General features: G+C 42.1%; 5 protein-coding genes across 7 annotated transcripts; 4 read left to right on the plus strand and 1 right to left on the minus strand.

Annotated features, from left to right (window-relative positions):
• Window positions 1-788: 788 nt before the first annotated feature.
• Window positions 789-19,813, plus strand: LOC106578482 (frizzled-6). The gene is made up of 8 exons (XM_014157334.2): window positions 789-950; window positions 2,602-2,911; window positions 10,608-10,804; window positions 11,100-11,508; window positions 13,752-14,354; window positions 16,839-16,987; window positions 17,197-17,640; window positions 17,760-19,813. Exons 2-8 carry the CDS (start codon window positions 2,726-2,728, stop codon window positions 17,914-17,916), a joined length of 2,145 nt encoding a protein of 714 aa, XP_014012809.1. The 5' UTR covers window positions 789-950; window positions 2,602-2,725; the 3' UTR covers window positions 17,917-19,813.
• Window positions 19,814-21,639: 1,826 nt separating this feature from the next.
• LOC106578543 (collagen triple helix repeat-containing protein 1) lies at window positions 21,640-27,752 on the plus strand. 2 transcript variants are annotated; one of them, XM_045701426.2, is made up of 4 exons: window positions 21,640-21,996; window positions 25,174-25,392; window positions 25,700-25,916; window positions 27,020-27,063. In XM_045701426.2, the coding sequence occupies exons 1-4, from the start codon at window positions 21,886-21,888 to the stop codon at window positions 27,046-27,048; spliced, it is 576 nt and encodes a 191-aa protein (XP_045557382.1). In that variant the 5' UTR covers window positions 21,640-21,885; the 3' UTR covers window positions 27,049-27,063. The 2 variants fall into 2 exon arrangements, with proteins under 2 accessions (XP_045557382.1, XP_045557381.1); XM_045701425.2 differs by lacking the exon at window positions 27,020-27,063 and adding an exon at window positions 27,246-27,752 and having other exon boundaries at window positions 21,655-21,996.
• A 250-nt stretch (window positions 27,753-28,002) lies between these two features.
• LOC106578534 (solute carrier family 25 member 32) lies at window positions 28,003-36,782 on the minus strand. Its single transcript, XM_014157464.2, has 7 exons — window positions 36,113-36,782; window positions 35,709-35,859; window positions 33,282-33,367; window positions 31,603-31,757; window positions 29,526-29,639; window positions 29,162-29,307; window positions 28,003-28,875 (listed from the first exon to the last, which is right to left on the minus strand). Exons 1-7 carry the CDS (start codon window positions 36,315-36,317, stop codon window positions 28,752-28,754), a joined length of 981 nt encoding a protein of 326 aa, XP_014012939.2. The 5' UTR covers window positions 36,318-36,782; the 3' UTR covers window positions 28,003-28,751.
• A 57-nt stretch (window positions 36,783-36,839) lies between these two features.
• LOC106578608 (tRNA selenocysteine 1-associated protein 1) lies at window positions 36,840-40,046 on the plus strand. Its single transcript, XM_014157605.2, has 7 exons — window positions 36,840-36,979; window positions 37,398-37,495; window positions 37,675-37,774; window positions 37,989-38,041; window positions 38,307-38,463; window positions 38,554-38,587; window positions 38,807-40,046. The coding sequence occupies exons 1-7, from the start codon at window positions 36,956-36,958 to the stop codon at window positions 38,950-38,952; spliced, it is 612 nt and encodes a 203-aa protein (XP_014013080.1). The 5' UTR covers window positions 36,840-36,955; the 3' UTR covers window positions 38,953-40,046.
• Window positions 40,047-42,411: 2,365 nt separating this feature from the next.
• On the plus strand, window positions 42,412-48,473 carry LOC106578562 (syntaxin-12). 2 transcript variants are annotated; one of them, XM_014157552.3, is made up of 10 exons: window positions 42,412-42,514; window positions 43,492-43,646; window positions 44,100-44,169; window positions 45,385-45,478; window positions 45,859-45,996; window positions 46,158-46,204; window positions 46,289-46,394; window positions 46,809-46,881; window positions 47,043-47,125; window positions 47,804-48,473. In XM_014157552.3, the coding sequence occupies exons 2-10, from the start codon at window positions 43,547-43,549 to the stop codon at window positions 47,894-47,896; spliced, it is 804 nt and encodes a 267-aa protein (XP_014013027.1). In that variant the 5' UTR covers window positions 42,412-42,514; window positions 43,492-43,546; the 3' UTR covers window positions 47,897-48,473. The 2 variants fall into 2 exon arrangements, with proteins under 2 accessions (XP_014013027.1, XP_014013037.1); XM_014157562.3 differs by having other exon boundaries at window positions 46,161-46,204.
• Window positions 48,474-55,736: the final 7,263 nt, after the last annotated feature.

Consider the following 55,736-nt stretch of genomic DNA (forward strand, 5'->3'; position numbering starts at 1 on the left):
GAAACAACTGCCGATGGGACAGCGTGAATAGAAGTGTTTTTCAAGTAATAGGTTTTCTAGTAAATCTTTCTTTGCTGAAGGCAAGTCAAGTGCTATGCTGCCAGACCCAATCACCCCCGTTGAGAAAAAAGTGAATGGACAGCACCTTTGATCAAAATTTGAAGGTATAGAATGCAGCCGAGATTGTAGGCTATTATTGTGTTGATGACATGTGACCCCAAAACACGACTTCAGTTACTGTAGTGCACTGCCTCTCATTTGTTTTTATAACCTGATAGGCCTACTATCTAGTCGCTAAGTGTCTCAACTCAAGACTTCTCAACTTTATGTGTCAAGATGTCTCCAGACATCAAGATGAAGATGAAGGCTGAGTCCTATGCATGACTTCTAGATTTTTGCAACCGATTTCTGTCCCCAAAATTGTCTAATATATGATACACTGTAGGTCTATGCTTCGTAGAACCCTTCCTGCCATCTGCTGGTGAACCCAGTCAATCACATAATAAAACCATGATCAGCATTTCATCTGCAGCCTTTTTATGTGAATTTTGTATCTTTAATGTACAGCTTGAATTCTCCCCTTACAGTGAAAAATATAATAATTTAAGAAAAGTCATCATTAAGTTGTACATTATGATTGCGTTATGATGCATGTATTATCTGAGATGGAGGACTATCCATCTACTTTCAATAGTACCATTATAAAATACATAATGTTTGTGGCTTCACTGTCTACGCTTGATAATAGCACCTGCATATGACAACGGCCGGTATTTCCCCCTGATTGTTACTGTATATGGGTGTTGTATCGAACACGGAGACAGACAGGATGTGGAGCTGAAAGAAAGAAGGCGGAGAATAGTTCAAAGTCGCTGGAAACATTGTCGCAAAATCCGAAAGGATTGCAATGGAACGATGGCCTTTATTTAGAGAAAACTAATAACGAAAGGGTAAGTGTAATTGTGTGAGTTTTCTGCCCTTGTCTAAAAAAAAATGTTACATTCGAAACTTATCGAGGCCCTTTCCAAGGCACTGAGACAGGGATATTTACTAGTCGCACTTCCCGAAGTTGGCTCCCAGACATGGGGAACAAATGGAGTTTCCGAATGCCAATTTGGGAAAAACACGAAGGAAATGTATATTCCTATTCTAAGTATTCCATGTAACTGCAGTGTAATTTTCTTAAACCTTAGATAATAGGGTTTATTCTGAAGTAGTTCGATTTTTTTTCATTTTTAAAGTAAAAAACATGTTTTTGAAATAATTTGACTGGAGTGTACGTGATTTGTAACCAAGTCAAAACATTTTACTATTCAATAGCCGTTTCTCAGTGCTATTTCGGCTAATTTGGGAATATAATATGTTTTTTGTTTGCTAAACTATTCCAAGCTACTGAACATGATAGAAACAGTCACGTGGTTCGCTATATGCCAATCGATACAGTAGCAAAACATGAGATTGTTTGGTAAAATCATAATAATAATCATTAAATCAGTTTTGATTGATTTGTTTATTGTTAAAGCAATTCTCTCCACAGCTCAAACACACACATACATGTAAACATAAATAAAACAACCATACAAAAGTGCATAGGACTATTGCAGCAGATGAAAAAGTGAAATTATGTTCTGCAGTACAGTAAATGAAACACTTATTGAATGAAAACTGCATGCATACCAGACAGTGCTTTCTGTGAATGATTACCTGTGTGAGATTAAATGGTGTGGCATGCTCCAATCAGACATGGTTACATACCAGACTTCACAAGACGCTTTAAGCCTGTATCAACAAGCTGATTCTGTTATTGAATTAGTTTGCAATTCAGTGTGCAATTCCACCACATAATCTATTCTCCACTGCAGAAGAGACTGGACAGATGTATTTCTCACTAGCAATATTCCACTCAGATCAATATGAATTATCTGTGTGTAACCTTTATTTAACTAGGCAAGTCAGTTAAGAACAAATTATTATTTACAATGACTTAGTAAAGTTTATCAGTAAGGTGTTAAAAATGTTGACGATCAAGGCCCAATGCAGTGAAAAAACGTGATTCCCTGTGTTTTATACATATTTTCACACAATGAGGTTGGAATAATGCTGTGAAATTGTGAAAATTATGATAATGCCCTTTTAGTATAAGAGCTGTTTGAAAACGCCACCTGAAATTTCAGCCTGTTTTTCTGGGATGGTGTTTTGGCCTGCCTGGTGATATCAATTACTTAATAGACCAATAAGAAAGAGAGTTCAAAACCTCTCTGCCAATAACAGCTAGTTTTCAGTTTTCCCCTCCCTACTGAGACCACTCCCAGACAGTCCTAGCAAATATCTTTGCTAAGAAGCTAATAATTTTTTGGGGGACCACTTTAATTGAAAACAATCACAGTAAGGTACTTAATTTTAACCAGAAATGATTTGATATTGAGAACAAAAACTGCTGCATTGGACCTTTAATGCTTTGGAACCAAACTCCATACTAGCCCTTCAAAACATACCAGATAAATTATACTCAGGTTTTTTCCGAACATACCACCGTGCCGATGCCGTGGTGGCTGATGGGAATGTTTTACCTGTCATTACTCCTTTTGTCTCCATGGATAGGACCCCAGCAAGCCCAGAGGAATGTGGATGAAGAGTGATTCGGCCTCCAACATAAAGTTATCCCTCCACTGAACCAAATAGAGCTGTTTATACACAAAGTTTAGCCTAGCAACCAACTGCCACCATGCTGATACCCAGGCTGGTCTGGGTGTGCCTGGCACTGATAGGGGTGAGGAGCTGCCACGCCCACAGTCTGTTCACCTGTGAACCCATCAAGGTGCATCGATGCCTGGGAATGCTCTACAACATGACCTTCTTCCCCAACATGATGGAGCACTATGACCAGGACATAGCAGCCAGCAGGATGGAGGTGAGTGTTTCTCACTGTGATAAAACCCTTAGATTTCCCACCAGACTTGGAGCATAGAGGGGAAAAAAGACCTTGCAGTTTGTTACAGATGTAGGATCTAAATTTGAGCCAGTTTGCTACAGCAGGGAAATAATCCTAAAATAATCCTGCAGCAACAGGAAATGGGAATTATTATGTGGATTATAATTAATGGACATTTTTGTAGGGTTTGATACATTTTTCGTAAGGGAAAATCAAGTCTAAAATGTCAAAGAGGAAATTACAAACTACAGAAGACTTTTTAAACCTCAAATACCCAACATGATTTAAATGACCTGCATCACAGGGAATTTATCCTGCTGCAGGATGATCAAATTAAGATCGTACATATGTAATAGCTTTTTATCATATGTTTGCCATGAATTCAACAGGTGCAAAAGGATAATTGTGTATTAAAATAACTATTTTTCAAACCATTCCCTATGAACTTGCTAAGATGTAGAGGAAATGCAATATTTTTAATGGAAAAATATTTCCTTAACTTCTTGAACTGTACTGTTGGTTAAGGGCTTGTAAGTAAGCATTTCACTGTAAGGTCTACACTTGTTGTATTCGCCGCATGTGACAAATAAAATTTGATTTGATAGCAAGTATTGAAGCATGTGTGTCTTAGCATTCTCAAAGGTCTTCCATCCGCTCTCGCTGTAGCTGCAGTGTTCAGTTACATGTAATGTAGTTTACGAAAGTTCAATCAGAAGACTGAATGCTCGTTTAACTTCATCCAGTCCCAGTAAGCATAACATAATTCGCTTTTGTTTCCTATTCTACAGGCATACTGGGAGTGAATACAAACGTATCAACGTCAGCATAGCGTCTTGTTTCTTCTCTTTCCTATTAGCCACGTGTGGAACGTCATTCACCTATTTACCTTATAGCCTATAAGCACGGCACAATAATGCACATTCCTCACGCTTGCCCATGGACTCACTTTTGCAATGATCACCTTCCTCTCTCAACCAATGGGTGTAAATCTAGGAAGGTATTTATATGTCAACTTACCCTCATTCTCTCACTTGCTGTTTTTCAGCAACAGTTTTCAACAGCCATCCACCTCCCCACCACCAGTTATAATAACCTTAAGGCCCGTCAATGGAACTCCTTTCCCCCAGTGGGGGGGTTTCGATGCCAGCAGTCCCACATAGGGCTACCAGCCATCTCTGCCATAAGAGACCGACCCTACCGTTATGCTTTTTGTACACAGAGCAGCACATAGTTCGGAACGCAATCATGGTTACATTAAGACACCGTGGAGATATGGGTTGGAAAAGGTACCTCAATGCAGGGATGGGATATACCTGAACTTCAATAGAGGAGGCAGTACCGTGTGAGTGTTCTCTTTTTGCTTTGAAGTTGTACTTCAAATGTTACCTTTATCCACACTGAGGAATTGAGAAGATTGAAATACTGCTAGTTTCCCCACCACACTGATACATCTAGAAGATTGAAATACTGCTAGTTTCCCCCCCAAAACGTCCCTTTTCGTCCTCATGCTAGCTAGCAGTAGCCACCGCAGCCATTTTGGAATGGCAGTGTCAGCCAATAAGCTCCCTTGTTGTTCATTCCATAATGGCTGCTGTGGCTACTGGTAGCTAGCATGAGGACGAAAAGGGACGTTTTTGGGGAAAACTAGCAGTATTTCAATCTTCTTGATGGAACAGTGTGGATAAAGGTAAAATTCAGACTACAATGGTATATCCCATCCCTGCATTGAGGTACGTTTTCCGACCCGTATCTCACGCCGGCTCCACAGTGTTTTAATGTAACCATGATTGCGTTCCGACCTCAGTCTAAACGAGCGTAACGGTAGGGTCGGTGTTCTTTGGCAACCTGCCATCACATCATCTGGCTTTGATCCCCAAACTATTTAATAAAATGTCATATTGCATTCCGTCTTTATGGTTCATTCAGTTAAGCCTGTACTCGATTGAAATCAGTGTGGGGCAGACAGTGATATGCTGGAGGACTCTTTGTGTGCTGTCTATCTATCAGGCTGAGCTGAGGTGCACCTCTTATTTCAGGACAACCTCAGGGAGCCACAGAGAACTCTGGGTACTTTGTCGTGTGGGGCGGCCTTTGATTTAGGAGAGGAAGGGGAGGGAGACACACCAACCTCACACAGACTAGCCAACATTCCTCCTACATTGTACTCTTTCTCTCTCTCTCTCTCTCTCTCTCTCGCTCTCTCGCTCTCGCTCTATTTCTACCTCCCCAAATCCTAATTTCTTTGTCTCTCACTCCTTCACTTCCCTTCAAAGTGTCAGTGTTAGGTCTTTAAAAAAAAAAAATATATATATATATATATATATATATATATATATATATATATATATATATATATATATATATATATATATATATATATATATATATATATATATATATTTCACCTTTATTTAACCGGGTAAGCCAGTTGAGAACAAGTTCTCATTTACAACTGCGACCTGGCCAAGATAAAGCAAAGCAGTGTGACACAAACAACAACACAGAGTTACACATGGAATAAACAAACGTACAGTCAATAACACAATAGAAAAGTCTATATACAGTGTGTGCAAATGAAGTAAGATTAGGGAGGTAAGGTAATAAATAGGCCGTAGTGGCAGTATAATTACAATTTTGCAAATAAACACTGGAGTGATAGATGTGCAGAAGATGAATGTGCAAGTACTAGGGTGCAAAGGAGCAAAAAATAAATAAATAAATAACAATATGGGGATGAGGTAGTTGGATGGGCTATTTACAGATGGGCTATGTACAGGTGCAATGATCTGTAAGCTGCTCTGATAGCTGATGCTTAAAGTTAGTGAGGGAGATATGAGTCTCCAGCTTCAGCTTCAGTGATTTTTGCAATTCATTCCAGTCATTGGCAGCAGAGAACTGGAAGGAAAGGCGGCCAAAGGAGGAATTGGCTTTGGGGGTGACCAGTGAAATATACCTGCTGGAGCGCGTGCTACGGGTGGGTGCTGCTATGGTGACCAGTGAGCTGAGATAAGGCGGGGCTTTACCTAACAAGGACTTATAGATGACCTGGAGCCAGTGGGTTTGGCGACGAATATGAAGCGAGGGCCAGCCAACGAGAGCATACAGGTCACAGTGGTGGGTAGTATATGGGGCTTTGATGACGAAACGGATGTGATGGACTGCATCCAATTTGCTGAGTAGAGTGTTGGAGGATATTTTGTAAATGACATCGCCAAAGTCAAGGATCGGTAGGATAGTCAGTTTTACGAGGGTATGTTTGGCAGCATGAGTGAAGGATGCTTTGTTGTGAAACAGGAAGCCGATTCTAGATTTAATTTTGGATTGTAGATGCTTAATATGAGTCAGGAAGGAGAGTTTACAGTCTAACCAGACACCTAGGTATTTGTAGTTGTCCACATATTCTAAGTCAAAACCGTCCAGAGTAGTGATGCTGGCGGGCAGGTGCGGGCAGCGATCGGTTGAAGAGCATGCATTTAGTTTTACTTGCATTTAAGAGCAGTTGGAGGCCACGGAAGGAGAGTTGTATGGCATTGAAGCTCGTCTGGAGGTTAGATAACAGTGTCCAAAGAAGGGCCAGAAGTATACAGAATGGTGTCAACTGCGTAGAGGTGGATCAGAGAATCACCAGCCGCAAGAGCGACATCATTGATGAATACAGAGAAATGAGTCGGCCCGAGAATTGAACCCTTTGGCACCCCCATAGAGACTGCCAGAGGTCCGGACAACAGGCCCTCCGATTTGACACCCTGAACTCTATCTGAGAAGTAGTTGGTGAACCAGGCGAGGCAGTCATTTGAGAAACCAAGGCTGTTGAGTCTGCCGATAAGAATGCGGTGATTGACAGAGTCGAAAGCCTTGGCCAGGTCAATGTATACAGCTGCACAGTATTGTCTTTTGTCGATGGCGATTATGTCGTTTAGGACCTTGAGCGTGCCTGAGGTGCACCCATGACCAGCTCGGAAACCAGATTGCATAGCGGAGAAGGTACTGTGGGACTCGAAGTGGTCGGTGATCTGTTTGTTAACTTGGATTTTGAAGACCTTAGAAAGGGTAGGATAGATATAGGTCTGTAGCAGTTTGGGTCTAGAGTGTCTCCCCCATTGAAGAGGGGGATGACCGCGGCATCTTTCCAATCTTTGGGGATCTCAGACGATACGAAAGAGAGGTTAAACAGGCTAGTAATAGGGGTGGTAACCATTGTGGCGGATCATTTTAGAAAGAGATGGTCCAGATTGTTTAGCCCAGCTGATTTGTCGGGGTCCAGATTTTGCAGCTCTTTCAGATCATCAGCTATCTGGATTTGGGTGAAGGAGAAATGGGGGAGGCTTGGGCAAGTTGCTGTGGGGGGTGCAGAGCTGTTGACCGAGGTAGGGGTAGCCAGGTGGAAAGCAAGGCCAGCCGTATCTATAGTAATAGATGCATGCAGTACCTACTGCTGACAGACAATCTGACCAAATGGCCTGTTGGAAAGTGTGCCATAATCGGATCTAGGTATTGTTATGAAGTTGACTCTCCTGTTGCTCTTCTGTTCACTGTTATTCAATAGGATTTTCCGGATTGAGGACTTGCCCTTTCCTTTAGGGGCCTTGTTCCTGTTACGATGTCAATGTGCCAATATTCCACTAGTATTTGGCAGCTTAGTATTAACACTTTCAGCACCTGTAAGGAAATAGACCTAAATAGAGTGAAAAACTAGTATATGTTTTCAGTATACATTACAAACTCAACTAATGCATTTTGAAGTTAGGATGCCATACTGCGTAGCCAGCCCTTTCCTGCAGTCAAATGACCAAATCACCTTCTAGTAGCTTCATGGGTGAAATGTTATTCATATTTTCATAATTTAATAATTGATAAACTTTTTTTTTTAAACTGCCAGAAATCCGGTTTTTCTATGTCAAACGGTTTTGTTATATTTCAGTCTTCTGTGATGTATATAAAGTGTAATATTGAGATGCAACATTTTTATTTAATACATTTCAACTCTATTTCTTTACATTTTACATTTTTACATTTAAGTCATTTAGCAGACGCTCTTATCCAGAGCGACTTACAAATTGGTGCATTCACCTTATGATATCCAGTGGAACAACCACTTTACAATAGTGCATCTAAATCTTTTGGGGGGGGGGGGGGTTAGAAGGATTACTTTATCCTATCCTAGGTATTCCTTAAGGTGGGGTTTCAGGTGTCTCCGGAAGGTGGTGATTGACTCCGCTGTCCTGGCGTCGTGAGGGAGCTTGTTCCACCATAGGGGTGCCAGAGCAGCGAACAGTTTTGACTGGGCTGAGCGGGAACTGTGCTTCCTCAGAGGTAGGGGGGCCAGCAGGCCAGAGGTGGATGAGCGCAGTGCCCTCGTTTGGGTGTAGGGACTGATCAGAGCCTGAAGGTACGGAGGTGCCGTTCCCCTCACGGCTCCGTAGGCAAGCACCATGGTCTTGTAGCAGATGCGAGCTTCAACTGGAAGCCAGTGGAGAGAGCGGAGGAGCGGGGTGACGTGAGAGAACTTGGGAAGGTTGAACACCAGACGGGCTGCGGCGTTCTGGATGAGTTGTAGGGGTTTAATGGCACAGGCAGGGAGCCCAGCCAACAGCGAGTTGCAGTAATCCAGACGGGAGATGACAAGTGCCTGGATTAGGACCTGCGCCGCTTCCTGTGTGAGGCAGGGTCGTACTCTGCGAATGTTGTAGAGCATGAACCTACAGGATCGGGTCACCGCCTTGATGTTAGTGGAGAACGACAGGGTGTTGTCCAGGGTCACGCCAAGGTTCTTAGCACTCTGGGAGGAGGACACAATGGAGTTGTCAACCGTGATGGCGAGATCATGGAACGGGCAGTCCTTCCCCGGGAGGAAAAGCAGCTCCTTGTCTTGCCGAGGTTCAGCTTGAGGTGGTGATCCGTCATCCACACTGATATGTCTGCCAGACATGCAGAGACGCGATTCGCCACCTGGTTATCAGAAGGGGGACATGGTATAGGTGTTTTCTTTTTTTTAAAGCCCATAACCATGTGTGTGAGGTGTATATTTGTTTAAGACTACCAAGAAACACTCTGTGACCCTGATTTAGCCCACTGCAGTAAAAGGTTAATTGAGTCATTGTTATCCATAGTCAAGGGACCTTGTGTGGAAATCCACAGTAGAGGGATCAAGCTTTTTGAATGAGGATATACAGAGGCCCCAATTCCAATACACTCTAAATGTATTCCTATTTACAGTGGCTCCACAGAAAAATACAAGAAACGGCAGATTGTAGACTAAGAAGAGCTATTTGAGATGGAGTTTGGGACCTCCAAAGAATTGAAACAAGGACTCATACAGTCGGAGAGCCAGTTCCCCAGGCCCCATCTAGATCTGGCCTGCAGCCAGTCTGGAGCTGGGGAAACCGTCAGGGAGAGAACGTTGAATAGTGTGATTGTTAGATTTGCCCTGTGTTGATGGCTGGATTGATGGGGAAATATTGCTTTTACAGTGTAAACATCGGCTGGATTTACTGCCTCCAGCAGTCATAGTTCTTTCTGCATTTGTAAACTGAACAGGAATGTTTGATAACCTGGCGTATCTGATCCGAACCAAGTGGCCCTTAGGTTAAGATGGCCACATGATACAGTCTGTAACCTTTGAAGGATCCAGTTCTAATTGTTTTGGGAATGATTTGTGGCAGTCGTTACAGATGGTATCTTAAGCTTTTGTGATATGGTCGTTACTTCGACAAGATCTGTTTATTTGGATTAACTCTGTTAAGCGTGACTCAACAATGTCAAAAATAACCATTCATGCTTTGGAAAGATATGTTTTCATACTTTGGTAGAAATCACTGTGAACTGTTTAACGGTTGTTAGATCAGAGCTGCAGCTTTAGTGTGATGGAATGGATACTGAGCAGAAGCCCAACAGTTCTGTCCATTCCAGTCAACATCCCTCTTGACTCCTGGTTTCCAAATAGTCCCAGAGTCATTTCCTGATGCCCACCCCCACCCCCCCTCTACTCAAATCTGTTGAAACTGAGACAGCCTGTGAAAGGAATCCTTTGTGTGGCACCATAATACAGTGCATTACAGCCTCTTATGTACTGTAGCATTTTTAGCTTTTCCAACCAAGTCACGTGTACAGGAAAATAAAACAATTCTATTTATGGATCTGCCCATGGCAAGGGAACTGCATGGACTATTGTGGCCGTGAGTGACAGCATTAACCTCACGTTGACTGACTTTTTAATTACAAACTGTTGTAATGTCTAGATGAATCTAGTTGAAATCAATATTGGTTGTTGGATTAAAAACATGCATGACAATTTGTTCAGCTCCACCCTTACAGGTACAGCTACAGGAGCACGATACTAGTATTTACTAGGGTAGCAAAATTCCGGTAACTTTCCCAGGTTTTCCCAAAATCCTGGTTGGAAGATTCCTGTAATTAGGACAGATATCTAGAAACTACAACCAGGACTTCTAGAAAACCTTTGAATTGACAGAAAGATACTGGAATTTTGCAACCCTAGTAATTACAGTATGTTCTTGAACCATAAAAATCTGAATGGATCTATGTCTATCTTTCGCTCTCTCTCTCCCTTTCTCCCTCTTTCTTTCTCTCTCTTCCTCTCTCTCTCTCTCCCTTTCTCCCTCTTTCTCTCTCTTTCTCTTTCACTCCCCCTCTCCCCTTCCCTCTGTCTCCATAGCCCTTCATGCCGCTGGTCAACCTGCGCTGCTCTCCAGACGTGCATCACTTCCTGTGTCAGGCCTTTATCCCTGCATGCACTGAGGACACCAAAGTGATCCGGCCATGTCGTGACCTGTGTGAGAAAGTGAGGTCAGACTGCAGGAAGGACATCAGCACCTTCGGCATCACCTGGCCTCCGGAACTGCAGTGCGACAGGTAAATGTGACTGAGTTGAACTCAATTCTCCAGGTCTTAGGCCAGGTTACTCATCACGTGTGCGAGGTTCACTGAACCACAACATCTGTTACATACATAGGCGTGTTGTACTGTGCCAAGTTTTATAGATGAAAAGGCACATGCCTGACTTTTTTCAGATGACCAAATAGTAAGCGTTTATAAACTGCTTGCTAACAGCCAGTTGACCAGTTATTACATTTATCAGCACTACGTTTATGAAATGGTATTTATTTAGTTATGGTTTTGATTCTTTACCCTACTTTTTTTCCTCTAGATTGGATGATTGCCTATACTCTCCAGATGGCTCAGTCCTGCCACCAACCAGACTGACCACACCCAAGACCTCTCTGTCTGCCAAGAGGGACATGGGCTTCTGGTGCCCCCTTCAGCTGAAGACCCGACCCGGCCAGGGATCCACATTCCTGGGTGCCGGGGACTGCGCTCCCCCTTGCTCCAACATGTACTTCAAGCCCCATGAAATCGAGTTCGCCAAGACCTTCATCGGGGTGTGCTCCATCGTCTGCCTCTGCGCCACGCTCTTCACCTTTCTCACCTTCCTCATCGACGTCAAACGCTTCCGCTACCCCGAACGGCCGATCATCTTCTACGCCGTGTGCTACAGCTTCGTGTCGCTCATCTACTTCATCGGCTTCCTGCTGGGGAACAATGCATCCTGCAACAAGGTCTGTTTATGTCTGTGTCTGAAATGGCAACCAATCCCCTGTATTGTGCACTCCTTTAGACCAGCCCCCAGAGCCCTATGGACCCTGCTCTAAAGTATTGTACTACAGTGCATTCGGAAAGTATTCAGACCACTTTTTCTACATTTTGTTACATTAGTTTTATTCAAAAATTTATTTATTTGTTTTTTTTCCTCATCAATCTACACACAATACCCCATAATGACGAAGAAAAAACAGTTTTACATTTTTTGGGGGGCAAATGTATTTCAAAAAATATATAAAAATATCACATTTACATAAGTATTCAGACCCTTTACTCAGTACTTTGTTGAAGCAGCTTTGGCAGTGATTACAGCCCTGAGTCTTCTTGGGTATGACGCTACAAGCTTGGCACATCTGTATTTTGGGGAGTTTCTTCCATTGTTCTCTGCAGATCCTCTCAAGCTCTGTCAAGTTGGATGAGGTGTGTCGTTGCACTGCTATTTTCAGGTCTCTCCAGAGATGTTCGATCAGGTTCAAGTCTGGACTCTGGCTAGGCCACTCACAGACATTCAGAGACTTGTCCCAAAGACACTCCTGCATTGTCTTGGCTGTGTGCTTAGGGTCATTGTCCTGTTGGAAGGTGAACCTTCGGCCCAGTCTGAGGTCCTGAGCGCTCTGGAGCAGGTTTTCATCAAGGATCTCTCTGTACTTTGTTCTGTTCATCTTTTCCTCGACCTTGACTAGTCTCCCATTCCCTGCCACCGTAAAACATCTCCACAGAATGATCCTGACACCACCATGCTTCACCATAGGGATGGTGCCAAGTTTCCTCCAGACATGACGCTTGGCATTCAGGTCAAAGAGGTCAATCTTGGTTTCATCAGACCAGAGAATCTTGTTTCTCATGGTCTGAGAGTCCTTTAGGTGCCTCCTGGCAAATTCCAAGCGGGCTGTCACGTGCCTTTTACTGAGGAGTGGTGTCCGTCTGGCCACTCTACCATAAAGGCCTGATTGGTGGTGTGCTGCAGAGATGGTTGTCCTTCTGGAAGGTTCTCCCATCTCCACAGAGGAACGCTGGAGCTCTGTCAGTGACCATCAGATTCTTGGTCAACTCCTTGACCAAGGCCCTTCTCCCCCGATTTCTCAGTTTGGCCGGGCGGCCAGCCCTAGGAAGAGTCTTGGTGGTTCCAAACTTCTTCAATTTAAGAATGATGGAGGCCACTGTGTTATTGGGGACCTTCAATGCTGCAGAAATGTTTTGGTACCCTTCCTCAGATCTGTGCCTCGACACAATCCTGTCTCGGGAGCTCTACGGACAATTCCTTTGACCTCATGGCTTGGTTTTTGCTCTGACATGCACTGTCAACTGTGGGACCTTGTATAGACAGTTCTATGCCTTTCCAAATTATGTCCAATCAATTGAATTTACTACAGGTGGACCCCAATCAAGTTGGAGAAACATTTAAAGGAGGATCAATGGAAACAGGATGCACATGAGCTCAATTTCGAGTCTCATAGCAAAGGGTCTGAATACTTATGTAAATAACGTATTTCTGTTTTTTCTTTTGAATAAATGTGCAAAAATGTCAACATGTTTTTGCTTTGTCATTATGGGGTATTGTGTGTAGATTGAGGAAAAAATGAATTTAGTCAATTTTAGAATAAGGCTGTAACGTAACAAAGTCGATGCCCCTCCTTGTTCAGGCAGTGCTCGGCGGTCGACGTCACCGGTCTTCTAGCCATCATTGATCCATTTTTCATTTTCCATTGGTTTTGTCTTGTCTTCCTACACACCTGGTTCCAATCCCATTCATTACATGTTGTGTATTTAACCCTCTGTTTCCCCTCATGTCCTTGTCAGAGATTGTTTGTTGTGATGCTCGTGATATTCGATTGGTGCGCGACGGGTTCTTGTACTCACGTTTATTTTATGTACTTTGGTTTTGGAGGTTTTGTTTTACGTTATTAAACTACTCCATTTATACCAAGTTTGATTCTCCTGCGCCTGACTTTCCTGCCACCTACATACACGGCATGACAGGGTATGAGTACTTTCCAAATGCACTGTATATAAGGAATAGGGTGCCATTGGGATACAGCCCATGTCTTGTGATGTATGTCCTGTGATGATTTCTGAAGTCATGTAGCTATATATTGTGATGTTTTATATGTATGCCAGGTATACTTATTTTCCTAGCAACTTCTCTATGTGACATAAAAGTAGTCATTCATTCGTTAATCTATTTATTCATTCATTCCAGGCGGTGCACCCAGCTGCCATGGACACGGTGGTGCTGGGCTCCCAGAGTAAAGGCTGTACGTTACTTTTCATGCTACTCTACTTCTTCTCCCTGGCCGGCATCGTCTGGTGGGTCATCCTCACCATCACCTGGTTCCTGGCCGCCGGGCCCAAGTGGAGCTGCGAGGCCATCGAGAAGAAGGCGGTGTGGTTCCACTCTGTCGCTTGGGGGATCCCTGGAGCACTAACCGTCATGCTACTGGCTCTCAACAAGGTGGAGGGAGATAACATCAGCGGGGTGTGCTTTGTGGGGCTCTATGATCTGGACGCGCTGCGGTACTTTGTGCTGGCGCCGCTGTGTATCGGGGTGGTGGTGGGGCTGTCTCTGCTCCTGGCTGGGATCGTGTCGCTCAACAACGTGCGTCAGGTGATCCAGCACGATGAGAGGAACCAGGAGAAGCTGAAGAAGTTTATGATCCGTATCGGAGTGTTCAGTGGTCTGTACCTGGTGCCCCTGGTCACTCTGCAGGGGTGTTATATCTATGAACAGAGCCAGCGCTCCACCTGGGAAAACACCTGGATCAATGACCGTTGCCAGGAGTACAGCATTCCCTGCTCACACAAGGTAACACACGCTTAGCACTAGAACATTTTCATAATAATTTGATATCTCTATGAAGATATGCTGCTGCAAAATTCATCTAACATTAATAGATGTTAAAAATCATTGCTCTTATGCCTTCTTTCGGCCACAGTAAAATGTATGATTATATTTGGCAGATGTTTAAATGGAAATGGTCTCATTAAGCAATAAGGCACGGGGGGGGTGTGGTACTCCACAACATCCGTAGAGTACGACCCTACCTTACACAGGAAGTGGCGCAGGTCCTAATCCAGGCACTTGTCCTCTCCTGTCTGGACTGCAACTCGCTGTTGGCTGGGTTTCCCATTTGTGCCATCAAACCCCTGCAACTTATTCAGAACGCTGCAGCCCACCTGGTTTTCAAACTTTCCCAAGTTCTCCCCTGTCACCCCACTCCTCAGCACACTCCACTGGCTTCCAGTCGAAGCTCGCATTCACTACAAGACCATGGTGCTTGCCTACAGAGCACTGCCTCTCCCTACCTATGCTCAAGCCCTACACCCTAACCACCCGAGCACTCTGTTCTGCCACCTCTGGTCTCTTGGCCATCCCACCCCTATGGAAGGGTAGCTCCTGCTCAGCCCAGTGCAAGCTCTTCTTTGTCCTGGCTCCCCAATGGTGGAACCAGCTTCCCCCTGACAGCAGAGTCCCTTCCCATCTTCCGAAAACACCTAAAACCCTACCTCTTCATAGAGTATCTTAAAATATCCCCCTCCCAAAAAGGATAATAATAAAATATTCCTGAAACAACAAAATTGCACTTGACCACCCTCCCTCTTTCTAGCTTTGCTGATAGCTACTTTATTGAGAAAAAGTGTACTTACTGTGATATGTGGTTGTCCCACCTAGCTATCTTAAGAGGAATGTACATCTCTCTGGATAATCTGCTAAATTACTCAAATGTAAATTCTCTCAACCAGCTTCACCTGGAATGCTTTTCCAACAGTCTTGAAGGAGTTCCCACATATGCTGAGCACTTGTTAGCTGCTTTTCCTTAACTCTGCGGTCCGACTCATCCCAAACCATCTCAATTTGGTTGAGATCGGGAGAATGTGGAGGCCAGGTCATCTGATGCAGCACTCCATCACTCTCCTTCTTGGTAAAATAGCCCTTACACAGCCTAGAGGTGTGTTGAGTCATTGTCCTGTTGAAAAACAAATGATAGTCCCACTAAGCCAAAACCAGATGGGATGGCGTATAATTGCAGAATGCTGTGGGAGCCATGCTGGTTAAGTGGGAATTGAATTCTAAATAAATCACAGACGGTGTCACCAGCAAAGCACCCACACACCATAACACCCTCTCCTCCATGCTTTACAGTGGGAAATACACATGTGGAGATCATCCGTTCACCAACACCGCGGCTCAAAAAGACACGGCGGTTGGAACCAAAAATCTCTAATTTGGACTCCAGACCAAAGGACATATTTACACCGGTCTAATGTCCATTGCTTGTGTTTCTTGGCCCAAACAAGTCTCTTCTTCTTATTGGTGTCCTTTAGTAGTGGTTTATTTGCAGCAATTTGACCATGAAGGCCTGATTCATACAGTCTCCTCTGAACAGTTGATGTTGAGATGTGTCTGTTACTTGAACTCTGAAGCATTTATTTGGGCTGCAATTTCTGAGGCTGGAACTAATGAACTTATCCTCTGCAGCAGAGGTAACTCTGGGTCTTCCATTCCTGTGGCGGTCCTCATGAGAGCCAGTTTCATCATAGCGCTTAATGGTTTTTGCGACTGCACTTGAAGAAACTTTTTTAAAGTTCTTGACATTTTCCGTATTGACTGACCTTCATGTCTTAAAGGTATGATGGACTGTAGTTTCTCTTTGCTTATTTGAGCTGTTGTTGCCATAATATGGACTTGGTCTTTTACCACATATGGCTATCTTCTGTATACCACCGCTACCTTGTCACAACACAACAGATTGGCTCAAACACATTAAGAAGGAAAGACATTCCACAAATTAACTTTAAACAAGGCACACCTGTTAATTGAAATGCATTCCAGGTGACTACCTCATGAAGCTGGTTGAGAAAATGCCAAGAGTGTGCAAAGCTGTCATCCAGGCAAAGGGTGGCTATTTGAAGAATCTCAAATATAAAATATATTTTGATTTAACACTTTTTTTGGTTACTACATGATTCCATATGTGTTATTTCATAGTTTTGATGTTTTCACTATTATTCTACAATGTAGAAAATAGTAAAAATAAAGACAAACCCTTGAATGAGTAGGTGTTCTAAAAACCTTTGACCGGTAGTGTATATGTCTAATATTTCACGGCTAATGGCTTGGCCATATACCACAACCCCCCGAGGTGCCTTATTGCTATTATAAACTGGTTACCAACGTAATTAGAACAGTAAAAAGTATTTTTATGTCATACACGTGATGTACCACGGCTTTCAGCCAATCAGCATTCAGGGCTCAAACCACCCGGTTTATAACACTGTAATGTTTCAGACTACAGAGTCTGGTCGTCCGGACCTGTCCCTATTCCTGATTAAATACCTTATGACCCTGGTGGTTGGGATCTCAGCTGTGTTCTGGGTCAGCAGCAAGAAGACCTGCTCAGAATGGGCCTTCTTCTTCAACAGGACCAGGAAGAAAGAGTAAGGACACTTCACTAATGCCTGTCTCTCAACTGCTGAAACAAATCATATTTTTCCATGGATTGTATCCCAAATGGCACCCTAGTGCAAAAGTAGTGCATTATATAAGGAATAGGGTGCCATTTGGGAAGCAACTTGGGTTTTTACAGTATGCAACATTTGCAGATAGATATAATTCTTCTGTGTTCTAATTCTATTTCTCTATCCAGCCCCATTAGTGAGAGCCGCAGAGTTCTCCAGGAATCCTGTGAGTTCTTCCTCAAACACAACAGCCGTGTCCAGCACAAGAAGAACCACTACAACCCCGGCTCCCACAAACTCAAGGTCATCTCCAAGTCCATGGGCACCAGCACCGGTGCCTCAGCCACAGGCAACCATGGCACCTCAGCAGTGGGCAACCATGAGGCCATCCGGGGTCAGGCTTCTTTCTCTGAGGCCAGGGGCTCATCTGAGGCCTCCGCCAGGGAGCAGCTGGAGAGGGGCAGCTCCACCCGTGGCTCCAGGCTGGGGGAGAGGGACAGGGACAGGGAGAAGCAGCCCAGTGGACAGGCCCTGTCTGGGGGGAGAGAGGGGGCAGAGAGACGTAGTAAAAAGGGCAGCTCCAGCAAGGTTAGCAGCCGCTCAGAGAGCTTCCACAGAGTCCCAGAGGGAAGGTAAAGACAAATACTTTCACCCTTTTGCCAAAGTACTTTCTGACCTATACATACGTACTTCAAAAGGTTTTGTCCGCTCCACTGTTAACAGGTTGTTTTTTTACAAACTTGTCTTGTAGGATGACTCCCCGGAGTGAACTATCAGAGACGAGACAGGTGCCCAGTGGACAGCACCTGGCTTTAAGCCACTCCCACAGTGGCAGTGCGAAAGGCTCCGTCCCTCACCTGGTTCGCCAGTTACCAGAGGAGAAAAAGGAGAAGGACAGCAGCTGCTGAGCCCAACCAGCAGGCTCCTATGATACTTAACACCAACAAAGATGGGTGGACTGAGTGTCTGCTGGTTTTTGTTCTGTTCTTCCTTTCAAATTAGCAACTGATTTTAGCCTGTCATACCATACCAGATGTGTACACTCTCAGAACAATCAGTGATATTAGTGGATCGATTACGTACCAGAGCGAGAATAGAAAGTTGAGAAAATCCAGAGGACAGGAGTTTTCCTTCGCACCACAGAGACAGGAAGGAAGAGACTAGGTGGGCCACCAGGGTCCTAGAGAGTTCCCTTCAGTGACCGGCCCAACAGGTGTAGCTTCTGTACATCAGTCAGCTTGACTGGATCACTGGCCACATCAAGGTGAATGAGGTTAGAGAATCAGACCAATGGTTGCATTTCCCTGCTGTAAAACAGTCACTTAGTTTGACATATTGTTTATTTACTTATGAAAGCTGTACTTTTCTGAGGGTAGATTGATATGTAAAGTGTGTAGAATATACACTGGCAATATTTATGTAAACTATTTTATTTTCTGTCACTGGACTAGTCTTTACACTGAGTTTAAGCGCTTGAAAATCTGAAAATCGTGAATGTTTCACCAAACAATCAGAACTTCAACGATATCTAGCTGTGGTGGTTAACTCTTTTTATTTTATTTTTGTATTCAAATGGTTAATGTCATGTGTATGTAGACAATTCCATCATGAAACAATGAGTAGCAAGCATAGCAGTTCTGTAGTTAAAGTAATTGCAGTAGACAGGAGGTTCTCACTACCAATGCACTCAGTATGCTACTCTACTTTTCATTCCTTTTCCATTACAGTGTTTTTCAGTATATCTATAAATAGTTACATAAGCATTTTTCAATTTTGCTGACTCTCCTCATGAACTTAATTTCCAGTAAATCTGAATGGGGCATGTGTTTTTTTTATACTACAGTTTCTAGAAGAATGTGCCTCGTGAACTAAATCATGGTCTTCAGATAACCTACTTTTTGTCTGTGTACCTACAGATGCTTTACATGTGTGACAGTCATTCCATGTGCGTATTCATCTCCAGTGAAATATGTGGACAAAGTAACCAGGCTTATCTCTTGACCTTATGTAAGTTGTTGTGGTTGGACATCTCACTACACTTAGAGATGAACCCAGTGCAAAGACTGAGTGATACTGTACAATTTGTACAGAGATAGAATGTCTTTTTTTGGAGTTTATATTTCTGTTACGCAATTATCTTTAAACCAAAAATAGTAGTATGTATACCTAACATAATAACTGATGATCCAATATGAAAACACCAGTAGAAAAATCAGAGACGAAATCCAATCCAAAGCATGTACCTAGTTGAGTTGATCGTTTTTGACAAATGTATGGGTTTTGTTTTTCAGTATTTCAATTGTCATGATTCTTACCGGTAATCCATGAATTGTGTTTGACTGTACACGTTTTTCTTGCAAGCATTTTCCCGTAAGGCCTGTTGGGAATAAGTCTTGCACACTGTATTAATAAAAACCATTTATCCATCCATACATACTCACAATAATTTGATAAGTATTTGAATCCCTCCATACTGTATTGTTTTATTGTCTTTAATCTGACCATGTCCTTGATCTTCATCCATATCTATTGTATATTATTATGTGGCTATCAGAAGACAAAGGTTACAGCTAAAGGAATTTGTTATCTTGCTTCCACTCCTTCACACATGAATAATATAACCACTACTCATCCTTGATTGCATATAGACTTGTTTGGGCTATAGATTTTTTTGTTGTTGTTGATATTTTAAATTCCCTATACATTTTTGTGAACATTTGTAGTCTTATGTTGTATGTATTATTTGATATATATTTTGTATCAATTATATTTCCTTTTAATAAAAGATTTTTGAATAAAATGTAATTTGTCTTATGAATGGATGCCTTGTTTTGTATCGCCCATACAGATAGTGAACCATGTTGTCATGTTTGTGTTAAATTCCGCGTTCAAAACAACTGGGAACTCAGAAATCTCAGACTTCTGACTTCAGTGCGTTCAAGACGGGAAGAAAATAGCTCCGACTGGGAAAACTCTTTTTGAACGTTCATCCAACTCGGAATTCCAAGTCGGAAACTCTGGTGTCTTTCTAGAGCTCAGACTTTTCAACCTGAAAATAACTGGCATTATTTGACCTCATTCTTCTCTGGGTTCCCAGTTGTCTTGAAAGCACCAATATACATGACCTATAATTGTTTGTAGTCATCAACATAATCATCATCAGCTAGTCTACAGGAAAAATCCTTAAGGAAGATCTCAATTAATTACGCCTCCTTCTCAAAACCCATTGGAGGAGAAGATCAGAGGGGAGGGACCTCTGAGTTTCTCATCCAATGGGTTTTGAGAATGTTTAATTTTTTTATTTTACCATTATTTTACCTGATAAATTGGACTGAGAACACATTCTCATTTACAGCAATGACCTGGGGAATAGTTTCAGGGGAGAGGAGGGGTATGAATGAGCCAATTGTAAGCTGGGGATGATTAGGTGACCGTGATGGTATGAGGGACAGATTGGAAATTTAACCAGGACACCGGGGTTAACACCTCTACTCTTACGATAGGTGCCATGGGATCTTTAGTGACCACAGGGAGTCAGGGCATCCGTTTTAACGTCCCATCCGAAAGACGGCACCCTACACAGGGCAGTGTCCCCAATGAGGTGAGGCGAGAGGACACAAGGAGTATGCCATTGAGTTCTTCCCAATTTCATGAAATAACAGACTAGGATACCCACATATAACTGATTCTATACCATGATGAGAAATTACATAGTTCCATCTTGCCAATCTGTTATTAGTGGTGGGGCACCGGGCAGCCCACAGTTGGGGCACCGGGCAGCCCACAGTTGGGGCACCGGGCAGCCCACAGTTGGGGCACCCACAGTTGGGGCACATGGCAGCCCACAGTTGGGGCACCGGGCAGCCCACAGTTGGGGCACAGGTCAGCCCACAGTTGGGGCACCGGGCAGCCCACAGTTGGGGCACAGGTCAGCCCACAGTTGGGGCACCGGGCAGCCCACAGTTGGGGCACATTGCAGCCCACAGTTGGGGCACCCACAGTTGGGGCACCGGGCAGCCCACAGTTGGGGCACAGGGCAGCCCACAGTTGGGGCACCGGGCAGCCCACAGTTGGGGCACAGGTCAGCCCACAGTTGGGGCACCGGGCAGCCCACAGTTGGGGCACAGGGCAGCCCACAGTTGGGGCACCCACAGTTGGGGCACAGGGCAGCCCACAGTTGGGGCACCCACAGTTGGGGCACAGGGCAGCCCACAGTTGGGGCACAGGGCAGCCCACAGTTGGGGCACAGGGCAGCCCACAACAACTGTAAACAAGCTGAAGCATAATCAAGATGTTGGGCTCTATTCAATCTCTAACGCTGAAGACATTTCCTCTTTTGTTCTTTATTGCTCCTCTATTATTCCTCAAGCAAGGTGGGTGGCCGATGACATCACCGATTCCATCACACCAACTCCTTGAAGTTTGCAGTTGTGTCTAAAAAACACAATTTTGCTCAGCAACAACAAAAATAATCTTCCCTTTAGTGTGTGCACTTTACGTTATTTATACTTGAGATATCGCTTTTCAACAGCACAAGTTCAAAATTCGCTGGAGCCTAAAACGGGTCTTGAACAAGTGACCATGTGGTTAACACGTGTTCCAGTTCCAGACCAATTGACACGCAGTAGGCTCACATTAAGATAATTTATATTTTCAAATAGATTGTTATTTCCCGCCCATGACAACTTCTGAGTAGGTATAGACATTTGACAAACTTTTGTGGCAAAAACTTATAAATCATACGCTATGTGAGAACACATTTATAGGCAGAGTATAGGCGCGCTCTAAACTTCCCTCATCCCCACTCACTTGAAATACGGCGCAGCAGAGCAGCAGGGAAGTGCTGTGGTCTCTCTCGATCTTTTGGGAAAATAAAGATGGTATCAGCTCTAACTCGTCTGCTGCTCCTCACCTGCGTGATTCTACCTTTCCATGGAGCAGAGAAATTGAGAAAGGCACTTGACAGGAAGGATGTTGAATACGAAAAGGTAAAAAAACATCAAATAAACTATTTGGGGTTAAAGCTGCACAGCCCTCAAAGTGCCGAAAACTACAGAATCTCATCCCGATTCATTTAACCAATGTTTAAGCCTTTAATTGTTGCAATTTCCTTTCATTGTTTCATACTTTAAAATATCAAACGTTTTTTTCAACGATATTTTCTTTTTAGTGATTTTCAGTTCTATATCTACTACCATCATTTTGAATGGGCTGTGGATAATTGGTGCCACGTTGACCAGTGGCCACTCGCAAATGTTCTTTCAATGTTATATGGCATGTTGGGCATCACTGTTGCAAACAAGAAGTTGGCAAAGGTCCAGCATGCAGAAGAATTAAACAGACCCAGACAGAAGTCATGAGGGGTCTGGCTGGTTCATTGTTCACTGGGCACAGACGTCAGCTCAACATCTAGTTTTGATTTACATTTGGTTGAGTTGTCAACTAACATGAATCCAACAAAACATGTCACCATGTCATTGAATTTAGGTTAACCGTTGGGTGAAAAAAAGACGAAATGTCATTATGTTGATGACTTTTTGCAAATCCAATTAGTTTTCCACGTTGATTCAACTCATCACATTGGAATTACGTGGAAACGACGTTGTTTCAACCAGTTTTTGCCCCGTAGTTTTAGCCTACTGCAAACTAGTGGGTTGTTGCTTTGGTGTAGTCCTAGTGCATACATCTGACCAGCAGTAAAGGACTGCATGGTAATAACTGAGTAATGTGATTTGATGAACATCATCTTGTTATTATCTGTCTAGTGTACCGGAAACGATGCAGACAAACCAAACTGCACCAGAATCTCTGCTGAATTCAATTCAAGAACCTATTATTTGAACAACATGGTAAAAATCTCATCCTTTCCAGAGCATATCGTTTTTTTTATTGCCACTGTAACGTTACTGTGTATTCTGTATGTCTTTATGCTCTCACCCTGGTTTGAAGTCTGCACACGGTTTGCTGAGACCTAACTTTTTTCTCTATATTGGCTCTTCTTTTTGTCCAGCTCGTTTGAACATTTTGGATCTGTGTAAAACCTAATTGAGTCCAAACTTAATGTATGGTGTGTTGGGGATTTCTCAATGTTAGACCATAGTTACAATAACAGTCACTTTCTCTGTTATCCCAGCAGTAGAATGTTTGTCTGTGTAAAGTATAAACACGGTATATTATACAGTAGGCTACTGCAGTTTGTTCAGCACGTTTCGGATTAGTTAATAGGAAAGTCAGCTGTGTAGCTGAGCGGAACAGAGGTGCCTTTCATGGCTTTTGAATTCTCCCCAGAAACAAATCAAGCCCTAATAAACGTCTGAGACATTCATTCCCTCAACTGTAGTCTTATAATGATATTGGCTCCAGTACTGTATGGCTCAGTTGATAGAGCACGGCGCTTGCAATACCAGGATTGTGGGTTGGAGTCCCGGGACCACCCTTACGTAATGTATGGATAGAAGTGTCTGCTAAATGGCATATATTAATAAAGGATAATAACCACATTCAAATATATTTATAGTCACAGAGGCATTTACATATTGTCACTTATAGGCTACTGTAATATGTATCTCAAATCCCATACATGTGCTCAAGTGCTTTTATAGGAGAATACTTGGTTTATCTTAAAGTCACAATCTCTCATTTCAACAGCATGACCCTGGTACTTTGTTTGGTAGGCTGCGGGACCCAGACACATCACTCCCCCAGTCAGAGCACACCCCCAGGCGGCTCCACCCCCAGGCCCCAGACGGCTCCACCATAGTCACTTAATGGCAAAAACAGACCTGGCTCCGGTTTTCCAATAGCGATGGAATGTAGGCTTGCGAGTGTTTTAACGATGCATCTTTCCTACAAAAGCCGAAGATATATCAGGCGTTTTCCTAAACACCATGCAGAGAGAATCGTCGCTAAGTGTATCGTTGTATGTGTTGATACTGTTAGGATTGAAGGAAAGCGCGTGCTGCTCTCGGATCAGCTTTCTCCATCAAAATCTTTCTTTAACATTATACTTATTTCACAATACTGACGACGGATCAGCTCCTAGACCTAGAGAGAGATTTTTATTTATTTTTTATTTTACCTTTATTTAACTGGGCAAGTCTGTTAAGAACAAATTCTTATTTACAATGACGGCCTAGGAACAGTGGGTTAACTGCCTTGTTCAGGGGCAGAACAATATTATCACAGATGGCTGGAAATATTGATGGGTATTATTCTAATGATAAAATTGCACTAAATCAGTGATTTGGCAGATCATTGTGCACATGTTAGGCTACACATCATAAAATATGTTGAGACAAATTAAAGACAACAAAATAGAACTCAATTTATTGAATATGAAATGTATTTCAATATGATTGAAATAGGCCTATAGCTTACTGTTTATATTTTAATTCGGCCATTTCTCATTTGAAACATATTTTTATAGGTCGCTAGTTTGTATCAATTGCAAGGACATTGGCAACATTGAATTTCCAGTCAACTTTGTTCTGAAGTTATCATGCTCACAGAGACAGATGTGATTCTATGTTTAGCGGAGATCTTCTGTGTATAAAGTGACGTGGGAGGGCAAAAAAAACATCTAACGGCGCGCTTAGCTGTTCTATGAGTGGTCTGAGGCAGGCGTTAGATCTCGAGTGTTTTCAAGTGCAACGTTAATGACGATGGTTTTGGGTAACTAGTTGAATCAATGTTGTTTCCACATAATTTAAACAAACAAAAATCAATGTGATGAAGTTGAATCAATGTGAAAAACTGATTGGATTTGCAAAAAGTCATCAACGTAAAGGAATTTCAGAAATGTTTGTCATTTTTTCACCCAACTTTTAACCTAAATCTATGACAAGGTTCACATTTCTGTTGATTTCAGGTTGAATTCACGTTAGCTGACAACTCAATCAACTGTAAATCAAAACTAGACATTAAACTGACGTCTGTGTCCACCATTATCCATTACAGGTCTAGATGTCCATTGTCATGAATGTGGGCACATACATTTGATGTAGGTCATATGATGCTTAGATGACAACCTGGTATTTCTTAACTCTAGGTGGTATGTTATTAGTGTGGTTATTAGAACAGTCTGTCTCTCCTTCGTGTTCCCCATTATAACAGTGTCTCTCTCTCCCTCCATCTCTTCCTCTCTCCCTCCCTCTCTCATTCTCCAGTACAACAGCTGCCCCCAGGGTCCGGCTGGCACCCCTGGAAGGGAGGGTAACCCTGGCCACAATGGCATCCCTGGGACCCCTGGCATCCCGGGGCGTGATGGCATCAAGGGGGAGAAAGGAGAGTGTGTGAGTGAGGTGTTTGAGGAGCCCTGGAAACACAACTACAAGCAGTGTGCCTGGAACTCACTCAACTATGGGATCGACCTGGGCAAGATAGCTGTAAGTGGCTGGCCATGCTCATAAGACAGGATCTGGGGCACAGAGTAATATAGTTACATCAGCATTATTACAATATTGATCATCCATAATAAGGTTGATTGTGTTTGTTTAGAGAAAAATATTTGTTAACATGTTATTTTCATTTGCGCTTAAGCCTGTGTACTAACAGTGTAATTACCAGTAACAACATTGTATTATTCACACTGAATTGAAACGAGACATGAATACAAAACATAAAACATTGAAGATGCTATCATTGGATGCTAGTGTTAGGATTTCCTCTCCACCTCTCATGTCTCCCCTGTAGGACTGTACATTCACCAAGCTGCGTTCAGACAGTGCCCTGCGTGTGCTCTTCAGCGGCTCCCTGAGGCTGAAGTGTAAGACAGCCTGCTGCCAGCGTTGGTACTTCACCTTCAACGGAGCTGAGTGTACAGGACCTCTTCCCATCGAGTTCATCATCTACCTCGACCAAGGCAGCCCTGAGCTCAACTCCACCATCAACATACACAGAACCTCATCTGGTAATCAACCTTACACTCACTATATACAGAACCTCATCTGATAATCAACCTTACACTCACTATATACAGAACCTCATCTGGTAATCAACCTTACACTCACTATATACAGAACCTCATCTGGTAATCAACCTTACACTCACTATATACAGAACCTCATCTGATAATCAACCTTACACTCACTATATACAGAACCTCATCTGATAATCAACCTTACACTCACTATATACAGAACCTCATCTGATAATCAACCTTACACTCACTATATACAGAACCTCATCTGATAATCAACCTTACACTCACTATATACAGAACCTCATCTGGTAATCAACCTTACACTCACTATATACAGAACCTCATCTGGTAATCAACCTTACACTCACTATATACAGAACCTCATCTGGTAATCAACCTTACACTCACTATATACAGAACCTCATCTGATAATCAACCTTACACTCACTATATACAGAACCTCATCTGATAATCAACCTTACACTTACTATATACAGAACATCATCTGGTTAGAGATTATACCATCAACATGCACAGCTCATCCGGTAAACTGAGCTAAACTGAGATAGTGTAGCTAGTGGTAGCTATTTGTTTATGGTGGTATTTTGCTTATATATCTCAAATGTGAAATTTATTGTAGCCTTAAAATATTAATAATATCTCTACTATTACTGTTTAAATTCCGCAAGACATTTGACATACGCATGCCTACTCCATAGTTTTTCTTCTTTAGCTGCCAAGTTCACCAGTGTAGCAAGACCAAAACAAAGCAATTAACAGCCCTTGTCTTGGCACACATACGGCAGTGTGGATGTTCAATGTAACTCAGGAAGTTGTCTTGTAAATATACCTCAATTACCTTATTTTTTCTCTCAGTGACACTTTACCTGAATTTAGAGTAACTTCTCTTGTCTTGTCCCAGTCTAAGGGTTGTGTGAGGGGGATCTATGACCTGTGTATTCCTCTTGTCTTGTCCCAGTTGAAGGGTTGTGTGATGGGATCTACGACCTGTGTATTCCTCTTGTCTTGTCCCAGTCTAAGGGTTGTGTGAGGGGATCTATGACCTGTGTATTCCTCTTGTCTTGTCCCAGTTGAAGGGTTGTGTGAGGGGGATCTATGACCTGTGTATTCCTCTTGTCTTGTCCCAGTCTAAGGGTTGTGTGAGGGGGATCTATGACCTGTGTATTCCTCTTGTCTTGTCCCAGTTGAAGGGTTGTGTGAGGGGATCTATGACCTGTGTATTCCTCTTGTCTTGTCCCAGTTGAAGGGTTGTGTGAGGGGATCTATGACCTGTGTATTCCTCTTGTCTTGTCCCAGTTGAAGGGTTGTGTGAGGGGATCCGGGCAGGCCTGGTGGACGTGGCTATCTGGGTGGGGACCTGTGCTGACTACCCCAGAGGAGACGCATCTACAGGGTGGAACTCCGTATCCAGGGTCTTCATAGAGGAGCTGCCCAAATGAGGCCGTCTTTATTAAGTGATGGGACCAGGACCCATAGAGAAAGAACCCCTAACAATCCTTCTGAAGCCTTTGACTACATATCAGTTTAGTTTCTGGATGGGTTCCTAGTCTTTGACAATGTCCTCTGGCCAATCAGAAAACTTCAGTTGTGGCTAAAGCCTACTACAGTATCACTGATGTTCACTTGAATGTTTTGTACTACAGCACATGGGTAGGGTCTAGTTTATTGGCCACCTGAAATTAGATTTATTCTTCATTAGTCCCATTCCTGTTTAATAAAGCAAGATTTTGGCTGCGCTTGTAATCTGCTGAAGTCGTACATTTTTAAATGAATTACTGTCAATAAAGTAATATTTTGTATGAATCAAGCATTGTGTTACTCATTACACTATAACACGTTTTCCTATAAGAGAATATTTTTTTTTTGAAAATGTGTGAATTCATAAAGAGATGCATTTAGATTTAGATGCATTTAGACAGATCTTTCAAGTGAACACAGCATAGCTGTTAAATGTAATCTGAAGCTAAAGAAGATCTACCAAATGTTTTCCTATCAGAGAAGAACATTCTTTGAAATGTGCTGATCCCTTTTTCCAAATAACATGTGAACACAGAACAGCTGTAAAATTTAATCTGAAACAAAAAAAAGCTAACAAATACAAAAGCAACATAAAGGTTGAAACTTGAATATAATATTTTACCTGAAAGAAATGGACTAATGCCAATTCAACACTGATATTTCAGATGAAGACTTCTGAAATTAACAATACTTCAAAGATGTTGAATAGTGCAATCAGTCTTCTGTGATCATTTCCTATGACATAATCAACATGAAGGTTTACATGCACTACAGTATGATGCCAATAAGTTAAATTAAAACAAATTGGGGTACATTAGTACCCTGAAAATAGAAGGTATGCTCTTTTAACACACACACACACACAGCCAGCAGCATTAAAATAATGGTTGCTTTTTTCTTTGATGTTTCACACCCACATCCTGTACAGTACCTCCAGTGAAGTCTGTTCTTCTGTGATGCATCCAAGAGACAGAGAGACCAGTCTTTAATTACCAGCATTGTCAACATCATGTCTCTGAGAATGCCAAACCTCGAATGCATACGATAGACGCGAGTCCTGGTTTTTCATAGTGGTAATAAGATCTAATTCCACCACATGCTTTATGGTTGTTTTGACTCGGCTGCCAGAGGTCTATCCAGGTGATATGTCCGCTCCAGTTGTCCAGTTACCTGCTGTGACAGTTCTGGAGACTTCAGTTCATGGCTTATCTTATCTAGCACCACATACACTGTCTGAGTCCCTTCCTATTTGTGGTCCTTCCATGGCTGTCTCCTTAGTCCTCCTCACTTCTGGCCCATCAGGAAGCGAGACACGTTCTCATAGACCAGGAAGGTGATACAGCAGGCTGGGGTGACACGGATCAGGTTGGGCACCATGCCTTTATAGAACCCTACAGCTCCCTCATTCCTGTGGAGGAGGGGCCAAAACAAACACAGTAGTCACTATGTGGGAGAAAAAAAACAGACTGAAATGGCAGCAGTGGAATGGGCGTTAGCAAGCTTTCTCATGGCTCTCTGTAGGGTTAGAGTTTGAAGCTGCAGAGCTTAGTTGCTTCACACTGTTATGTTACCTAACCCATGAACATGGTTATATGCCCACTTAATAGTCAATTATACCAAGTTTTGGCTAGTTAACCTAAAACTAGCTGTTTTCCCTGTATGTACAGTAAACCAACAGTGTGGTCTTGGCCTACCTCCATGTCCTCCTGACCACATCCAGGACTCCATTGTACTTATTATGCTGGTCCTGCAGGCGAGCCCGCACCACCTGGTAAGGGTATGTGGTAGCCACAGCAAATATTTTGGATAGAGCTGCCATTGTGATGTATTCCAATGCATTCTGGTCAGACGGAGAGAGAGTGGGAGAGAGAGAGGTTGGAGGAATGATGCCCGAGAGTCACTTCTTTAATAAGCATTACGGTAATTCTTCCAGAAATCCTGCAACACTTAGATGTGGGTTTTCTTTATAAGTACTTTAAAGGTTTATTACCCATATGGTTGAGTCATTAAAACTAGGTGTGGTTATAGAAGTCTTATGTTTCCTCACTCTGCACTCACCAGTTTAGCTTCTGAAGGCATTTTCTTGTATTTGTTGTAGTCTCTCTTCAGCTCCTCATAGGCCATGAACTGCAATGCCCCGTGTGATGTGCCAAATATACCAGGAACATACCCCTGGAGGGTTAAACACGGGTCATTATCTGTACCTGACAAATAAACTTTTAAATTAAATATTATACATTATCTTCCAAATCCAATTGATATGATCATGGTATTTATAATATTGAAAAATACTTATAGCTGATATAAAAACACTAATATCTTGAAAGACAATTTATCCTATCGAATACCCAGGCTGTTCAATTCCGGTCCTGGAGGTCCGAAACACTTCTGTTTTTGTTTCTACCTGGTAGTGAATTGCACTGAACTGGTGTCCAGGTCTGAATTAGTCCCTTATTAGGAGAGGATGACAACCAGAAGTGTTTTAGCCCTAGAGGACTGTCATTGATCAGCCCTGCCCTGTGCATAATCTACTCCTACTAACACTGACTTTGCTGATAACTACTTTATTGAGGAAAAAATGTACTTATTACTATGACTGTGAACAGCTGTGTAAATTAGTTAAGTAAAAATACTTTAAAGTACTTCTTAAGTAGTTTTTTGGGGTATCTGTACTGGTTTGGTGCCGTCTGGTTTGCTTAATATAAGGAATTTGAAATAATTTATACTTTTACTTTTGATACTTAAGTATATTTTAGCAATTACATTTACTTTGATACTTAAGTATATTTAAAACCAGATACTTAGAATTTTACTCGTGTAGTATTTTAAATGGGTGACTTTCACTTTTACTTGAGTCGTTTCCTATTAATGTATCTTTACTTTTACTGAAGTATGCTAATTGGGTACTTTTTCCTCCAATGACTGTGAAATGTGGTTGTCTCACCTAGCTATCTTAATTAAGATGAATGCACTAAATGTATATCCCTCTGGATAAGAGTGTGCTAAATTGCTAAAATGAAAAATGGAGGTACTGCCCCCTAGTGGTAGTCTATAAAACATGCATTCAAATCTTATGCAACTACAGTACATACAGTAAAACTTCAATAAAAGCTGCAGTACCTAACCTTTTGGGTAAACGATCAAATTCACATAGAAATGTGAGTTATAGGTATGTCACTCATTGAAAGAAAGTCTAAGAAGTGAAAGATCTGTTTTATGTGGCTATTTCTATGATTCTGGTTCTTAAGTTTTGTTTTTGCGTCTTATACGCCAGCTTCAAACGTCTGAAAAAACAATATGTTTGGGTATGGAAAAGCTATTTCACAGCAGATTAGATGGTACAATGATTCTCTACACAACACTAGCTTGTAAAATGAAATGAGGCTAACTATTCGAATTTGAGCAACCAGGAAATGGTGGAGCAATTTCTGCATAGCGCATCTTTAATAGCAGGGCCGTTTATTTTCTTAAATCACTGAACACAATCTGTGCTTATTAGAGACAGGTTTCTATTTGGGCCAGGCGACTATTTCGTTAACGCACACAACTTTTGCACAATGAAAAGTTGAAAAGACTACCGCAATGTTTATTGTGACCAGTATGACCTGTATAAACATTATAATAACAAATCCATTGTAGATCAGACTTGCAAAGACTAGGCTGACAAATCATACACCCCAATTTCGCCCATCAGCTCCATAGAGAGCTAAATTTGATCTTGTGTTTTCTTTTTGGTGGCGCCATGGCTAGCAACAATGACAGAATTAAATATAAAAATGTTGATTGTGGGAATATCAGAGCTTTGTCCATGGTAACCTCGTAAACAATTCATTTAGATCCAGTGTTTATTTGAAACAGGCATTTACTTGCTGAAATGTTTGCCGATGCCCGGCTATTAAAAAGGAAAGCTATTTGAGACTCAGCGTTTAATTGAAGTTTTATGGTACATTGCCTAATTTTAGGCTGTGAGGGATCATAAGGAGAAAACATATTTACATATGACACCCTTCACATGTCCTGCACATTCACTGGACCTGGACCTGACTTGTAAGCAGACAAGAGTCCTAATAAGCTCTATTCAGGATATAGCCATCATACATACAGATGACAAAACCTGGGTTATACTGAGCCTCACCCTGTACAGTCCAGGTATCCCCTCATGCCAGTAGATCTTCACCAGTGCATCTATCATCCCTTTATACTGTTTCCTGGTGGGATCAGCGTTATACTGCAGCACCAGGCGAGTCTTAGTCACCCAGATAGGGTTGGTTAGGGTGAGAGTCAATACACCTGGAGACGGAGGAAACAGAGGTGAGTTTCTGAGCTCCACACACACACCACGCACGCCCACGCCCCCCACACACACACACACACACACACACACACACACACACACACACACACACACACACACACACACACACACACACACACACACACAAATTTAACCAAACTATAAGCTCTACGCTACACTACATGGAGCCTGTGAAGCATGGAGCTGGTGAAGACATCCCTATCTCATCATGTTTAATTAACTTCTTATGGGCAGGTGGGATGGTAGCGTCCCACCTGGCCAACATCCGGTGAAATTGCAGAAATAGCGATATAATTAATGCCTTACCTTTGAAGATCTTCTTCTGTTGGCACTCCAAAATGTCCCAGAAACATCACAAATGGTCCTTTTGTTCGATAATGTCCTTCTTTATGTCCCAGAAATGTCCATTTATTTGGCACGTTTGATTCAGAAATACACCGGTTTCAACTCGCCCAACATGCCTACAAGGTATCTAATAAGTTACCTGTAAACTTGGTTGAAACATTTCAAACAACGTTCCTAATCCAAACTCAGGTACCCTAAAACGTAAATAATCGATCAAATTTAAGAAGGAATAAACTGCTTCTAATACCGGATAAAAACAACGTGAAGCGCGCTCCTGTTCACACGCTTGGAAACAGTAGAGTCCACCTGGAGTGACTACTTCTTCATTTCTCAAAAGAAAAACATTGAACAATTTCTAAAGACTGTTGACATCTAGTAGAAGCCATAAAAACTGCAACTAGGTTCCTAATAATAAGGGTATCCCATAGAAAACAATTGGAAAATCCTATGACCTCAATTTTTTACCCCCCTGGAAGGTTTGTCCTCGGGTTTTCGCCTGCCATATCAGTTCTGTTATACTCACAGACATTATTTTAACCGTTTTATAAACTTTAGAGTGTTTTCTATCCAAATCAACCAATTATATGCATATCCTAGCTTCTGGGCCTGAGTAACAGGCAGTTTACTTTGGGCACGCTTTTCATCCGGAGGTGAAAATACTGCCCCCTACCCAAGAGAGGTTAAAGTCACTTGGGGTTGGTAGAACATGAGAGTCAGTGTCTTTCTTCCCTTTACCATTGTCTGTCAGTGAGTGCAGTGGATTAGTTTATTCCACTGAACTCTCTAACATGATTAGGGTAAATCACATGACTGTATATAGCCAGAAAAAGAATAAAATGTCAGCAAATTGAACAGTAACTGTATACATATGTACTTTTTCCTTCGTCAGAGTCAAATATTTTGTTCCAACCAGTCAGTCACACGCCTGATTCAACTAATCAAAGTCTGGACTAGTGGAGCAGACTATGATATGTTTATTTTGGTGTGTAACGGTAACTGTTTGATTGGAACGAAAGCATGGACCCACCCACACTGGTCCTATGGGGATAGATCAAACAGTGTTGACCTTCGAAGTTGTGGTTATAGACATTGTATTGACCTCACGCCACCACCAGTGTGTGTGTCCCTGGGGTCTAGACAGAGGCAGTACTAACCTGCTTGGGTGGCTGACAGCAGGTGTTCTGTGGCACTCAGTTCAGAATGACGGCCTTCCTTCGTGTACGCCTTGATGGCATTGTAACTGTGGGGGAAGTTAACACAGACAGAACAGAAAATTAATTGGACACTTCAATAGACAAATCCCGAAGCTACCATTGCTATTTAAATGTGCTATTGTCAACAGTCATGTTAAGTTATGAGTTCATATTTGATTGGATAGATCAGGGGGTTTCAAACTGGGCTACAGGATATCTGCCATTTTGGGGGGTGGGGGTGTGTTCATGTGAAAAATAATTATATTATGAATATCGCTAACTGCAACAGAATACCGTCGTGGATACAATTTTTATGTCTCTGTGTCCAGTACGAAGGAAGTTAGAGGTAGTTTCACAAGCCAATGCCAACTAGAGTGACTTGAAGTCTACACGAACCGTTAGCATGCTAGCTGTTCCTGTTCAACCGACTCTGGTGAAGTCTCGAACTACCACTTTAATATGGAGGAAATTACAGCCATTGGAGCTAATTACAGGATTTTTTCTGTATAGGAAATTCTTAGGCAGGCCGTGGTCATTTTCAGGACAGAAAAACTGTTTCAGTGTCAACTTAAACAACCAAAACCAGATAGAAAGCATGCTATATATACACAGTACAAGTTAAAAGTTTGGACACCCCTTCTCAATTATAACAGAATCAATAGGCATGTGCCCTGAATTTGATTTTTTTTTTTATAAAATAGATTCTCCCTGACTGTCTAGCTATTATTTGACTGTTAGTACTCAAATTATTAAAAATATATACAGTACCAGTCAAATGTTTGGACACACCTACTAATTTTAGGGTTTTTCTTTATTTTTACTATTTCCTAAATTGTAGAATAATAGTGAATACATCAAAACTATGAAATAACACATATGGAATCATGTACTGTAGTAACCAAAAAAAGTCTTGAACAAATCAAAATATATTTTATCTTTGAGATTCTTCAAATTAGCCACCTTTTGCCTTGATGACAGCTTTGCACACTTTTGGCATTCTCTCAACCAGCTTCATGAGGAATGCTTTTCCAACAGTCTTGAAGGAGTTCCAACATATGCTGAGCACTTGTTGGCTGCTTTTCCTTAACTCTGCGGTCCAACTCATCCCAACCAATCTCAGTTGGGTTGAGGTCAGGTGATTGTGAAGGCCAGGTCATCTGATGCAGCACTCCATCACTCTCCTTCTTGGTCAAATAACCCTTAAACAGCCTGGAGATGTGTTGGGTCATTGTCCTGTTGAAAAACAAAGAATAGTCCCACTAAGCGCACACCAGATGGGATGGCTTATCGCTGCAGAATGCTGTGGTAGCCATGCTGGTTAAGAGTGCCTTGAATTCTAAATAAATCACAGTGTCACCAGCAAAGCACCCCCACACCATAACACCTCTCCTCCATGAACACCTCCACGGTGGGAACCACATGCGGAGATCATCCGTTCACCTACTCTGTGTCTCACAAAGACACGCCGGTTGGAACCAAAAATCTCAAATTTGGACTCATCAGACCAAAGGACAGATTTCCACCGGTCTAATGTCCATTGCTTGTGTTTCTTCTTCTTATTGGTGTCCTTTACTAGTAGTTTCTTTGAACCAATTTGACCATGAAGGCCTGATTCACACAGTCTCCTCTGAACAGTTGATGTTGAGATGTGTCTGTTACTTGAACTCTGTGAAGCACTTATTTGGGTTGCACTCTGAGGTGCAGTTAACGCTAATTAACTTATCCTCTGCAGCAGAGGTAATTCTGGGTTTCATCATAGCACTTGATGGTTTTTGCGACTGCACTTGAAGAAACTTCTTGACATTTTCAGGATTCACTGACCTTCATGTCTTAAAGTAATGATGGACTGTCATTTCTCTTTGTTTATTTGAGCTGTTCTTGCCATAATATGCATAATATGGACTTGGTCTTTTACCAAATAGGGCTGTCATCCGTATACCATCCCTATACCATCCCACAACACAACTGATTGGCTCAAACGCATTAAGAAGCAAAGAAATTCCACAACTTAACTTTTAACAAGGCACACTTGTTAATTGAAATGCATTCCAGGTGACTACCTCATGAAGGTGGTTGAGAGAATGATAAGAGTGTGCAAAGCTGTCATCAAGGCAAAGGGTGGCTACTTTGAAGAATCTCAAATATAAAATATATTTTGATTTGTTTAACACTTTTTTGGTTACTACATGATTTCATAGTTTTGATGTCTTCACTATTATTCTACAATATTGTCACCTTGAAGTAAAAAAAAACTATCTGGGATTGACTACTGAAATAAAAAATAAATGTCAGCTGATGCATGCATGCTGTCATGTCATCTAGCGTAATACTGCAAAGTTATTATCCCGGAGAAAGTAGACCAGTTTTACTTCTTCTGGTTATACATACAAGAAAAAGTAGAGTCCCCATGATGCCCCAGCACCCCAGATGTTTGGGGTGACTCCTTGGTAGAGTCCTCGGACCCCCTCCTGCTGCCACACATTTCTCAAACAATGGATAATGCCATTATATTTAGGTCTCAAGTCCAGTCCATCACTCACTACAGAAAAAAGACAAGGCAGGGGAAAACATGCACTGTCAGAGCCAACAGAACATCAACTGTCCATTCAAGTTATAGCCAGGTAGCTAGCTACTCCTATGTTATTACCATGTGCCGATTGCATCATTTGCAGGTTCCCAATCTTACACCTGTCAAAGGTAGAAGTTAGCTAGCTGCTGCAAATCCTTTTTAGTCCGGACAAATAAACACCTTGTAGCTAAGAGTTTTAGAACCACACATTGACATACGTTACCTGCAAACCTGATTTTGACTAGGTCAAGAGGGTGCAGCACCAGTGTTGACACGACTCCTCCACTGAGTCCTGCAACCAAATTCTCTATTTTGACATGGCTGTAGACTTGCTGGATATGTCCAGTTATGGAGAAAGGTGTGCTACTTCCAGGGGATCCCGGAGGTTCTGTTGCAGCTGTCTCTTGATTTGAAGCAACAGGACTCATGTTTAGCTAGTTATTCTGTGAATTTGGCTAGAAGTTAACGTCAGCTACTTGATTCTTCAGATGTTATTAAACAGAACGCGCAAGGTATCATGCTACATTCAAATCTAATCCCGGAATCCAAAAGGCACATACTTGAAGTAACCACATCATATTTTAAGACGTTTTAGTGACCCACGTTTTTGTCATGTGGACAAGCTACATTTCTGTCTGGCACGACCTTTCCAATGACTCGTCCGCAGGAGTTATACCGCGTTCAAACCAACTGGAGGTTTCCGACTTCAGTAAGTTCAAGACAACTGGGGAACGAGCTCCGCCTGAGAAAAATAGTTTTGAACGGTCATCCAACTCGGAATTCCAAGCCGGGAACTCGGGCCCCTTGCTTGAACTCCGACTTTCCAACTTGAAGATGACTGCCGCTCTTCCGAGTTCCCAGTTGTCTTGAACGCACCAAAAGCACCAATACGTTTTAGGAAATGTGACGCAATGTGGAGGACTTTACTATCCCATAATGCAACAGTGAAAGGCACACCACCATCCACCAGCCACAAATCCTCTAGATGGCAGTCTGTAGATTTGCAACAGTCGCAGCGTGTGTTATGAAGCTGTACTTACGTTGGTGATCTGAAATTGTAAACAAAATGAGTTGCTTATGGATGGGTAATGTAAGTCCTGATATGTTATTATAATAACGTTGCATGCATAGAAAACTAGCATTAGCACATCCTAGCTCTGGTGTGACTCCCACTTTAGGATAGCTAGTGTTACCTCCCCTCAGTGCTACCACCATGCGAGCAACTAGCTCGTTAGCTAATAGATGCACCCTCAGGCATTTTCATTATTTGGCCAACGTTAACTAGTTCTTGCTCACTGACAAGCCCTAAAGAGCCTCTAGTCTCATGAAGCCTGTCATTTCCAGGTGATAAAGACCACACCAAATCAGTGACCCTGAAAGTTTGAGAATATGTTCAGTTGAATGTAGCTAGCTAGCTACATTAAGTTACAGAGTGTAGGTAACTTACAGTAGCTAGCAAGAGTAGAGGTTTTCTGTTCAACTTAGTGTTTTTCTCTCATCCCCTGTAGCTAGAGCCTTACATGGATGAGAAGTTCATCTCTCGTGCATTCGCCACCATGGGAGAGCTTGTGGTGGGGGTGAGAATCATCCGGAACAAAATGAACTGGTAAGACAGGGGAGAACATTAGGCTACTGCAATAGAAGGGTTATGACTGATATACATTTTTTTGTCTTTGGGAATGTCTAGTAGCCTCTGTATATTACTATCACTATTCAACAACAGAAGAAATTGCACAAACACGACACGTACATGTATGTGTTTTGGTCCTTCTCCACCTTGTGTAGGGGTGCGGCAGGCTATTGCTTTGTTGAGCTGGCGGACGAGGCCACTGCTGAGAGGTGTCTCAGGAAAGTCAATGGGAAGCCTCTCCCTGGAGCCACACCGGTACAGGGCCACCACACACACAGCACTTAATGATTCCACATTGATTTCCAATCTCGAATCGACCCATACCTCCTTCACCTATCTCAGGCACTCTTGAGAGGATTGGATATGTATAGGGCATATGGTGAACTCTTGATATACCCATGAACTTTATTAGAGATAAATAACGTCTGGAATAATCCATTCTGAACAAAATTCTCTCTCTTGTCTACAGCCGAAGAGGTTCAAACTAAACCGTGCCACGTACGGAAGGCAAGGAGAGAACAGGTATGTACTTCATGCCACTGAACTTACTTTGTCCAGGGACTAACAGAGCCTCCCTTCATACAGTAGAGAAGGTAGTCGTGTGTAGATGAAGGAAAACACTTTTATTCCATTCGTTTGGTATGTTCAAGTTGTTGTCTCCCATGACGGATGTAGGAAATATCCCAAATAATCCACACTTTTCATTCATTACTCATTATTAATAGCATATTGATTTTTTAATAAATATGATGTTTATTCATAAAGGTTTTCTTTCCTGTAAAAACAGAGGTGATTACTCAGACAACCGGTACAATCAGCCGTACTCGTACAACAACAACCAGTACTACCAACAGTACCCTGACTACTACTCCAACTGGGGCTATGACCAGAACACAGGCAGCTACGGAGGTTACAACTACAACCACTATAACTATAGCAACCAGGTGTGTTCTCCCACCCCCTCTACTCTATCTCTCTTTACATATACATAAGCTGTACCATGCTGTGAATAAAGAGCTGTCTCTTTGTTTTAGGGTTATGGGGAGACTGAAGATGATGGACTGGAGTGTGAGTGCTCTTGTTTTCTTTCATTTCTCAATCTTCATTATACAAAAAAGAGGCTTAAGTATGTGACACTATTTGACATCGTGTATTGAACCCAGGCCTGGAGTACAGCCTTCAAACTGTCCAGTCTGTCTGATCTTCATGGCTCTCGTGCTGTGCACCTTTGTCTGTGTGCCTGACTGTGTGATCTTACTGTGTGCCTTGTGTGTGTGCCTCCTGCAGACCCCATGGTGGCACTGGATGTGGTGGCAGCCAACAGGCAGTACATGGAGGAGAGTGAGGAGCTGTATGATGCCCTCACAGACTGCCACTGGCCTGCCCTGGAGCCTCCTGGTCCTACTGCTGCTGCACCATCCAAGACACAGTAGAACTAGCAGACCCCTGGTCGACAGACGGCAACAGTCGGACTCTCTCAACCTCTCGATGTGGATTGTTTGGAACAGCCCAGTGTGAAGGTTCAAAGGGTAAAGGCATCTCGTCCTGCCTGCCAAGAGTAGCTGGTCTTCAGTGTCTTGTACTCTTGCAATGGGCTAAGCTAAGCGAACAGACCACAGTGTGTGATTCGTGTGAACCCAGCTCCAGTGACTGAAAGGATGCCCCCCTCATGTTTGAATTGTAATTTTTATCGCTCACCCCCACTAATTTCTTTGGGGTTATTGGGCACTGGTTTGGTTCCAATTGCCCAATGAACAGGCTTGTTTCGGTGCTTGATGTCTTTGTAATCATATCTTCAAGGACCGAAGTGCTAGTTTGAGCCTGTCTTTTCCCTCCCTCACATAGCTACCTTTTTCATATTTATTGTCCACACTGGAAAATAGAATAAGATTGAAATATAATTCCTATTCGACACCCTATTTAACCTATTGATTATCTATCTAGGGTCACTTGCTTCTTATTGTGGAGTGGAAGACTGTGTAGTGGGTGTTTTAAACCTTTCTCCTCCATGTTATAATTTGAAAGCTGTGGTACAGACAGAATTGTTGATTCTGCTTTGTGTAAATACTCGTCAACAGAATGTGGAGGTGCGTGTATTCACTTTATAATAACTTACATGAATAATACGTTATAAATGCTTCATAAATTAATATAAATGCTTTTACATGTTTTCATAATGAAATACTTGAATAAATAGGTTATGAATGCTTATTCTTCAGAGTTATTATAAAGTGTAACTGTTTCATCAATGTCAAATGTGATGTCCTTTATAGCAGGATATGATGGTATTCTTTCTGGCTAGTCTACAGATCACCTCATATTACTGTAGTAGAAATACAGTATCAGATCAGCTTGTTCAGTGATCATAGCGCCAAGACCACATGCTGACTGCAGCAAAGAATATCAGTATCTACAAGCTCACATCACCAGTGTTCATATTTCTTGCTTTTGATGATAAATACTTGTGACATTGATGCTCTGAGACCGACATGTATTAAAATGTGGAATAACCTATTTCCGAAACACACTTCAAGGCCCTAAAATAATCTGTTACTCTATTTGAAAAGATTAACTACAAACCTGCTCCTGTAATAACAGAGTAGAGAAGCACAAAAACTATGATATGTTTTTGCTCCATGCACTTGAAAATCCATCTTTTACTAGTTTAAATTCACCAGATGCCCAGTAATTAATTGAGGGGAAAGTATTCCTTCCTAGAATCCTCCTCAATTATAGGCTCGAATCAGAATCCTGAAACAATAGTAAAACAGCCATTCAGTTTGCATCCGGCTACCTCAATCATTCCACACACCCAGCACCAGAGAGAGAGTCTATCGTTGCAGACTGTTCTCATAGACTAGATGTAACATAGTATACGTATATCCGGAACACTAAAATTAGTATTTTATGTTTCTTTTGGTATGCTTACATAGGTGTCTTATGGCAAAAACAAAAGTAGGTTGGTCAGTCGGGATGGGTGGGTGGATCATGTGAACGTCTAGCAGCCCGAAGTTTGCGAGTTTGAATATCATTATGGACAATTTTTGCATTTGAGCTAATTAGCAACTTAGCAACTACTTAGCATGTTAGCTAACCCTTAATCCTTTTAGCTAACCCTTCTCCAAACCTTAACCCCTAGTAGAGCTAGTTAACATTAGCGTTAGCCACCTAGCTAACGTTAGCCACAACAAATTGGAATTTGTAACATGTCATACGTTTTGCAAATTTGCAACATATTGTACGTTTTTCAATTGGTAACATATTGTATGAATTTAAATTGGTAACATACGAACTGGATGATTTTTTGTTTTTGTTTCGCGCTGTTGCCCAAGCACCGGGAAGGCAAAGTGTTCCCATGTTTAACCATTTCATGTGTTTGAAGGTAGAACTCCGCCTACCTAGCAGTGTATCTATAGGCCTACAGCTGGCCAATCAGATGGCTCACATTACTGGAATAAAGAAGCATTGAATGCACAGCAATGTTGATACTGAGATTTAAAAACTTTTAAGACCATGACTAGAGAGAGAATGACTACAGCAAAGGGCTGCTGTTTTTATGTGTAAGTTCATGTTTAAGTTGTTATTCAGCACTGTCAATACTTTGTTCAAAACCGCTATAAGCCATTAAATGTGCGTTCTCCCTACTTCCAAACGCTACAAACAGTACTGCAGCTGCAATGAACGAGTATAGCGAAGTGTTCCGATCAACTTGTCTCTTTTAATATCTTTCTCTGGACATAGGAGTAACAACATGAATTGGTGCATGAGGCAGAAATAATGCAGTGTGACTTGAGTTTCGCCATCAGCTGGAAGACTGTGTCCTCTTTTCTCAGCAGAGGGAAGGAAGGTGGAGGGACAATGAGTCAAGTGAGAGGCAGTCTCACCGCTGGTCCCTCCCTCCCTCAGACTGACCATCAGATGTAGGCCATCAGTCGAATAAAAAAATATATATTATCGTTCTGCCCCTGAACAAGGCAGTTAACCTACTGTTCCTAGGCCGTCATTGTAAATATGAATGTGTTCTTAACTGACTTGCCTAGTTAAATAAGGTTAAATAAAAATAAAAAAATGATGCTCACTTAGCGGCGCTTCACGAGTAATACAACAAATTATCCATTACCAGTGTGATCATCTACCTGTTTTTTTTCTTCTAAATGGTCTGAGAATAACAACTTTGGCAGGGTAATTCCAGCATAGCCAATACGCAGTGATAATGTATTGGGCCTATAGCCTACTGCACAAACCTCATTGCTACAGTACTGTTTTTAATTGGTTAATGTTGCATAGGCCTACGTTTTTTATGTCATGATTTAAAAAGTCAGCGGTAGATCTCGGCTTGCGTTTTGACTAAATGTAATGTCACCGATTTACGTACAGAATAATACGAAATGCTCTGAGACCATGTTGCAACATCCTACCCACTTAATCTGTTCATGCCCTACTAATGGGCCTGACACCGGCTGGTCATGTGAGTGAAGCTCAGTGCAGCAGCCTTAGGGATCCATTATAAGAAGCAGTGTGAAAGTCATGGGACAGGCACAGGGCAGCCTACTATTGCTGGCCTCTATTAAACCAAAAAGCTTAGTTATTCTATGGTTAGTTATGTTGACCTAGATTTTAGGACTGACTGACGGATGTTGCTCATAGTGGCTTGATAATAATGAACCAGCAGAGATACGAATCTGTCATCAACAGAGAAAGTAGCCTATAACCTAACATAAACAAATCAGAATTCATAAAATGGGTTACTTTTCTATAGGGATACACTTGACCCGAAGTGGCTATTTTACCTATGTAGTACAGATCTAGTATGTTGTTTCAGTTTATGAGTTTTTGTCTGCTGCCTCAGAATATGAGCCGAGTAGCGATTTTGACACAATGACATGCGCACGCTGAAATACTGTGACGTCGCATTATGGGCTCGGTCTTAAAGAAATCTCATAACACAGAGACATAAACTGGAAACGACGCATTATACTGCAATCCCATTGGAAAGTAAGGGTTTTATCATAATATTTTATCAACCATTTTACAGATGTAAGTAGAAAACAAATTTATATTGATTGTCTACACTGGTAAAACCACCCAGAAAGTAGGCTACGTTGCGACTGCCAGTGCCCTAACTGTCAGTGATTTAATTGGATAGGCTACGTTGTATCTACCGCGTTCAACACATAATATGGAACTGGTTACAATTGTTTCTAACAGGATGCAAAGTGTAGCTGTTTTCTTAATTAAGTTGAATTGCTTGTCTTCTGCCTTTCGATTTTAATTATGCTAGTGGCCTATAGGCTATACAACCCATTGAACCCAATAGCCTATATGAGCATGTCATACTGACTGAGGGCTCTCTATAAAAAAAAAAATGAATGTCATGCAGTCTTGTCGCTGTCACTTAATATTTTTTGCCGAGATTTCAGATGTTATGGATGAATAATAGTGTTAGACCGAGGCTGTTCTTAAATAGTCATTCATGTTCAATTGGGCTATACTATAGCCTACAATCATAAAATGAGCAGCTCACAGAATTGTCTAATTCATAATCAGTTTAAATGATAACAACATGACCTCATATCTTGGTCATGGTTGACCCGCTAAATACAATTTCTGGGATATTTTTTGCAACAGCAAACTACTGTTATCTGGGCCATTATAATGAAGTAGCGCGCCAAATAGACGGGTATTTTTGTTATGTGCACATGGATAACCAGCCTACAGTCTGCTCTGGTGCCTGCCGAACCTTCGCTCCGATTGTAAACAACCTGCGTTCATGAAGAAATGTGGCCTAGCCTATGCGGCAATGTGCACTGTAAGTTGTCGATATATTATAGCCCACCCATGTGGTCGGATGGAGGATAAACCACAACTATTTCTGTCTTTCAAACCTTACTTAGTATTATGTAGCTTCAAGTGATGATATTATATGCAATCTGATAATGGTGCTTGTTTGAATATTTGTGACTGTATGACAGGTGTGTCCAACAATTCAGTTCCCACTACGGAGTGTGACAGACGCAAGGAGCCAGGATGTCATACGGGAGAACAGACAGCTACCACACGCAGCCGCGAGACTTCAGCAACCTCACCCAGACATGCAGTGTCAACATCCAGAAAATCACACTGAACAGTGAGTGAGTGGTGAAATGAACAAGACAGTGACAGAACCCAGTGTTCTACTGCTGCGAGTGACACCTTGTTGCAATGCACATTTCCCTATATGGTATATTAAAGTAGGCACATTCTATTCTATAACCTACCCTAACACCAGATGCCCACACTTTGGACAACTTACTATCACACATATGTCTAGGCTTGATGTTTTGGGTCTATTTGTGTCTTCCACCTACTTCTGATCTCCTCTCTGGAATGAACTAATATTAGGCAGAGATGTCTGAAGTCAAAAAGAGGGACTTCTGAGACAAGAATAGGCTGAGTATGCCTACAGTATATAGTGCTCTATTTAGAGAGAGAGAGAGAAAGAAAGAGGGATAAAGAGAGAGAAGAGTTGTTCTATCTGCTTTCTCAGTTCCCCCTTCTCTTAGTTCAGCTCACCTCACAGTTTTTTTGTTTTGCTATACAGCTGGGCAAATCAAAAACATGCTGTACCAGATGGGGACGAGACAAGAGACCCCAGAGCTGCAGGACAGACTGTGAGTACTACTGACACTAATGCTGACTACTACTCAGTAACTACTAACACTTAATTGACTGAATCAACAGTTAGTCTTTTCCACCACTGATGGGGACAGCAAGAGCATCACTAATGAAATAAATACAGTTGAAGTCGAGATGACTGTACTTTGGTGCGAAAAGTGCAAATCAATCCCAGAACAACAGCAGAGGACCTTGTGAAGATGCTGGAGGAAACGGGTACAGAAGTATCTATATCCACAGTAAAACGAGTCCTATATCGACATAACCTGAAAGGCCGCTCAGCAAGGAAGAAGCCACTGCTCTAAAACCGCCATAAAAAAGCCAGACTATGGTTTGCAACTGCACATGGGGACAAAGATCCTACTTTTTGGAGAAATGTCCTCTGGTCTGATGAAACAAAACTATAACTGTTTGGCCATAATGACCATCGTTATGTCTGGAGGAAAAAGAGGGAGGCTTGCAAGCCGAAGAACACCATCCCAACCGTGAAGCACGGGGGTGGCAGCATCATGTTGTGGGGGTGCTTTGCTGCAGGAGGGACTGGTGCACTTCACAAAATAGATGGCATCATGAGGGAGGAACATTATGTGGATATATTGAAGTAACATCTCAAGACATCAGTCAGGAAGTTAAAGCTTGGTTGCAAATGGGTCTTCCAAATGGACAATGACCCCAAGCATACTTCCAAAGTTGTGGCAAAATGGCTTAAGGACAACAAAGTCAAGGTATTGGAGTGGCCATCACAAAGCCCTGACCTCAAACCTATATAAAATGTGTGGGCAGAACTGAAAAAGCGTGTGCGAGCAAGGCGGCCTACAAACCTGACTCTGTTACACCAGCTTTGTCAGGTGGAGTGGGCCAAAATTCACCCAACTTATTGTGGGAAGCTTGTGGAGGCTACCCGACACGTTTGACCCAAGTTCAACAATTTAAAGGCAATGCTACCAAATACTAATTGAGTGTATGGAAACTTCTGACCCACTGGGAATGTGATGAAAGAAATTAAAGCTGAAATAAATCAGTGTCTCTACTATTTTTCTGACATTTCACATTCTTAAAATAAAGTGGTGATCCTAACTGACCTAAGACCGGGACTTTTTACTCGGATTAAATGTCAGGAATTGTTAAAGAAACTGAGTTTAAATGTATTTGTCTAAGGTGTATGTAAACATCCGACTTCAACTGTATGTTTGTGTGTTTGCTACTCACAGTCAACAGGTACAGCACTACACCAACCAGCTGGCCAAAGAGACCAACAGACACCTGAAAGATCTGGGCTCCATGCCTCTCCCTCCCTCTGAACAGGTGGGTGGGAGTTATATGCATAGATACTGTATATTTCTATAGTTTTAAGGAAGAATTCCACATCTATGGACTGGTCCCAGATTTGTTTGTGTAAGCATATCTGGGTCCAGGCTACATACAAGTCCTACTAATGCTAACATTTTAACTAACTGTATGTTGATATTCTTGTGTTCTGTTTCCTGATACAGTATATCATATCTAATAACCCAAATGTGTAAATCATATCTAACTCTGGCGAGGACATCTCACCAGACAGTATATTCTACTGAATCTATTCTATTCTACTGTACTGTACTTTGCTCTACTTTGCTGTACTCTACTCTACACTACTCTACTCTACTCTAATCTACTTTACTGTATTGTGTGATTGATCCTTCCAGAGACAGCAGAAGATCCAGAAGGACCGACTGATGAATGACTTCTCTGCAGCGCTCAACAACTTCCAGGCAGTCCAGCGACGGGCGGCCGAGAAGGAGAGGGAATCAGTGGCCAGGGCCCGGGCCGGGTCCCGCCTCACAGTAAACACCCTGCTTTCTCATTGGCCTAGAATTAGCCGCCTGTCATAGTCACTCACCAATAGTGTTATTAGAAATTCATTGTCATATTACAGTATGATGACTGATTAGTGTAATGCAATGTGAATGAGAGTGTTTCAATGATGGGTTTGTTTTTATTTCAGCAGGAAGATGAGGGGAACGTCGATGAACAACTTGTGACATTTGAAAGGTAGGTACACAGTGGAGGTAGAATCCTATCAAATATACTGTTAGAATAAAAATGTTAAGTTGTAACAAAGGTGTGTGTGTGTAGAGATGATGATGACTGGAGTCAGACCCAGCAGCTGGAGGAGCCAGAGGTCACAGAGGAGGACCTGGAGGTCATCAAGGAGAGAGAGACCAACATCAGGCAGCTAGAGGTACTCACCCAGCTACCAGCTCCACTCACATTGCATACAGGAATCACAGAGCCACATTACATTTACATTTTAGCCATTTGGCATATTGTTGAACTCCAAATCAACCCTTTGCCCAAACTCTCTAGTCAGCGGAGGCTGGTGGGAGGAGATATAGGAGGACGGGCTCTGTGTAATGGCTGGAATGGAATAAATGGAACGGTATCAAACACGTCAAACATATGGAAACCACATGTTTGATACCGTTCCATTTATTCCATTCCAGCAATTACACAGAGCCTGTCCTCCTATAGCCTGGCCCTTAGCCCCTATTCCCGAGTATAGCCACTCCTGTAAATCTGACAGGAATGGGGTAAGGGGTAGGGTTCTATTTGGACTTCAGCCTAACTAACCCTGGTGGTGATTTTCTCCCTCCAGTCTGACATCATGGATGTAAACCAGATCTTTAAGGACCTGGCAGTGATGATCCACGACCAGGGAGAGATGATCGGTTAGTAGACGTGAAATGAAATTTCTCCCTCTCTGGTTTGATAACATGCTGGTTCAGAAGGTTGCTGTCTGTGATGGTTTAGAATTCCATCTGATACTGTATCAGTCCTGGCTCCTGTGACCCTGCCCTTCACTGTGTCTCCTCTCCTCTCTGTTTCACAGACAGCATTGAGGCTAACGTGGAGAGTGCAGAGGTCCATGTAGACAGAGGGACCGGACAGCTCCAAAGGGCCGCCTACTACCAGGTAGGGCTGTGACAATCATGGAATGACCACCATTATTGTCACAATTGTCATTTTTGTTGAAAAATGTTTGAGCTTATAATGCATCTTTGAAAATTAGCTATAGCATACCTAATGAATACTAGTCTAATAAAAAGCATGAGCTGGTGCACACCCAGAGAAAATTATTTAGTGTAGAGGTGCTGACTAACGGAGAATATACCTAATGTTGTTTTTATACCTAATGAATACAACACAGCTTTGGTGATACCCCTGTCTCAAAAACGAATGGTTTTGACCATTTGGAACTTTTGGAAAGGAAGCTTTTCCTCCCAAACGTGCCGTTCTGCTTGTAAAATAACTTTACCCTCTTCATGTAATAATGAGAAACTGCTATTGGGTAAACTATTTCTACATGAAAATAAAGTTGAATCCCTCCTCCTAAAATGAACGTATTAAGACCATTCTGACAATAGTTTTGGTTATTGTCCATAGTTGTCGGTTACACAATTATACGACGATTGTGTCAGCCCTACTACCAGGTATCAACACCATCACAACATGGGCCGTGTTTGATTTGTAGATCAGTCCGAACACTCTGTCGATGATCAGCGTCCTTCATTTAACCAGGCGAGTCAGTTAAGAACAAATGATTATTTCCAGTCACAAATCACGGCCTGTTTGTGCTCCCTCCCTCTGTAGAGGAAGTCCCGTAAGAGGATGTGTATGCTGGCCATGGTGGTGTCTCTGGTGGTCACCGTCCTGGCTATCATCATTTGGCAGGCCATCAAATGAGAGGACAGGAAGAGCATCGGGGAAGGATTTTAATGGCACATCGCACTGACAGCCTAGAATGGCTTCCAATGGAGCGTCTGAGTGAGTGAATGTGTATGTTTGGGGGCGCGGGTGTGCGTGGGGGTGTGCGTGCGTGCTTTCAAGCAAGATATAGACAGAGGCATAAGGAATAGATTGTATAAATTCTATTCCCCATCTGTATATATTATATACTAACTGTTCTAACACAGCCCTGCACTTACTTCCATGTCAGAAATGTAAATCTCTGTCATCAGTGTTAGAATATGTCTGATCTAATGCAATGTTGCACAAGTTTGTATGTATATAAATGCCATGGGTACGGCTTGATGTGGTTTATTTTCTGCCTCCCTATTCTCTTCATGTTGTGAATGTCTGATTCTTTTCCAGATGTCTTATAGTCTATAGTATTACCACAAGGACATGATGTAGTTGAGATAAGGAGGATTCCTTTGATAGCACACAAACAACAAACAAAATGTTTGTATTATTACAATGATTATTATGATTATTATTATTATGCTCACTTTCATTAATAAAATCAACTGTGCAAAGAGTCCCGACTGTGTCACGCATGGCTATGTACTTTCCACAAGATGGCGCTGTTATGCCGGTATTATGAGGTAAACGTATAAGGTTACACAAGAACCATGTAGTCTACCATGCTTTTATTTAGTTATCTAACAAGTCAAGATATACTAAAGAACGTAGTAGTTTTGCAATTTTGCATGTAGTATTGATGATGTGTGGTAGGTTGGTTAACATATTGGTACCTTAACAAAACATGTTTACCATATGTTTATAAGACACTGTCCTGCTAAATATGCACAAGGTTAGAGATCATTTCCCATGATACTGTCATGGTGATTTGAAGCGGTGATGACGGTTATTGTGGAGACTGTCATGCTCGACTCATACCTCTCCCTTGTGATTAGTGAGCTAGCCTAGTTTACTCCTGCTCCAGGTCTATTACCAACGGGTGTTGCCTTTCCAGGTCTTGTCCCAATCCTAGTGACCTGCTGATTCCAGCTGTGGCACCAGCCTTACAGTCAATGGCCGCCAGGGTGGGGGAAACCTGTATTAAAAGCCACTCAGCAAGACAGCTAACTCGCGACCAATAGTCCCCAGACTCTCCTAGGACTATAAGATACATTCTCCACAAGGCAACTGTCATTATTAAAATAATTTTTACACCTACAGGTGCACGCCCCAAACCCTTCACCTGTGGACCTGGAGTTACTCCCTGTAATGGAATTACTGTTCCATGAGATGAGAGGTATAATTACCGTCAGGGTTGGGTAGGTTACTTTCTAAATGTAATCTGTTACAGTTACTAGTTACCTGTCAAATTGTAATCAGTAACACAACTTTTGGATTACCCAAACTCAGTAATATAATCTGATTACATTCCCCTTAAGACGCATTAGAAGAAGACAAAAATGACATCTATTTCAGGATAAATCAATGTTAAAGTTTACATAGATGGCCATAAATGGATGTTAAATTTAATCTAAAACATCTTAAGGCTAGGGTCTATTTTTCTCCACTTCCTGTCTGACTGACGTGCCCAAAGTTAGCTGCCTGTTACTCAGGCTGAGAAGCCAGGATATGCATATAATTGGTACCATTGGATAGAAAACACTTTGAAGTTTGTAGAAATGTTAAAGATAATGTATTAGACCCTAACACAATTGATATGGTAGGAGAAAATCCAAAGAAAAACCAACCAGAATTTTTTTTCTTTTGAGAGCCCATGCTCTTACAATGGAAAGCTATGGGGCATATGCAATTCCAGCTCACAGATTGCAATTCCTTTGGCTTCCACTAGATGTCAACAGTCTTTGTTCAAGGTTTCAGGCTTGTTTCTTCCCAAATGAGGAATAATTTAGAGTTTTGGTACTGGGAGTCAGAGTTGGAAATCAGTCTGTGCACGCGCGACGAAGAGGACACGCACCTGCTAATTTTACTTTCCTATTGAACATACTTCTTTCCGTATGAAATATTATAGTTTAATTACATTTTAGGGTACCTGATGATTAAATAGAAACATATTCTGACTTGTTTTAACAAAGTTTAGCGGTAGCTTTTTGGATTCCTTTCTCTCCTGTTGAACGAGTGGATTACTCAAATCGATGGTGCCAACTAAGCTTTTTGGGATATAAAGAAGGATTTTATCAAACAAAACAACCATGCGTGTTGTAGCTGGGAACCTTCGGATTGCAAATCAGAGGAAGATTTAAAAAAAGTAATTGAATATTTAATCGCTATTTGTGATTTTATGTGCTGGTTGAAAAATATTTTGATGTGGGGCACCGTCCTCAAACAATCGCATGGTATGCTTTCGCTATAAAGCCTATTGTAAATCGGACAATGCAGTTAGATTAACAATCATTTAAGATTTTAACCAACCATAATTTTTATGATTATTTATTTGAATTGTGCGGCCTCCAATTTCACCAGAAGTTGTCGACAGGTGTCCCGCTAGCGCCTAGCCCTATTTATGGGTTGGTTATGTAGGCTTCTTCTAACCCATCGCTTTCTACTACATATAATAATATGATTCAATTATATATAGCTTTACATTAAAAACCAAAGTACATCAGAATTACAGACATTCCAATAAATGTTATACCCCTTACTCTTCAAAAATAGGACATTGAAATATGGAAGTATAGATTAGCCTAATTGTTTTACCTGAGCATGACCCCAAAACTAAGGACTTATTAGCCAGCCCTACTCTGTTGTTTATGATTTTGTTGTCATGGAGGACTGATTGGGCTCATTGATTTGAGTTGAAAAATAAATACTGCGCACATGGAACGGCATGCTTTGAGCACTACTGAAAAGTGCTATTTACCTGTGGAAAAAAGAATGCCATATGCTGCATTTGCTATAGGCCTATTGTTTACCTTTTTGTTGGTGACACTTTGATATCTTGATAATATACAGCTGTTTAAAGGGCAAATCCACAGATGAAACAATAACAACATGGTTGCCCCGCCTCTGTTTTGGTAAAAAGCTGAGGGATGGGCCTGCAGTCAATGTAACCACTCAGTGATTAATAGACAGAGCTATGGATGCAAAGACTGACCATCCATGATATAAAAATGATTGATAAATCAAAAAATGGATGTAGCAACTACAGATTGCCACTTTAAGTCTATCAAAAGTGTGCAAGTTTGAGCATGTGTCCATTAGGCCTATGGATTTATTTGTTTTATCAGCATGAATTAGATTGAGCAATAAAATCCCCACTTTTATTCTATAGGTTGGGATCCGCACTATGCAGCTGTTGCAAGAACGCAGTCCATTGGTTTCAAAAACAGGGATTGATAGGTAGCTTAAACTTCTTGTATTCAACCATTATTGGGTTCAAATACACATTTAGATTTGTGAACAGCCATCCACAACAACCACAATCCGTAAGGCGCAAATAGCTAAATGAGAGAGCAGCAGTGTGATTCACATCAATGTGCTATGTAGATATCAATAATAAGTGAAATCCAAGCATTTTTTCAAATTGGATAATCTTTAGATGCCGACAGCAGTTGCACCATTGGAAGATACAGTTGAAGTTGTAAGTTTACATACACTTAGGTTGGAGTCATTAAAATTCGTTTTTCAACCACTCCACAAATTTCTTGTTAACAAACTAGAGTTTTGGCAAGTTGGTTAGGACATCTACTTTGTGCATGACACAAGTAATGTTTCCAACAATTGTTTACAGACAGATCATTTCACTTATAATTCACTGTAATAATTCACAATTCCAGTGGGTCAGAAGTTTACATACACGAAGTTGACTGTGCCTTTAAACAGCTTGGAAAATTCCAGAAAATTATGTTATGGCTTTAGAAGCTTCTGATAGGCTAATTGACATCATTTGAGCCAATTGGAGGTGTACCTGTGGATGTATTTCAAGGCCTACCTTCAAACTCAGTGCCTCTTTGCTTGACATCATGGGAAAATCAAAAGAAATCAGCCAAAACCTCAGAAAAAAATTGTAGACCTCCAGAAGTCTGGTTCATCCTTGGGAGAAATTTCCAAATGCCTGAAGGTACCACGTTCATCTGTACAAACAATAGTACGCAAGTATAAACACCATGGGACCACGCAGCCGTCATACCGCTCAGGAAGGAGACTTTGGTGCAAAAAGTGCAAATCAATCCCAGAACAACAGCAAAGGACCTTGTGAAGATGCTGGAGGAAACAGGTACAAAAGTATCTATATCCACAGTAAAACGAGTCCTATATCGACATAACCTGAAAGGCCACTCTGCAAGGAAGAAGCCACCGCTCTAAAACCGCCATAAAAAAGCCATACTACGGTTTGCAACTGCACGTGGGGACAAAGATCCCACTTTTTGGAGAAATGTCCTCTGGTCTGATGAAACAAAAATAGAACTGTCTGGCCATAATGACCATCGTTATGTCTGGAGGAAAAAGGGGGAGGCTTGCAAGCCGAAGAACACCATCCCAACTGTGAAGCACAGGGGTGGCAGCATCATATTGTGGGGGTGCTTTGCTGCAGGAGGGACTGGTGCACTTCACAAAATAGATGGCATCATGAGGAAAGGAAAATTATGTGGATATATTGAAGCAACATCTCAAGACGTCAGTCAGGAAGTTAAAGCTTGGTCGCAAATGGGTCTTCCAAATGGACAATGACCCCAAGCATACCACCAAAGTTATGGTAAAATGGCTAAAGGACAACAAAGTCAAGGTATTGGAGTGGACATCACAAAGCCCTGACCTCAAACCTATAGAACATTTGTGGGCAGAACTGAAAAAGCGTGTGCGAGCAAGGAGGCTTACAAACCTGACTTTGTTACACCAGCTCTGTCAGGAGGAATGGGCCAAAATTCACCAAACTTATTGTGGGAAGCTTTGACCCAAGTTAAACAATTTAAAGGCAATGCTACCAAATACTAATTGAGTGTATGTAAACTTCTGACCCACTGGGAATGTGATGAAAGAAATAACAGCTGAAATAAATTATTGTCTCTACTATTATTCTGACATTTCACAGTCTTAAAATAAAGTGGTGATCCTAACTGACCTAAGACAGGGGAGTTTTACTAGGATTAAATGTCAGGAATGGTGAAAAACTGAGTTTAAATGTATTTGGCTCAGGTGTATGGAAACTTCCGACTTCAACTGTGGTGCTATAAGTGGTCCTCATCACCAAGAGATGATATATCTGTCATTCCTCCCCCGCTCTCTGTATCCGTCACCTGCCACTTTGGCTCAATGGTTTATCAAACCGCCCTCCCCTCTTCTCCTCCCCTTCATCTACACTGATTGGGAAAGATTTACTAAGTGGAAACAATATGGTGGAAGCTCATCATTAGGCTGGCTTTAACGTGGTCAGGTCTTTCAAATCAGTGCAATGAAGGAGAGGAGGCGAGGAGAGAACATACTTTTAGACAATGTAGAGAGAGCCAGTGAGTCAGTCCTCTTGTGTTAGACACACACACCTCCCTGGTCATCCTAGCTGTGACTATGCAAGCAGCTTCCTGATTACTGGAGTGGGACCTACAGTTACACTGACTAATGAAGAAGACAAGGAAATGAAGACTCTATCCTCTGCTCCTGGACATGTGTTCACATGAGTGTGTGTGGGAGAGATGGAGAGTTTACTGAGTTTGACTTGCAGCAAAGCAGAACCAATGGCTCTAGCTAGCTACCAACTCTGTGAAGCTAGTGAGGATGTTTTTAATGCCAGTACTTTATGTTGGGAACGTATTCAGAGTGATGTGTGTGACTGGAGCTTTGAACTCTGGAAAGAGTGTGTGTGTGTGTGTGTGTGTGTGTGTGTGTGTGTGTGTGTGTTTATACACTCTTAAAAAAATGTTCCAAAAGGGTTCTTTGGCTGTCCCCATAGGAGATCTTTTTTATGGTCCGGGGAGAACCATTTTTGGTTCCACGTCGAACCCTCCGTGGAAAGGATCCTAATGGAACCTAAAAGGGTTCTACCTGGAACCAAAAAGGGTTCTTCAAAGGGTTCTACTATGGGGACAGCGGAAGTACCCTTTTAGTTTCTAGGTAAGTCCTTTTTTCCTAAGTGTCGGAGCCATACTCAGAGTTTTGACAGGCGCCGTACTCACAGACACCGCTCACCTTTTCTCTTGTTCTTCAAGTCCAAAAAAACAGAAGAGTCTCTTGTTCGTCAGAAATAATGAACAAATGAATGTCTCTGGAGCACAGAGAGAGAAAAGGCAAGATAAGAATCCCCCGTCTGAGTCTCTCTCATTATACGAGAGGACTGAAAGGAGGCACTTCGTTTTCCATATTCTCTTTTTATCAGAGGCCAGTCCCCTTTTTTCCTTTTCCCTTTCCCTGTCGTGTGTGTGTGTGTGTGTGTGTGTGTGTGTGTGTGTGTGTGTGTGTGTGTGTGTGTGTGTGTGTGTGTGTGTGTGTGTGTGTGTGTGTGTGTGTGTGCGTGCGCGCATGTCTGTGCGTTGTATAGACCCAGAAACATTTCGGCGAGGCTGATCTGCTGCTCTGATGGACACGTACAGGATGAAGACAACGAGGAGGAGGAGGATGGCCTGTTTTCTCTTCTCCACTACGAGATGCAACAGATTCTCTCTGCAGCAGGAAATCAAAGTAGGCTAATACATGGCTCTTTTTGAGGTAATAACAAATTAAAATGTATCTAGTTCCACTCCCAGGACAATCTCAGTCCTCCTGTCAAATCTGAGCTCTGGTAGCCTATCAATATTTTGCTGGTACCTGTAGTTGCATTACTTCATTTGTATTTATTAGGGATCCCCATTAGTTCCTGCCAAGGCAGCAGCTACTCTTCCTGGGTTCCAAACACACTGAGGAACTTACATTACACATTAAACAAAAGATAAAACAGTACATCATATAACATTATTACACCACTACATATCTACAATACAACATGTATAATACCACCATAAAACAATGTTACAATGTACGTGTATGTAAAGTGTGCGTGCTAGCGTGTGTTCATGATTTAAATTAAACACAATATTCTCTTCCTTCATAGAATATGTGCCATAATATAATTGTAAACCAATACTGTCATAGCCTCGTTGCAATATAAGGCTTTCAGAGACAAACAAACCCACCCCACTTTCTTTGTCTGATCTGCCTTTCACCCCCACCCCAGCTCAGTCCATGTATCTGTCTGTCCCCTCTACTCACCCCAGAAATCTACCTGTCCCCACCCCTCCTTACATATCCCCAGTTCTGTCCCCTTCCTGTAGCTCTGTGTTCCTCTAACACGGTGCAGCAGGCCTGTCACCCTGCATTTGTAGAGCTGGACTGCCTCCTGGGACAGTGTGTGTGTGTGTGCGTGCGAGCGTGTGCATGTGTGTGTGTGTGTTTGTGTGTGCGTGTGTGTATGTGTGTGTTTGTGCCTCCCAGGACAGTCTGACTCATTTGTATGCAGGAATGGGAAACTATCAGTTCCATGGAAACAGGGGTCAATCATAGCAAATCTCCGTCTCGCCTGTCAGTTAATGAGGAAATAATTGAGTTCATCGTCCAGACTCCAAGATGAAGGAAGGGACACAGGAGAGTATGTGTGGTATGGATGTATGTGAGTGTGTGGTTAATAGTTATGGGCTTGTAGGTAATGGCTGCATCTAATGGAGAGTAATGGGACACTATCACAAGCCTGTCCCTTGTCGGACTTATCTCGTCTATCATTGTGTGTGTGTGTGTGTGTGTGTGTGTGTGTGTGTGTGCGCGCATGACAAAATACATCAGTGTATGTTTGCATGAGTAGAGTCATTACAGTCGGTGTACAGTGTGTGTGGTTTCCTCAGTCAATCCAAGGTCCAGGGCC

The sequence above is a fragment of the Salmo salar genome, chromosome 02 (genome assembly GCF_965601325.2).
Source record: "Salmo salar chromosome 02, fSalSal1, whole genome shotgun sequence".
NCBI lineage: Eukaryota > Metazoa > Chordata > Actinopteri > Salmoniformes > Salmonidae > Salmo > Salmo salar.

What these genes read in the sequence shown, in the direction of transcription:
- LOC106578562 (XM_014157552.3), top strand. Translation starts at nt 43,547, where the DNA reads ATGTCATACGGGAGAACAGACAGCTACCACACGCAGCCGCGAGACTTC. An exon ending in CCAGAAAATCACACTGAACA is followed by an intron (nt 43,647 to 44,099) that starts GTGAGTGAGTGG and finishes TTTGCTATACAG; the next exon opens with CTGGGCAAATCAAAAACATG. An exon ending in AAAGGGCCGCCTACTACCAG is followed by an intron (nt 47,126 to 47,803) that starts GTAGGGCTGTGA and finishes CTCCCTCTGTAG; the next exon opens with AGGAAGTCCCGTAAGAGGAT.
- LOC106578482 (XM_014157334.2), top strand. Translation starts at nt 2,726, where the DNA reads ATGCTGATACCCAGGCTGGTCTGGGTGTGCCTGGCACTGATAGGGGTG. An exon ending in ACAATGCATCCTGCAACAAG is followed by an intron (nt 11,509 to 13,751) that starts GTCTGTTTATGT and finishes CATTCATTCCAG; the next exon opens with GCGGTGCACCCAGCTGCCAT. An exon ending in AACAGGACCAGGAAGAAAGA is followed by an intron (nt 16,988 to 17,196) that starts GTAAGGACACTT and finishes TTCTCTATCCAG; the next exon opens with CCCCATTAGTGAGAGCCGCA.
- LOC106578543 (XM_045701425.2), top strand. Translation starts at nt 21,886, where the DNA reads ATGGTATCAGCTCTAACTCGTCTGCTGCTCCTCACCTGCGTGATTCTA. An exon ending in TCGACCTGGGCAAGATAGCT is followed by an intron (nt 25,393 to 25,699) that starts GTAAGTGGCTGG and finishes TCTCCCCTGTAG; the next exon opens with GACTGTACATTCACCAAGCT. An exon ending in CATACACAGAACCTCATCTG is followed by an intron (nt 25,917 to 27,245) that starts GTAATCAACCTT and finishes GTCTTGTCCCAG; the next exon opens with TTGAAGGGTTGTGTGAGGGG.
- LOC106578534 (XM_014157464.2), bottom strand. Translation starts at nt 36,317, where the DNA reads ATGAGTCCTGTTGCTTCAAATCAAGAGACAGCTGCAACAGAACCTCCG. An exon ending in TGGGGACTCTACTTTTTCTT is followed by an intron (nt 33,368 to 35,708) that starts GTATGTATAACC and finishes CTTCCCCCACAG; the next exon opens with TTACAATGCCATCAAGGCGT. An exon ending in GCTGTCAGCCACCCAAGCAG is followed by an intron (nt 31,758 to 33,281) that starts GTTAGTACTGCC and finishes CTCCGTCTCCAG; the next exon opens with GTGTATTGACTCTCACCCTA.
- LOC106578608 (XM_014157605.2), top strand. Translation starts at nt 36,956, where the DNA reads ATGAGTTGCTTATGGATGGGTAAT. An exon ending in GGAAGGCAAGGAGAGAACAG is followed by an intron (nt 38,042 to 38,306) that starts GTATGTACTTCA and finishes CTGTAAAAACAG; the next exon opens with AGGTGATTACTCAGACAACC. An exon ending in TGAAGATGATGGACTGGAGT is followed by an intron (nt 38,588 to 38,806) that starts GTGAGTGCTCTT and finishes TGCCTCCTGCAG; the next exon opens with ACCCCATGGTGGCACTGGAT.